The 68,208-nt window shown below is 59.6% G+C and overlaps 1 protein-coding gene, 1 long non-coding RNA gene and 1 other non-coding gene across 6 annotated transcripts; 2 read left to right on the forward strand and 1 right to left on the reverse strand.

Moving 5' to 3' along the window:
* Positions 1 to 6,189: 6,189 nt before the first annotated feature.
* WDR5 (WD repeat domain 5) lies at positions 6,190 to 20,939 on the forward strand. 4 transcript variants are annotated; one of them, XM_061434147.1, is made up of 15 exons: positions 6,190 to 6,325; positions 6,996 to 7,071; positions 9,440 to 9,599; positions 10,258 to 10,366; positions 10,529 to 10,602; positions 10,946 to 11,035; positions 11,173 to 11,262; positions 11,391 to 11,474; positions 14,979 to 15,034; positions 16,546 to 16,592; positions 18,347 to 18,422; positions 18,885 to 18,918; positions 19,108 to 19,182; positions 19,578 to 19,665; positions 20,533 to 20,939. In XM_061434147.1, exons 3-15 carry the CDS (start codon positions 9,519 to 9,521, stop codon positions 20,631 to 20,633), a joined length of 1,005 nt encoding a protein of 334 aa, XP_061290131.1. In that variant the 5' UTR covers positions 6,190 to 6,325; positions 6,996 to 7,071; positions 9,440 to 9,518; the 3' UTR covers positions 20,634 to 20,939. The 4 variants fall into 4 exon arrangements, with proteins under 4 accessions (XP_061290131.1, XP_061290134.1, XP_061290132.1 ...); XM_061434150.1 differs by lacking the exons at positions 6,190 to 6,325; positions 6,996 to 7,071 and adding an exon at positions 7,125 to 7,413; XM_061434148.1 differs by lacking the exons at positions 6,190 to 6,325; positions 6,996 to 7,071 and adding an exon at positions 9,110 to 9,257.
* A 3,280-nt stretch (positions 20,940 to 24,219) lies between these two features.
* Positions 24,220 to 24,345, reverse strand: LOC133257896 (U6atac minor spliceosomal RNA). Its single transcript, XR_009739754.1, has one exon. It is a non-coding gene; the product is annotated as a U6atac minor spliceosomal RNA (small nuclear RNA).
* Positions 24,346 to 55,081: 30,736 nt separating this feature from the next.
* LOC133257764 (uncharacterized) lies at positions 55,082 to 59,390 on the forward strand. The gene is made up of 2 exons (XR_009739692.1): positions 55,082 to 58,317; positions 58,490 to 59,390. It is a non-coding gene; the product is annotated as an uncharacterized LOC133257764 (long non-coding RNA).
* Positions 59,391 to 68,208: the final 8,818 nt, after the last annotated feature.

Genomic DNA, 68,208 nt, shown 5'->3' on the forward strand with positions numbered 1-68,208 from the left:
GAGAATCTCAGGGGCATAAAAGGGAAACCGAAGGATGCTTCGTCATCCCCTTGCCCCAGGCGCCTGTCGCAGGCGAGAGTCCGTAGAGCCGGCACCCGCCCGTCCCCAGTTTTTCCTCACACGGCTGTGTGCTGTCTGCTGTGCGCTCTCTTTCTGCGCGTGTGTGGCTGTCCCCCAGGCACGACGCCCTGGCTACCTCAGTCCTTTGCAGTCTACAGAATATTCCAGGAAGCAGTGTACTCTGGAGAAGACTCTTGAGAGTCCCTTGGACTGCAAGGAGATCAAATCAGTCCATCCTAAAGGAAATCAACCCTGAATATTCATCGGAAGGACTGATGCTGAAGCTGAAGCTCCAATACTTTGGCCACCTGATGTGAAGAGCCTGCTTATTGGAAAAGACCCTGATGCTGGGAAAGATTGAGGCAGAGTAGGGGACGACAGAGGATGAGATGGTTGGATGGCATCACTGACTCGATGGACATGAGTTTGAGCAAGCTCCAGGGGATGGGGAAGGACAGGGAGGCCCGGAGTGCTGCAGTCCACGGGGTCGCAAAGAGTCAGACACAGTTTAGCAAGTGAACCACGAGGTGCCTGATCAGCCTCTTCCCTCAGAGCTGAGTGTTTGTGTCGTCTCCAGGTATTTCATCTTTGTAAATAACGTTGCTGTGGGACGTCCTTGGCAGTCCAGTGGAAGGACTCTGCACTTCTACTGCAGGGGGCTCAGGTTGGATCCCTGGTCAGAGAACTAAGATCTCGAAAGCCATACAGCCAAAATAGAAAAAAAAAAAACGTCGTGAACATCCTCTGGCAGCCTGAGACTCCTGCAGCTGTTTCAGAGAGCATGATTCCCGGAAGGGGCCTGTGCACTCACGTGGCACCGAGGTCCATTCTTCGCTGGAGCTTTAGGCGTCACTGCTTCTCTTATTTAAACCGCACCCCGACCCTTGCAGTCCCACCTCCCTGGTCCCCAGACAGCTTCTACGTAAGTTACAGTCTGGGATTAGAACTAGCCAGAGCATCCACACCCCGCTTCCTCTGCCCCAGACAGAACCAGACGGCCCCAGTTTCCAGCCCGCTCCAACTTCCCAGAGCAAGCCCACAGCTGGGGAACGCCTGTCCCGTCCGCTGGGGGCTGGAAGCTCTTGCAAAGGGTCTGGGCGTGGCCAGGCGGCCCTCCCTGCCTCCGGTTTCATCCCTGAGGCCAGACGCACAGAAGAAGACAGGCGTGAGGAAATGCAAAGGCTGGCCAGTCTTGTCCACGTCCCTGATCCCTGCAAATGCCAGGCCCTTAGCTGTTTGTGGGGGGATTTAAAGACCCTGAGGATGGAGGCAAGCGGACAGGCTCCCTGGGAGAGTGGCTGCAGCAAGACCGCCTGGGCACAGACTTTGGCCCCTGGCGTTTCCCCTGTGTCAGCTTTTCTATTTTAGGCCGGCTGCTCCTCGTCAGGGAATTCTCAGCGAGCCGTGGGAACCCCAGCAAGGCGGGTGCTGGGTCTGCCTGGCTTCTGCGCGCCCTGCTGCAGCCCTGGGTCCCCTCCAGCCCCCGGGCGAGACCCCGGGCGAGACACCTCGGGTTGGCAGTCTCGCTCATCCACACGAAGGGCACCCTTCTCCTGGGTTATGTGTCCCACCGAGAATGTTCCCATCTTGCGACCCAACTGGGCTCCTGGATCTTAGCCCACGGAAACAATCTGCAGACATGAAACCTTGGCAACGACCCAAGCTCGCAGCCGAGGGCTCACGGCGGCTGTGGGAACTGGATCGCGGGTGCCTTGTGGGGTGACGTGGGAGAAGCCCGAGACAGGCGCCTCGCAGGGGGGCTGACTACAAGCTGACTGTGGGTCCACCCACGGGGAAATCGAATCTGTGGGGAAGAGAGACATGCCGTAGACTCCAGGCTGAGGGCGGGTCAAGCCCCAGCTCTGCCGTCCACTTTGGCCTTGGGACTCTCTGAACCTCCGTCTTCCTCATCTGTGAAAATCAGAACAGTTTACCACCACATTCGGGGTTTAAGGAGACTGTGCTTATGAGCCTCAGATCAGGAGGACTCAGACAGGCATACAGTAGGCGCTCAGGAAGGGCAGCTGCAGTAGGTTTTATAACACAGACAAATGGAAATAGTTTGACGTGACAGGGAAACAGGTGGGAAACCAGCAGCCAGGCTTCTAGTCCTTACAAATGGCCCCGTATGCCGCTGTTGCACAATGCACACCCGCTCCCCGCCACCCCCAACCCCCACCCCCCCGCCAACCCGGAAAAATACTCTAAAGCCTTTGAAAAAAATCCCCCGGCTCTTTGGGTCTCTGATTTCCATCTCTTCTGTCACAGGAGCCGCTTCTTTCTCACTGGCTGGGAACCTCTCTCTGCAGGGGGAGCTCCTCGGGCCAAGAGGTGGGGGGGGCGGGTGTGCAGACCATTTGTGGACTGGAACAGGTGGGGCCTGGTTGTGGAACCAGGCGCTGCGTTCCTGGGATTCCTGTGGGCAACCCGCCCAGCCAGCTCCAGGCCAGACAGATGCCAGCAGCGCCCCGCTCCACCTGCAGAGGGCCCCGCCCAGAGACACCCAGGCCTGGAGCCAGGTGGAGGCTCAGGGCCGAGGGCTTTGTACTGGAGACTGTCCGACTCTTTGGGACCCCTTGGACTGTAGCCTACCAGGCTTCTCAGTCCATAGGATTTTCCAGGCAAGAGTACTGGAGTGGGTTGCCATTGCCTTCTCCAGGGGATCTTCCTGACCCAGGGATCGAACTCAGGTCTCCCTCATTGTAGGCAGACGCTTTACCCTCTGAGCCACCAGGGAAGCCTGAACTAGGGTGGGTTTAAATCCGACAGGAAGTGAAAGCAAAAGCATTCGTTGGAGGGGCTAGCACATAGTATACCCCCTCCCAGTAGGTGTCTCAGCCCAGCTGGGCTTCCCTGCTCCTATGAGCCCATAGGAGTGGCAGAGGTGGGGTTCAGGTGACGGTCCCAGCTCCCCTGGGAGGGACGGGGTGCTGGTGATGAGGGCTCTCGGTTCTAACACAGGCGGTGCCAGGCAAACTGGACAGTCAGTCTCCTCAGAGCGGACAAGGTACAAGGCTGACCTTTGGGAGGATGGCACCTGGAGGGCAGGTGATGAAGGGATGCTTCCTAGCTGGGGTCAGGGGTCGGGGGAAGGAGCCAAGGGACGGGATGTGGAGTTGGGGTCCAAGCTGGGCAAAGGCCTTTGGAAGGAGGGAACTTGACATTAGACATCAGGAGAAACCCCACAGTCCAGGTCCAGAGCCGGCAGCTTCCTGTCTTACCTGCCCTTTCTGCACCTGGGAACTGAGGAAGAAGAACTTCCAGCGAGGAAGCAGAGGGTGGCACATTTAGGACTAGGAATGGCTTTTGGAGACCAGGGTTGAGAGCTGCAGGCCCACCAGGCACCACCCATGTCCATCCAGCCACCCACATCCATCCAGCCACCCACCATCCATCCAGCCACCCACGGCCATCCAACCGCCCACATCCATCCAGCCACCCACCATCCATCCAGCCACCCACGTCCATCCAACCGCCCACATCCATCCAGCCACCCGCCATCCATCCAGCCACCCACTATCCATCCAGCCACCCACATCCAGCCAGCCACCCACCATCCATCCAGCCACCCACGTCCATCCAACCGCCCACATCCATCCAACCACCCACATCCATCCAACCAGCCATATCCACCCAACCGTCCACCATCCGCCCATCCTTCCATCCGTCCACCCAACCGTCCACCATCCGCCCATCCTTCCGTCCGTCTGATAAGCCCCGCTAAGTGTGCACTCTGGTCTGGTGGGTGGGAGTGCAGCCTCTGCCTTCCCAGTCCTGACTTCTGTGGTTGTGCCGATTGTCTACGTCCTTGGGCAGTTTCTCAGCCTGTCTTATTCTCAACCTCAGTTTCTGCTGTGAAAAGCCAGAAAGCAACTTGCTTGTGGCTTGCTTTTAACGTGTGGAGAGGCAACATATGTAACAAACTTACTAAAGACTTAAGTGCTCAAGTGCATCCCCTCCTCTTATCTGGGCTATTTCCCCAGAGTGCTGTGATAGGGAACCCGACTCAGCTCAGCCAGGAGACACCAAACTAGGCATTAGAAGGAAAGATGAGTGTTTCCACTGGGAAGGAGCTGGGAGCGTTGAAAACACAGCTAGGAAGACTCACTAGGTTTGAGGGTCAGGGGAGGAAGCCCCGGTGGACTGGCTTTGGCTGTGGGGGGAGGTAAGGGCGCCCTGGGGAGCAGGAGAGCCTGGTGGAGGGGCCCTAGGTGAGTGGAGACGGCGCCTGGTCATGCTCGCGTTTTCAGGCTGAGGGGACAGCCCGGAGATATGCTGTATTTATAAAAAATGTTTATGGAAACAAGTTCATTGGCCAGTTAGTTCCTGCTGGCCAAAGCACAGTTACTGTTCTAAAAAAGAAACAAAGCTCCAAAATGTTTTCTCCTTCTCTTTTATCCCTCTCTTCCATTTCCACTTGTGGTTTTCCTGAGTGTGACCATATTTGGGGAGGGGTAGAAAAGGATTTTGGAGAAGGAAATGGCAACCCACTCCAGTATTGTTGCCTGGAGAATCCCAGGGACAGAGGAGCCTGGTGGCTGCTGTCCATGGGGTCGCACAGAGTCGGACACGATTGAAGTGACTTAGCAGCAGCAGCAAAGGATTTAAAAGTTGAGACAATAAACAGATCACCTGCTTTGTTTAAATTGCTTTGCTGCTGCTGCTGCATTGCTTCAGTCGTGTCCGACTCTGTGCGACCCCATAGACAGCAGCCCACCAGGCTCTGCTGTCCCTGGGATTCTCCAGGCAAGAACACTGGAGTGGATTGCCACTGCCTTCTCCATTGTGTGAAAATGAAAAGTGAAAGTGAAGTCGCTCAGTCGCGTGGGACTTGTAGCGACCCCATGGACTGCAGCCTACCAGGCTCCCCCATCTATGGGATTTTCTAGGCAAGAGTACTGGAGTGGCTTGCCATTGCCTTCTCCAATGACAACCACACAACTCATATTCCCTGGGCATTTCCACTTCAAATGCTCTGTCCTTTTGTTTGCACGGGTTCCTGTGTCATATTCGGAGTTCCCATTTTTAGTTGGGAAATAAGAGACTGCACGAAATTCTATCCGAGGGCCCAGGGAGGGGCCATAGGGCTCCGAGGACCATCCGCGATTCTAAGACCCAGGGGTAGCAGAAGCAGGGCAGTGGGGGTGAGAATGCACAGGATTTGGGGCCAGAACACCGGCTCCGGGTTCTCCTTGGGCCGCTGGTCCCTCCGCTCCAGGCCTCCCCTTCCCCATCTGTAACCAGAGGAGATAATAATACCTGTCTGGGCCATCACCCCGCAGACCCCAGAGTAGCCCGCACGCAGCGACAGTTCGCATCTCCGCGCTGGGGGCTCAGGAGACAACTCTCTTGACCCAGGGGCGGGAAGGCCCCGCCGACTCCGCCGCAGGTCCTGCGGGGTAGCCGGTGGGCGCAGCTCCCAGAGTCCAGGTTCTGAACCTTTCGGAGCTCAAGGTTCCTCTCTCTTACAAGTTGGAAGGCCAGGGCCCCTCACAGGGGTGTCCCGAAATTAATGGGGATGCCACGCGGAGAACCGCCTAGGCCGGCCGGGGGCTGTGGACGCGGCCGCCGCCGCCGATCCCCGGCTTGCGCGGCTGTGGAGAGACGCGACCCCTCCAGCGCCCCGCTAATCCCGTGGACGGGGAGCTCGGCTCCTCCCTGGGGCGCCGCTGCAGTGCGCGCTCAAGATGTGAACACTCAAGGGGCGCGCAAGTACTTTCTGTAGGCATCACCATACTTAAGTATTTAGAAGGTGCAGAAGGACCTGAACTCGCCAATACCAGTTCAGTTCAGTCGCTCAGTCTTGTCCGATTCTTTGCGACCCCATGGACTGCAGCACGCCAGGCCTCCCTGTCCTTCACCATCTCCCAGAGCTTGCTCATGTCCATTGAGTCGGTGACGCCATCCCACCATCTCATCCTGTGTCGTGCCCTTCTCCTCCCGCCGTCAATCTCTCCCAGCATCACGGTCTTTGCCAACCAGCCACTGCTAGGGTTAACGCCTTAAAGCAGGGGGCGCGCGCGGCACACTGTCCCTTTAAGGCGGTGAGCCAGGCCGAGGCGGTCTGTCCCTCGTCGCCTCCCGTAGCTCGCCTCCGAGAGGCCGGCTTTGTGCGTTTGCCCCGCCCCGTCCGCCTCCGCCCCCCGCGCACGCGCACGCGCACTGCCGCCCAGCCGCCTAGTCAAGCTCGGCCCGGCTCCCGCCCAGGCGGCGGCCGACGCGACGCCCGGAGCGCCCACCTCAGTCCCCTCACCGCCCCGGGCAGGTAAGCGGGGGCCGCCGGGCCGGCGGGCACGTCCCGGGGGGCGCGGGGCCGGCCGGACGCCGGCGCCCCCCGCGCCCCCGGCCGCCGCACGTGTTCCGGCGGCCCGGGCCCGGCCCGGGTCCAGCCCCGCCGGGCCTCGCAGCGCGGACGCCCCGCGCCGGCCGCCTCGTCTCTGGGCGCCCGCGCCGCGCGCCTTCTGCCTGCCGGACGCCGGGCCCCCGGCGGCCCTCTGCCCTGACGCGAGCCCGCCGCGAACGGGCCCGCCCGGACCGCCGGACCCTGGGGGCCTCCCCGCCCTCAGCGGTCAGGTGACGATCCCCCGGCCCCGGGACTACGGCCCCCAGCGCAGCCGAGCGCGGCGCCCCCTTTGCTTCCAGAGAGAGAGAGAGACCCCCGACCCACTGGGCCAGCCCGCGCCTGGGTGCCCTCAGCCGCAGAGACGCCCCCACCTCAGCCTGCCGCCCTCCCGGCCCCTGCCCAAGGCAGCCGGGCTCCCTGCTCCCCGGAGGGCCCGGGGCTCCGGGGATCGCGGGGCTGCCCGCGGCCACGGGCAGCGCACCGCGCTCCCGCAGTGGAGCCTCAGACCCCTTGCAGCCTGGCCTGCGAGAGCTGTTCTGGGGGTGTGGAAGATGCTGCCCGGAGCCCGCTCACCCAGTTTCTTCCCGCCCAGGTTCCCTGTCGACGCTGGCGGGTCTTGAGCGAGACACTGCCTCCGAGCTTGGCGAGGCTCCATAGGAGGCAGAGAGGTAAGCTGGCGCGTCTGAGAACCCGGGTGGAGTGCCGGGAGCGGGGGGTCCCAGACTCTTCGGCGGCTCGTGGCCCCTCTCTCTTCCCACGGGCGGGGGCCCAGTCTCTGGGGCGGAGCCCCGAGCGTTTTGCGTTTTACCGGTTGACCAAGAGCACTCCCCACCCCCCAAGTCGGTTGGCTCAGCCTTGGGTGGCAGGCTCACCTGGGTGCCAAGAGGGGTCTGTCGTTATTGCTCTGGAGGCTGGCCCCACATGTGGAGAGTCAGGCGATCGTATTTGCAAGAGCTGGGCTGGATTTCCGCGCTGATGTTTTGTGCAGTTAATGATTTGCTGGCGGAAAGGTAGGGCAAGGGTTGATCTGGGAGGAGTCGGGCACCTTCTCTGTGAGACCCCCTGTGTATCCCTGCTCCTCACCTGAGGGCAGCAGGTTTGCAGGAGTCGAGCCTCACCTCACCTGGTGCTCTTGGCTTTTATGCTAACAGGAGCTGCTCAGGCCTCAGAGCTGCCGTCCCATCCCGAACGGAGCCTCTTCTGTTCCCACTTGCGTTGGGCGTGGACACGCCTCGGGCTTCCCCTCTGTCAGCCCTAGCTGTGGTCTGGCTCCCTGAGGGGCCGGCTTCTGTGAAACAGACCCTCCAGCTCTGGGCCTTGGCTCCTCTGCCCACCCAGTGTGCCGCCCACCCAGGGGAAGGCAGCGCGTGGGTCCATTGGCGGGGCCTGGTTGCACCAAAGGTATTCACTGAGTAGCCAGCGCTTCCTGAGCCGCAGCTTTGTGCCTGCACCTTGCCCCCGGGCAGGTTTGCCAACCAGCCCCTGGCCTCCCCCGCTCCATTCTGGGTGCCCCCTCTCCGTCCCTAGGCCACGACCCTCACAGCAGGTGGCCGGCCGGGTGCTCTGCACTGCCGTGTTGCGAGATGTTCCTCTCCCCTCCTCCTGGAGGAGACCGGGGATGTGCTCTTTTGGATGGCTTCCATCCATTCCGCCTCGGTGTGACTGCAGTTTTCAGTGCCGAGCTAGAACTTAGAGTGTGTAAACTCCTTGGCTCACGGTGGTGCCAGCTTCTGGACTTGGATGGCCCGCGATGCTTGTGGGATGTCTCGGTGGCTCTGCTCTGGAATAATGCCTTCCCTTGTTTTCAGAGTCACCTGGCTTCTGTGCTATGTATCCCAGTGACGGCATGTCCTCCTGTGATAGGGGAAGCCAGGCTCTTGCCACGCGGTGTTCCCCAGGTTCCCGTTTGCATGCTGCAGTCTCTCCATCCTCTGCAGCGAGCTGGCTTTCAAGGTGTCCGGGCGTGCTTCAGGCGAAGGCTTCTAGGAAGGCCGGGTGGTGGGGACTCCACGGCAGGGCCAGCTCCGGGCTGTGCTTTCCGGCTGCCTGGTCGATGCCTCACTGGGGACAGAGAGCCTCTCGCTGTTAGCATTCTTCAAGGGGCCATGTGTCTGCAGCCTGCACTCGGCAGCCCTGGAGCCGGGACGAGGGCCACGGGGGTGCGCTCCTGCTGTCGGCCCTGTTGCGTCGCTGGGGTGCTGTTGGGGGCTTGCATGCATTCCTGCAGCTCAGCTCCTGTCACTTGGCATGTTTGTTTCCTGATCAAGAGATCCTTGGTTACTTTTATTATCATTAATACACTTGTTTATTTTTAGTACTGCCGAGTCTTGCTGCATGAGCTTTCTTTTGTGGCAGAGCACAGCCCTAGGGTGCTTCAGGGGTTGGCCTCAGTAGCTGCCGCACGTGCTCTCAGTCGTTGCGGTTCCCGGGCTCTAGAGCAGGCCCAGCAGTTGTGGTGCTCGGGCTTTGTCGTTCCACGGCACGTGGGATCTTCCCAGACCAGGGATCGAACCCGTGACTCCTGCATTGGCAGACGGATTCTTTACCACTGAGCTACTAGGCAAGCCCTGATTTGTTTTAAGTGTATCAGGGGATCTTTGAAGAGAATTGCCTTTTGTCTGCCTGGACTTTGCTGTGTTTCTGCAGACGTGTGGGTAACAAAGCAGGAAACGCCGCTGAAGGTGGGTCCTGGGCTCTGATCCACAGGTGGGGCGAGAGCAGCGGTGTCTGAAAAGGACTAGCGAGGCGCGGGTGGAGCAGACCCCTGCCTGGACCAGCGCTCGCTGCAGGCTCAGGAAGGCCATCGCTGTGTGTTCTCTTTCCTGGACACTAACTGTTTTAATATATTTTATTTGTAAGTTTATTTATTTTTGGCTGGACCATGCGGCATATGGGGTCTTTGTTCCCCTATCAGGGATTAAACCCGTGGCCCCAGCCGTGGAAAAGCAGACTCTTAACTACGGCACTCTGGGTGGGTCCCTGGAGGGCAGCCATCTTTGCAGCATGGTTTGTGTGTTGGCCCGTCCCCTGCTGCAGGCTTGGACCAGCAGACGCCCTCCCACGGCGCGTCCTCCACTTGGGGCTGTGACCTCTCTGCCCGGGGTGCTGCAGAGCCATGGCGACCGAGGAGAAGAAGCCGGAGACGGAGGCCGCCCGAGCACAGCCCACCCCGTCATCCTCGGCCACACAGAGCAAGGTGCGTCCCCGGGGGCCCCAGGGAACGGCCAGGGCACGGAGGACGCGAGACGCTCGGAAATGGTATTTCAAGTGCGTAAGCCTGTTCTCCCTCCCCACTGAAACAGTGCCGGCTTTCACTCCAAACCACATCCCCAGCCAGTGCTTTTATGGGCCGTGTTGGGGATGCCCCCCTGTCACCTGGGGAGGGGGCTTTGTCAACCCTTGGTCTTGATCGTAAGAGTCTCTGTGGGACTCAGACAACGTCTCTTGTTAAGCTCCCCAACTCTGGTCCCACCCTTCCCTGTGGAGGTAGCCTGCAGGCAACAGGCAGGTCTGCCCAGGGGCGCAGGATTCAGGGGAGCTTGCGGGGGGCGGACCTTGGCACGGGTTGGGGGCTGCTGAAGCAGGGCTGGCGCTGCTGGGGCTCCCAGCTGCACGGTGGGGGGCAGGTGCTTCCGGGAGGGGTCCCGGTGTTTCTAGTCTGGATGGTAGAGTACGGGAGAAGCAGGGCTGGTGTGCAAAGTCCGGGCTCAGGGTTAGGTACGTGTGCTTAGCCGGATGAGGGCTCTCGGAGGTGCTGTCCAGAGCTTGACCTTACACCTTGGGCATCACGTCCAGACTGGCCATCAGTGGGCAGTGGGACAACTGTTTGCTGACCAGTACTCTCTCTTTAACAGCCCACACCGGTGAAACCAAACTACGCTCTCAAATTCACCCTGGCCGGCCACACGAAAGCTGTGTCCTCTGTGAAGTTCAGCCCCAACGGGGAGTGGCTGGCGAGTTCGTGTAGGTGCCCCCGCCCTGTGACTGCTGGTTGAGACTCTGCAGAGACGGGCCGGGGCGGGGGAGCCTGGTGACAGGTGCTGAGGACGCGGCTCCTTGGGTGCGGCTGTGGGCAGCCCAGATGTTGACTGGAGGCCTTGACTGCCTTTCCTCCCTTTCTTTCAGCTGCAGATAAACTCATTAAGATTTGGGGAGCATATGATGGGAAATTTGAGAAAACCATCTCTGGTCACAAGCTGGTAGGTGTCCGCCCTGCCCCGACTGAAGCTCTGCTGGGCGTGGGGGGCCCAACTCCCAGGCCTGTCAGGTTAGGGTCGGAGCCCCCCGCTCGGGCCTTCTCCCCAGTTTCTTAGGTGGTGATTTGCCTCCCAGCTTTGACGTCCTCAGGTGCGTCTGTGCCAGGCTGTAGGCCTGGCAGAGCCCCAGGGAACAGGCTTCTGGGCCTGGCCTGTGTGTCCATCTGTGCGGTCCTCCCAAGCTGAGGGCATGACGTCCGGTTACCTTCAGTTGGACGTTGGGGGTCTGACTCTGGCTGGCTGGTCCCGTTTAGTCAAAGCAATGACTGTGTGTCTCCTCCCGCAGGGCATATCCGACGTGGCCTGGTCGTCAGATTCTAACCTCCTTGTTTCTGCCTCAGATGACAAAACCCTGAAGATCTGGGACGTGAGCTCGGTAAGCTCCAGGAGCGGTGCGGCTGCTGAGCGGCTGTGTGTCGTCAGGCGCTTTACCGCTGTTGCGAGTTGGGTGAGGCGGGGTCACCCTGACACCGATATTTGGGGAAATAATCCCCAGCAACGATGTTATTTCAGGGAAAGTGTCTGAAAACCCTGAAGGGACACAGCAATTACGTCTTTTGCTGTAACTTCAACCCCCAGTCCAACCTCATTGTCTCGGGCTCCGTAAGTGTGTGGCTCCCCTGGGCGGGGGTGGTGCAGCTCCCAGGCTGCTCGCTGAGGGGCTCGGGGCTGGGGGGCTGTCCCCTGTGTTCCCCCCGCAGAACCACCGTCACCTGTCCCTTTGCCTTCAGTTTGACGAGAGCGTGCGCATATGGGATGTGAAGACAGGGAAGTGCCTCAAGACCTTGCCGGCCCACTCAGATCCCGTCTCGGCCGTGAGTCCCGCCGCCGCCCCAGCGGCAGAGGCCGTGCTCGGGGACCTGTGCCCGGGGGGTGGGGGGGTCTCACGGGGCAAGCAGGGAGCCGGGTCTGCAGGGGCTGAGCTGCGCAGGTGTGACCACTGGTGCGGGGAGTGTGGCACGGAGGTGACTGTAGTGGGTAGAGCATCCCGGGGTCGTGGTGGCCAGTTGTGGGGAGGCGGGGGGAAGGTATCCTCCCTGCGTGGTCCACAGTGACTGTTCTGGGCACCCACGTGTGCGGGGTGAGTGTGCAAGTGTTAAACTACCCACGTGTCATAAACTGCCCAATGTACGAATTAGGCAAAGTGTCTCTTTGTCAATGAAGAGCCAGAAATGGTTTTTTAGCCAAGTTTACCTTTTGAAAAGTAGAAGGAGTCATGTATAAACAGGTTGTCTGTTGTTACCGAATGGTTGGTCCTTTTCAGGTTCTGAAGTCCTGTAGGTGAGCGATTTTAAGTGTTCTAAGCCATGGACGGCCTTTGTCCTGCTGATGCCGTGCTCAGGCATCTTGACCTTTTGGGGACACGTAATGAGCTAGTTATCGTCACTGTGCTTATTTAACTTAACGTGCAGTGTGCATCATGAGAAACTCGGGGCTGGATGAAGCACAAGCTGGAATCAAGATTGCCGGGAGAAATATCAGTAACCTCAGATATGCAGATGACACCAAACCTTATGGCAAAAAATGAAGAAGAACTAAAGAGCCTCTTGATGAAAGTGAAAGAGGAGAGTGAAAAAGTTGGCTTAAAACTCGGCATTCAGAAAACTAAGATCATGGCATCCAGTCCCATCACTTCCTGGCAAACAGATGGGGAAACAGTGGAAACAGTGACAGACTTTATTTTTGGAGGGCTCCCCAGCCATGAAATTAAAAGACGCTTGGTCCTTGGAAGAAAAACTGTGACCAACTTAGACAGCATATTAAAGAGCAGAGACATGACTTTTCCAACAAAGGTCCGTCTAGTCAAGGCTATAGTTTTTCCAGTAGTCATGTATGGATGTGAGAGTTGGACTATAAAAGAAAGCTGAGTGCCAAAGAATTGATGCTTTTGAACTGTGGTGTTGGAGAAGACTCTTGAGAGTCCCTTGGACTGCAAGGAGATCCAACCAGTCCATCCTAAAGGAAATCAGTCCTGAATATTCATTGGAAGGACTGATGCTGAGGCTGAAACTCCAATACTTTGGCCACCTGATGCAAAGAGCTGACTCATTGGAAAAGACCCTGATGCTGGAAAAGATTGAAGGCGGGAGGAGAAGGGCATGACAGAGGATGAGATGGTTGGATGGCCTCACCGACTCAATGGACATGAGTTCGAGCAAGGTCCAGGAGTTGGTGATGGATAGAGAGGCCTGGCGTGCTGTGGTCCATGGGGTCACAGAGTCGGACACAACTGAGCAACTGAACTGGATGAGCTGTTTGAAGCTGCCTGGCATGGTGCTGGCCCTCGGGCTTGGCCCTGCTGGCCCCGTGTCGTGACCCGTGCCTGGGGCTAAGGAGGTGCCCGCTGCAGTTTTAACTACGTGTTCTCCAGTGCACCCCTGCTCTGCTCCAGCTCTGCCCGCTGGGGTGAGGGTCTGGGGCTCCTTCCATCTCTGTGCCTGCTGGTGGCCAACACTTGGTGCTGGTCCTCCCGACGGGCGCTGACTGGCGGCTCTCACTCCATGGAGAGGGGTGCGGCCCAGGTCGGCACGCTCGTGCCGCGGTGCCCGTGGGTGGGTGTTGGCAGAGCCCGGGCCTGCATGCCGCTTGGTGTGTGGCCCGCACTGTGGCTGTCGTGCCCTCACCCAGCACTGGTGCAGAGGGGCACCTCGCTGCGTTTGCTGGCTGTGCCCTCTGAACGTGGGCAGGAGCAGGGCGCAGCGCTGTGCGGGCTTTGGGCCCACTCAGCATCACCTGCAAGGGGTTTCCATCAGATCACAGTTGACAGGTTCAAAGTGTGGAGTGTGATGAGCTCAGGTGCTGCGAGTTTGAAGGTCGGTTTGGGAGGCTGAGGAGCTCGTGGGGGGAGCCGGGCAGGGCCAGCGACCAGGGCTCCTCAGGGGCCACGTCGTCCACACGGAGGCCCCCAGCCACCCGGGGCAGCGTCCCGACTGAGGTGTGAGGGAGTGTGAGACAGCGAGCCTCTCAGGTTTCCAGGACTCCGTGCACCGAAAGGGAGAGTCAGGTGCCGCTGGTGGTTTCTAACCCTGGTGTGTGCCGAAGTGTGTCAGATGCAGGCGTGTGTGTGCTCAGCCGCTTCAGTCATGTCTGACTCTGCACCCCCACGGACTGTAGCCCCCAGGCTCCTCTGTCTTTGGGATTCTCCAGGCGAGAACGCTGGCGTGGGCTGCCATGTCCTCCTCCAGGGGACACTGGGTGAAATGAAATACCTTGGGCTCGTTTCACCTGTTACTGCCCTGCGCAGCGGCTGAGAGGCGGAAGGGGCGCACGTGGCCCCGTCACGGGCCCTGGGCCGTGTGGATGGCGGTTCTCCCAGCTGTGGTCCCAGACCGGCCTCCGCCGGGAGCGTGGGAGAGACGCAGGCTCTCGGGGCCCTCGCACAGGGCAGGCACCACGTGCGGCAGCAAGCATGGTGTTTCCCCTGGGGTCACGTGTTATGAAAGGGCTTGTCCTGCCCAGGACTCGAACTTCTGACGTGGATTGCTCTTGCCGCTCAAGCAAAGAGTCAGTCAGAAAAAAGAAAGAGGACAAACCAAAGACCCACCAGTCGGGAGTCGGGGCTGGTCCGGTGGCTCTTGCTTATCAGCTGTGTCTCACCTGTCCCCGTTGTGGGCAGGGTCAGGCATTCAGGTGGAGTCTCTGTGTGGAGACAGCACAGCCCGCCTCCCACCTGGGGCTCCACCTCTCCTCAGACGCGCGGTTTGGAGTAGCCTGGGTCGTGCTCCCGCCTAGTCTGGAAAGCTCACGCTGGCTCGCGCATCCCAGGGGTCGGTGTCTGGGCACTCGGAGCAGCGATCTGGGTGTCTTGTGGTTCTGGGGGGTGCTCGGCGGGCAGGGGTGCGCCCATGAGTGACACTTGCGAGTGTCTGAATAGGTAGGCGTCTCTCCTGACTTTTCCCTCTGGATGGAGGCCGTGGTCAGTCACGTCTGTGTCCACAGACAGGCTCCAGCCAGCTGGGCTCTCCCCGCGGAGCAGGGCGTCTGGGTTGGCCGTTTGTCGTTTTCCCGGGGCGTTTTTTTTTTTTTTTTTCACGGGGCGTTTTGTAGTCCATGATTGAAAGACCCCAGACGCTTCGGGGTTGGTTTTCCTTGTGTGGTTCAGTGTCCGTCGTGAAACAGACTTGCTTGAGACGCCAGGTGAGAGCGATCACTTCATCCCTGTTGCTTGTGCGTCTCCGTTAGAGGCTCAGGAAGCCGGGGAGTTCAGAGCTGCTCCGTGTGTGTGTCTGTTGTGGGGTTGGAGTGCGGGAGCCGGTGTTGATGATCATGTCTGTGTTGACCTCAGAGCGAGTCTCCCCCTCCCTCTCCTTCATCCTCAGGTTCACTTTAACCGAGACGGATCCCTGATAGTTTCCAGTAGTTACGATGGTCTCTGGTAAGTAACAGCCTTACTTGGCTGAACCAGCGAGCATTTAAAGGCCTTTCCTCGCACCGTTTGTGCCTCTCGGCATCCGGCAGGGTCTGTGAGGCAGGTGGGGTCGGGGAGGCGCAGCTGTCCCAGACGTGGCTCCTTGTGGGCCCTGGAGGGTGGGCGTCCTAAGCTTGTGGCCCTGGTAAGGGGCGTGGTGGAGGAAAGGTGTGCCAACATGCGCATCCTCGAGTGCCCTGTTGGGGACGTCAGGGTCCTGAGCAGGTGCTGAGAGCCCAGGTCCGTCCCAGGGGGTGTGTCGGGGAGGGGAGGTGGGGCGCTGTCTCGAGAGCATGCTGTCTGAGGTCAGGCCTGTGGCCTTGACACTTGGAGTGGAAGTGTTGTCTGGACGCTGTGAGACGTGTGGGGAGCTGTAGGGAGAATGTTTTAAGCTGACCTCAGCACGTAGAGTGCGGAGCGTCAGGAGGTGTCTGGGAGTGCAGAGTGGTGTCACAGCAGTCACTGGCCAGACCCAGGGCCCACAGGGGACCTCCAGCTACGAGGGAGAAAGCAGCCTTAGAAATTTGTCCACGTTTAGTGCCAATAACAGAGAAGCTAGAGTAACGAAAGTGATGTGCGCAAGACACCGCGGCAGCACCGGAGCGCGCGGCGAGCGCTGCCGTGCCGTTCGGCCTGGCTGCGCCCCGCAGGAGAAGCTGTCACGTGTGGGTCAAAGCCCTCTGCCCTCTGACCGCTTGTTTTCAAGAAACACACCTGAAACAGGGTGTGTCGGTCCAGGCTTGGGAGAGAAGGGTGGGTAGGTGGGCCGGGCAGAGATGGGGCCTCGGCCAGGGGCTGAGCCGGGGTGAGCAGGTGGAGCTGCAGGAGACCAAGGGGGTCAGGACCGGCTGGGGCTGCGCCAGGCCTGGCCACGCGGGCCCCGGTGTGTGTGAGCACGCTCAGCCGGCGGCGGCTCTGCAGTAGGGCTCCCGGGGCGCGGCGGGGCTGACCGTGCTGCAGGCCACGTGTCTGCTGCGTGTGAGGAGTCGCGTGTGCCTGTGGACAGTCCGCGTGTCCCCGTTTCCTTCATCACTCAGTGCAACTTGGGATTTCCAGCTAACGTGATGAGAAGGTCATTGCGTGAGAAGTGGATCGAGGCTGATCTCTAGGTCATGGGGTGTCGTGCTGGCAGAAACCGCACACGCACCGAGGCTGGACTGGCGTGATGCCTGCATGTCCAGCCGGGGAGTGTCGGCTCTTAGAACAGGCTCTCTTGTCTCTGAACCAGAGGCCATCCAGACAAGTGCCATGATAACGCTGTTTGTGTGAGAAGCGCTGCCCCCGGGGCTGCGTGCTTGGCGTGCCGGTGCCTGGAGAGCCTGTGGGGTGGCAGGTCGGGCCGGTGGCCATGGGTGCGGAGCGGGCCGGCCATGCCCTCCTCCGCTGTCTCCCGTGGTGCTGAGAGAGTGTGCGAGTGAGCGAGGCGTCAGATGGGAAGCGGCCGGGCCCGTGCTCACCGCTCTGCTGTTGCTTTGCAGCCGCATCTGGGACACCGCCTCGGGCCAGTGCCTGAAGACGCTCATCGGTGAGTGGGGCGGCCTGTGGCCGCGCCCTGTGCAGACACCCTGTCTCCCACAGGGGCTCCTCCTCTGCTGCCGTCCCTCCTCCCCCTCTCCTTCCTGCTCAGCTCTGCCGTCCAGCCTGGCTGGGGCCCTCAGTGAGCCCTGTCTGCTGGGGCTGGGGGCTCCGGGGTCTCCGCAGACAGTGTGGGGCTCTGCCGGAGTGGGCTGGCACCGTGGAAAGGCAGCGTGCTCTGTGTGGCCAGAGGCGCCGCCGGGCAGGGTGTGTGTCTGGCCAGACGGTGGCTGAGGGGCCCCCAGGGCCTCGGGCCTAGGAGGCTGATGGGGGCGGGGAGGGTTTACTGTCAGGGAGGCCGATCTCTGAGTCCCGATGGAAGGCCTCTGCTGTGTCGGGTGAGTTGGCAGGCTCCGTGGGCCAGGCTTGCCTCCTGCCCTGGGCTGTCATGGGAGCAGGCGTGGCTCTGAGGGTCTGCTCCAGCCACCATCACAGGAGTCTGCAGGCCAGGTGGGTGGCTTCAACAGCAGAAACCTGTGCCCATGTCTGGAGGCTGGAATCCACGGTCAGGGCATGGGCAGGGCCTGCTCCGCCTGGGCCCTCTCTTTGGCCTTCCCCGCGAGCCCTCTGTGGGTGTCCTCACCTCCTCCTGCAGGTCACAGGACACTGGTCAGATCGGCTTGGCCCCCGCGGCCTGCCCAGCTGCCTCATCTGACGTAACCTGCCTCTGAGGCGCGGTCTGCGCGGCCAGGTTTAGGCCAGGAGGGCGGGGCGGGTCCCCGGTGGCCTTTGAGGCTTTCTCACTCTGCACGCTGTGACTGAGACGTTGCCCCGTGTGTCCTGTGGCACCGTCCCCCGGGTCTGGGCGCCCCCACTGGTGCTGTGTCCTCGTGCCCGTGGCTGAGTGAGGGCTCCTAGCTGAGTTCGTGGCTGCCCCATGGCTGGGCAGGAGCCGAGGCCCGAGATTACAAGCAGCTGCAGCTGCATCCCGCCCCGTCTGACTTCGGCTCTGGGGCGTCATGCCCTTAGGCCGTCCTCGGAGGAGCCTGTCCCAGCTGCGGGGCGGCTCTCACACGCCCCCCACGTGCCTTTCCAGCGTCCGCCCAGCAGAGGGAGCAGCAGCCCCCCGCGTGCGGGGTGCAGGCCTGGGGCCCCTGAGGTGGTAATGGGCGGGCTGCCCCGGTGCTCGGGACCCAGGGCCGCGCGGCCCCTCACCAGGGTGCACTCGGGCTCCTCCCCAGGCGGGGGCGGCACGGTCACCAGGCCACATGCCTCCCAGGCCGGCCCTGCTCAGCCAGCAGCTCCGCCCCGCCTCCCCAGGGCCCCCGGGCGCGCTGCACCCCGAGTGTCAGGAGCGGGGGTGTGGGCATGGCATTGCTAGGTGGTTTCCAGAGAGAACCTGCGCTGACGCAGTGAAACCTTCAGGAGAACAGCCGCCACGATTCAGCAGGCCGGCTGTGTCCTCAGGGCAGCTGGGTTGGGCAAGGCCCGTGCGAGATGGCTACCCCGAGGCTTTCTCTGTGCCTTGACTGGAAGCGGCCCGGGGGCGGCTGAAGACCCGGCCTCCTGAGGCCGAGTGGCCACAGGGCCTTTGTTCTTGAAGCTCTCCTGCCCGGGGGTCACGGGGTGGAGCGGCTCTCACGCTGGCATGAGTGGTGGGTGGTGGCAGCGTGGGCACGTGTGGCGGTGACCTCACTGGGCAGTGGTGGGGGAGCGCCCCTGGCAGTCAGGGCCCCCCGGCAGCCATGTCTGTGCTCCACACAGATGACGACAACCCCCCCGTGTCCTTCGTGAAGTTCTCTCCGAACGGCAAGTACATCCTGGCCGCCACCTTGGACAAGTAAGCGCTGCTGTGCCCACCCGGGGTGGTTGTGTGGCCAGGCCCCAGCCCGAGACCGGCCCTCCCTGCCGGGGCCATGGCGGAGGCCCATCTGTGCAGCCAGGGCTCAGATCCTCGGCTCTGTGGTCACTGGGGACCCTCCTGTCCGAGGGGTGGTGGGCACTGCTCCCGCTCCCACTGGGCACTCTGCTTCTCCCTGGCAAGCTGCGGGCAGGTGGCACCGGCCGTCAGCTGCCCTCCTGGGGGTTTTTGGGGCTCGGCCTCCTGTTCACGGAGGGCTGCCCGCAGGTGGGCTCTCAGGGTCCACCCCGGGAGGGAGAAGGACCGTAGCTGACACCCGTGCTGGACGGGCTCCCCCGCCCTTACTGGTGTGCCTGGGCTCCACGGCCCGCTTGGCTGTCCTCAGCCCCGGCGCCCCACGGGCCCTGCCCGCCATGGTGACGCGGCCCCTCTGCCTTGCAGCACGCTGAAGCTCTGGGACTACAGCAAAGGCAAGGTGGGTGACGGGGCACAGAGTGCGCCTTGTGGAGTGGGCGTGGTGCAAATGTCCCCACCATGCGGGTTAAACTCGGCCTGGGTGGGCTGTGGGTGGGGCTCACGGTGCTCACAGAGCCGTCCAGTCGTGGCTGGGGGCCGCCGGCGGTGCAGGGCGGCCCTGACTGAGCGGCGGCCATGGCGGTTTCAGTGCCTGAAGACGTACACGGGCCACAAAAACGAGAAGTACTGCATATTCGCCAACTTCTCCGTCACCGGTGGGAAGGTGAGTCGTCTGCCCCCGCGGCTCCCCGGCCCCTCCTGCAGGCGGGCCCGGTCCTCGCCCACACAACAGGCGGGAGCTTTCTGAATGTTACTGGTATGAAGACCGCCTCTGCAGACTGCTGGTTTGGGGACATCCTGCTCCCTCTGCCTGGGCCCCCTGGCACCCTCCCGACCCTCAGGCTTAGGCAGGAGCCTTGTGATGAGCAGCTGGGCCGTGACTGATGGCCAGCGTCCCAGAAGCCGCCCCGAGGCGAGCGGCAGGCGGTGGGACGGCATCTGGACGGGGTAGTTTGGGGGCTGCATGCCCTGCCGGGGCCGTGGGCGCAGACCGTGGTCCGGCCGCACGGGCGCCTGACCGGGCTCTGTCCCCGCGCCCCTGCCCCGTGCTGTACCCAGTGGATCGTGTCGGGCTCGGAGGACAACCTGGTCTACATCTGGAACCTGCAGACCAAGGAGATCGTGCAGAAGCTTCAGGGCCACACAGGTGAGCGAGCCGTCTGCTGCCACCGTCACTTCCCAGCTGCTCTGGGAGCCCCTCCTCGTCTGCAGGTGCCAGGGTGGTGCCTCCCGATTCAGGGCTGTCGGGGGATGGTCTGACGCCTCCCCTTGCAGGGCTGCGGGGGGACGGTCTGGCCCCAGCTTTAACCGCTCATTCCCAGCAGCTGGCTGCCCAGCTCTGAAGTCCCTGTGGCCCGTGGCCTCCTGGGAGTGGCTGGGGCCCATGTGGAGGTGGTGCCGTCGACGCGGGCTCCTCCCGGGCCCCTGCTCCATGCTCCTCTCCCCAGCGCTCAGGGGCCAGCAGTGTAGAGCCCTTAGCTGCCCAGGGCAACACCCTCTCCCTAAGAACTCAAGTTCCCCGGGAGCAAGGCCTGCCTCTACCCTCCACCTTTGGCCTCCACTGTCAGCTTGCGGCTTCTGCTGCGTGGCCGGGACGCTCAGAGGCTCACTTGAAGTCGCCCCAGCCAGAGGGAAAATGCTGGGGCTCCGTTTCCTGAAAATCTATAAACGCACTGAGTTGCCTGATGCCGGGGCCAGCTCACAACGGGATCTGCTGTGTCCGCCCTGGATGAACTTGCAGAGCCAGCCCCACAGGGCATCAGGGCCCACGCTGGGGTGGGGGGCAGTGCAGCTCTGGTCCAGGTCGGGGGTGTGACCTCCGCACTGTGAGCTTGACGGCAGCCCTGGCACACCCCTGGCCCGTGGGGCACCCCTTGCCTCTCCAGGGTCTGGGCGGGGCCCCCTGCTGTCCTCCCACCCTGAACCCCGGCTCCGTGTGCTGAGCGCGGGGTGGGCAGCCCCGTGCAGAGGGCCAGGCCCAAGGGGGGAACCAACGTCGACCATCTGTTTGCAGACGTCGTCATCTCGACGGCGTGCCACCCGACGGAGAACATCATCGCCTCGGCCGCCCTGGAGAACGACAAGACCATCAAGCTCTGGAAGAGCGACTGCTAGGCCCGAGGTGCCGGGCGCTGCCGGGAAGTCCACCCGGACTCGTGGGAGCGCAGCTCTTGGAGGGGCTCCCGGTCCAAGCCCGGGGACCTGTGGGGCTTGGCCCTGAGCTGCCTCTGAAGAAACTTGGCTGGGGCGTGTCTCCCACTTGAGGGTCTGGAGGTTGCTGGTGACGTTTCTGCCAATCCCTTTCTCACCGTCCGGGGGAGAGTTCCTAGTCTGTGTTGTGTTCAGAGTCCACAGAAATATTGTGTTCAGAGTCCACAGAGATTTTTAATTTTTTATTACAAAAAGGTGAAGTTCAATTTATCACGAGTTGTGTTTTTTTCCGGTAACTATTCTGTACCATTTTTGCGATTTTATCACCCAGCGCCAGCGCTGTGCCATTGCCACCATGGGTTCTGGCTGCCAGCCTTGGAGGCTGTCCCTTGCGTGTGTTCAGTGACGCTCTGGCGACAGCGTCCTGCCTGTGACCACGTGTCCTGAGTCTTTCTGGGGAGCACAGAGCGCTCACTGTGTGATGGCCATGGAAAAGCCTGTGCTTTGGGGTCATTGCCCCCCTGAGGCTGGCATGGGGACCACCCTCAGTGCTTCCTTTGGTGCCACGGCTGGTCACATGACAAGCAGCACCCTGAGCCGTGCTGAAGGCAGCCGAGCACGCGTGTGCACGCGTGGCAGCCGAGTTCTCACCCGGCGCTCTTCTCTGTGTGGCTCTTTTACGAGAAGTCTCACAGTTGGCAGGAGGTTGAAAGGATTTTTGACAGATCCCCCTAATGACATGTCCACTCCATCCCGCAGAGCCCAGGACCGCAGAGGACTAGCCAATGCCCTGCCGGCTCGCGGCGCGTAGGTGTGGGGCTGCAGGCAGGCAGTAGGGTTCCTCGTTGCAGAGACGCCCAGGCCTCTGCGATGTCTCGTGGTCTATGGCAGACGCTGGCGAGGGCAGGGGCGGGGAGCCCTGGTCTGGTCCCCCCACCACCAGCCTCAGGACGGGTGGGCTCAGGAGCCAGCTCCTCACAGGGAGATGGTGTCATCCACCCGCCTTGCCCACCTAGGCTCTGATCAGGGGCCTCTTCCTGCCAGCGGGACCGTGGGAGTTGGGGGCGCCGACTGCAGGGCAGCGCGGTCAGGGAGCTGCTGCCGTCCACGGGGGCCCCTCTCTGCAGTGGGTCCACCTGGTGTCCTGAGGCCTCTGCGGTGGAGGTGTGTCCCCTGCCTGGGTCCAGGTGGCGAGGCCAGTCCTTGGCCTCCAGGGAGCCCTGCAGGTGGGGAAGCAGGAGGCACCATGGACAGTCACAGGTGTCTGGGGACAACCTGGCCGCTGCTCCCCCAGCCTCCCCTTCAGAAGCAGAAACGCCGATGGCTTGGCTGTCATAGGAATGAACCGCTCCAGCGCAGGGAGCCCCGAGCCTGCAGCGCCTGAGTGTCTGGGCGGGAGATGCTGAGGCCCCATGGCAGGGGCGGCCTTGGTTTTCCCTGGACCAAGGTTGAGGTTCTTTGGGTTTTGTTGGTTCTGGTGTCAGACTTGCCCCAGGGCAGGGGCATGTGTGCAGAGTGCCGTGTCCTTCAATATAGTTTATTTTTTCTACATTTGAATTCTCTGTTGTAGATTTATGTAAAAATGCATTCTCTTTTTGAAAATAAAGAATTTCCTGTCTTGTAATTTTGTTCCCAAAGAAGCACTTAACCTTCCTTAACATGCAGCTGTTACTGGGGTGGGAGGGGGCAGGGGTGGCACGAAGGCAAACGACCACTCAACCAGCGCACACTTGGTGGGGGTTTCCTCAAGTCAGGGAGGAAACTGTAAGAGGCAACGACGGGTTCAGAGGAGATTTCTACACAGGCAACAGGAAGTGGGTTTGCAGAGGGATTCAAAACTGGTAAAAATCCATAGGACGCTAATGATGGACATCCCACGGGGCACAGTTTGACGTTTCTGAGGATGAGGGTCTGTGGACAGCCTGCGATGATGGTTGTGAAACGGCCCTAAGACCACAGTGGGGACCTCTGCACGGCACTCTGGACTGGACACCTGGCCATCTTACTTTGGCCTATTTCAAGGTCACATGTGTTTTCCTGACATTATACCTGTTCATCAAAAGATTGGGGTGCAGGGGAGCGGGGAGGGTGGAGATGAGGCCTTCGGGAGATGGTGGGAGGGCCAGAGAGCCGGGCTGGTCGGGGGGAGCAGACTGACCCCCCGAGACTGCGGGGATGGCCCCGCCAGGCCTCAGGCCTCACTCACCTCTGTCCACGCTCTCCTTCTAAGTGGCCTTACCAGCCTCGTGGCTTTAAACATGGCCTGTGTGCTGACGAGTTACAGCGTTAGATCCACAGGCCAGACCCTCTTCCTGGAGTCCAGGCTGAGTTGCAGCCCCCCAGCTCCCCAAACCTGCTCCTCCTGCGCCCGACCGTCACTGTTAGCAAGTCCCACAGACCTCATATGTGTCCCAAGTGACCACTTCTTGTCACCTGGACCAGCCCCCGGCCTTCTCCCACCCTGCCCTCCGAGCTGCCAGGCCCTGTCCCTCAGCTGTGGGAAACCCTCTGCTGCTCCCTGGTATCCTGGCCAATAGCCCTTGCCCTCTGACCCCACTCTGCAGCCACACTGGCTGGGCAGGCCAAAGCCTCTGCACTTGGCTCTCCTGGTCTGGACCATCCTCCCAGAAGTCCCCGTGGCTCCTCACTGCCTCCCTTAAGTCCTGATCCCGGGTGTCTTGGGCCCCACCTTCCCAATCACTGCCGCCTGCTCTGCTTGCCCCACTTAAGTGTCCACTAAGACTCTGGAATGGTCTAGGATGTGAGCTCCTGGGGCTGGGGTCCTCTCCTGCCTGGACCGTTCCCCAAAGAGTGGGGCTGCTCAGTTACTATTTGTTCCTTGAATGTCTGTGATGCTGAAGTGAAAGTGGTGTCCGGCTCTTTGCGACCGCGGACTATACAGTCCAAGGAATTCTCCAGGCCAGAATACTGGACTGGGTAGCCGTTCCCTTCTCCGGGGGATCTTCCAATCCAGGAATCGAACCTAGGTCTCCCGCATTGCGGGCGGATTCTTTACCAGTGGAGCCACAGAGAGAGAAGCCACCAGAGTCGCCGACTACAGCCACCTGCAGGACCCGCTCTGACCACCCGGACCTCCTGCCTAGCCTCCCCGCCCCTGCGCCTGCGCCCATGCTCAGACATACTGACGGGAAATAGAAGCCACCTGGCTGTCCTGATGCCCGGTGTCCGTCCCTGGCCGTGCCCCTGACTCTGTGGCTGGGTGGGGATGAGGAGGTGAGACACACCTGCTCCAGGTACACGAGAGCCGTGGGCCGCTTTGTATTATGAAAAAAAGCCAAGCAGCTCCAAGAGCGGAGGGAGTGCAGTCGCATAGGTGCCTGTCCCCGCGGCACACACGTGTACCACAGCCTCGTGTCACACGCCCTGCCTGCGCTGTCGCTGTGCAGTCGCGTGCCGCATACGCCGTGTATCCATGTGCCGCACACGCCGCGTACCAACGTACACCACAGCCGTGTGCCCACATGCCGCACACGCCGTGTACCCACGCGCATCACAGGCCCTTTGCACAGCCACGAGCCGTGCAAACTGAAAAAAACAGTGGTTAGATGCCACGAAGTAGGTGACAATGCCTTAACCGTATGCGTGTTGTCAGGCCCGAGAGCCTCTTCCATCCTTGTCAAGGGGAGTGCTAACCTTCTCTCCTTTCATACAACACAACTTAATTTCTGCGCGCTCCATATTTAAAGTCCTGTAGCACAGACACCTTTTGCTTATGGTGACTGACTTCGCGCCGCTGGAGGCGGCTGCATCCAACATGGAGGCACAATGAAGCCCATCCTAAACTTCTACTTATTGTAGCGTGAAGAAAAAAGACTGCTTCCGTAAAAGGGAGGAAAATTAAAAAAGCCTTCGTGCTCTAATATATTCATAAAAGCAGCCAATCAGAGGCTGAGAGGAATACCCGGAAGCCCAGCGTCCCGCAAAGACAAGAGATTCCCCCGGAAACAAAACAGGGCGGGCGCGCACTTCCTACCGCGACACGCCTCGCGGCCCGTCAGGAGACGGCGCGAAACCGTCTGCGGAAACGGAAGTGGTTTGTAGCGAATCAGAGGGCGAGGAAGGAAGGGCCGCCGCACGAACTTCCGGACGTGGCCCCGCGCTTGGAACTGTGGGTGTGGGCGTGTCGGGGCGCGCTGTGCGCATGCTCCCGGGGTACGGCCGTCGGCTTCCGCGCATGCTCGGGGTCGAAAGGCGGACGGTCTGTTGCCGGCTGCTCGCTGTGGTCTACACGGTGCCGGCTTCTGCGATTCCTGTACCCCCCCCGCCGCCCTTAGCCTGTAGCTTTAAGATACAGTTCTGCAGCTTCGGGGGCTGGCCGTCCCCGGAGTGCAGACGGCGAGCTATGCGGCTCCCGGCCCGAGGCTGCAGGCGCGGGGCCGCGTGTGCGCGGGAAGCGAGCCTCCGGTAAATCACGTGTTTGTGCGTGTGCACGTGTGTGCAGACACGCCCGCGTGTCCACAGTTTCCGCGCGCGCCTCGGCGCCCACACGCGCCCAGTGTCACGTCGTATGTGTGCGCGGAGACAGCACCCGAGGTGTGGCCGGTGGGTCCAGCCTGGGGACGCCGAGCGGTCTGGGGTGGAATCGGCCTGCAGGACGCCAGCCGCGTCCCGCCAGCCAGCCGCCCCTTGAGAAGTTTCAGGTTGGCCGGTTTCCTTAGACCTCCTCCGTCCCTGGAATTCTCCAGGCAAGAATACTGAAATGGATTGCCATGCCCTCCTCCAGGGGATCCTCCGACCCAAGGATTCACCCCCGTCTCTTAAATCTTTGGCAGGCAGGTTCTTTACCATTAGCGCCACCCGGGAAGATCCCGGTTAGTTCCAGGTGGAAAGCTCACCGGGTCCTCAGGGGTCAGCTGTACCCAGTTTGCAAATTATCCTGGGAGGAAATAGCCTAGACCGTGACCGGGAGACAGGCGGGCAGCCACTGGGGACTGGGTCAGCTGGGAGCGGGTGTGCTGCCCCGTGTCTGCACTCCCCAGGTGTAGCTTGAGGCCTGGCTGTCACCCTGGAGCCGGTCAGGACCGTGGGCAGCTGCAAGAGGCATCAGCCCTGTCTGGGTCACTGCTTTGTCCACCTGCCCGCGCAGTCCCAGCGGCCGGGCCCCCTTAGTTCCAGACCTCGGGGGCTGTGACTCGTACCCACCGTCAGACCACTGCCAGCCATGCTCAGCAGTGTTCCGCGGCTCTTATGGGCAGCCTGCCGCGCCTTAGCATTTTGCTTCCAGACCCAGCACGTTGCTGTCACTTACTACCTGAAGGGCCCTGGGCCACTTCTCCAAACCTTGGCTGTGTTAGAACGCCTTCTATTCCTCTGTATTCCGGGCTTGTCTGGGTCCCGCCCCTGCCCAACCTGGATGCCCCCTGCCTGGGGGGGCATTTCAGGGCAGGGCGAGTGCCCGCTGGAGAGGAGCCGCTGTCTTCACTGAGCACCCGCTGTGTGTTGAGGCCCTGGTGGCCCCACACCACTGACCTCCTGCGAGGATGGTGCCATCAGCACCCGCACGTCTAGCTGACAACATGGGCCGAGGTGTGTAATGTGGACATCAGCCCTCCAGTGGGCAGCAGAGGGCTTCGAGCCAGGCTGCAGGGTGAGAGGTTGGGGGAGTCTACGGTCTTGCTGCACAGCCAGGGCTTCTGCACACGACCCCCCAGCCTTGGGCCTCCCGGGACCCTCGGGTCTGGGCACATGGGAGGCTCCATTCAAAGTGGTCCAGAGCCCTGGTGACGTCACCTCCCCATTGCCAGGTTCCCGGTCCCCATGGGCAGCTGACTGCATGCAGATTCCTGGGCAGAGTCTGACTCTGGGGGTCCAGGGTCAGGCCTAGGAATCTGCATTCACAAAGCCTTTCGGGCACCCACTCACCCCCGTCTTGACAGCCTACGTTTGCCCTGGGTGGAGAGTGGATCACTCCACCTCATGCAAAGGACTTGGAGGTGATGACACTGACCAGGGAAAACTTCAGAATAAGGTGGAGGCTGCCTGTGAGGGAAGGCAGCCAGAGGGTCTTCACAGGGTCTAGAGGACCAACCGGGGAGGACCCTGGAGGCAGCAGCTTCCTCCTGGGACTGGTGCAGACCGGGGTTCCCGGATTGCATTTACCGAGGCTGTTTCTCCTGGGGCCTGCTGGTGCCTCCAGGACACCCATCCCTCACCGGACCTGAGTTCTCTGGGAGTGAACTCACTAGACCATCCCCAGCAGTCATCCCTAAAGGCCCCCGCATGGAATCAGGGGCTAAGCCCAGAAAAGTCCCAGAAGTAAGAGAGGGTGAGATCACCCAGTCCTGCCTGTTTCTCAGAAGCTGCGGGAGAGGCGTGGCTTGCGGAGTGAGCTCCACCCCCTCCACCTGTAGTTGCCTGGGTTGTTGGGAGGAGGGTACCCAGACCCGGAGGGTGAGAAGTGTGGGGTCCCCTCCAGCCCTGGTGAAGCCTGGGGCCCCTATGAGTCTTTTCTCTGCAAATGTCCTGGTGGAATTGCTAGATTAAATACCGGACTCCGGTTGGATTGGAATGTCAGATAAAAGGTGAGGGCTTAAAAGTGTAAGGATGCCTCAAACATTTTTTAGGACATGGCGTATTCATTTTCTGTGATACTGCCCTGGGTTTTACTTGCTACATTTGGCAACTGCAGGAACAGGGGAGGGGGGCTCTTGTCATCTGCCCAGGAATGAAGCACCTTCCAACGTGTTTTAGTGACTCTAGTTCTTGGGATGCCCTGTGGGAACAAGGAAGGAGCTTGTTTGGGCACTTCTGTGTTGAACAAGGGCTTCCCAGGAGGCGCTAGAGGTAAAGAACGTGCCTACCAGTGTGGAAGACACAAGAGATGGAGGTTTGATCCCTGAGTCAGGAAAATCCCCTGGAGAAGGGAATGGCAACCTACTCCAGTACTTTTACCTGGAGAATCCCATGGACAGAGGAGCCCGGCAGGCTACAGACTATAGCGTTGCAGAGTCAGACATGACTGAAGCAACTTGGCACGCACACACAGCACATGTGTGTTGAACAAAGTTGTAGAACGCTTCCCCACCCTCTTGAAAGGAAAGCCTGAGGGGGGGCCATGGAGTTTGTGAACACGAGGGCTTGTCGGGGGCAGGGGTGGGCATTGAGTCATCTACGGCGGTTCTGCAGGTCTGCACAGGACGCAGAAGAGAAGGTCCAGGGGAGGGGAGAAAGTGGGGGAGAAGGGCCAAGGACAGAGGAGAGGAGGCCGGGGCCTCAGCAGCCCTTGGTCCCACCCGGACCAGCTGGCGTCCACGCTGGGCACGCCCCGGTCCCCGAGTCCACTTACAGTCCCCGGAAGCACTCCACCGCAGGGACTGAGGACCGCCTCGGGCTGGGTGGGAGCCTCAGCCCTGCTGCTGCCCTGACTGCAGTGCCTTCCCTGCGGGCCAGGCGGCTCTGGACAGCCTCAGTTTTCCCGCTCTCTGGTGAGGCCTGCACTTGGGCTGGGGAACGTCAGAGTCAGGAGCCAGGTGGCTGGAAGAAGCCTGAGGCCAGCTTGGGCCCCCGAAGCAGCTGTCTCCCTTTCCCGGGAAGCCCTTGGTGTGGCGGCTCCGCCTGTCTCACAGCTCGGGGTTCTAGGCCCCTGCAGGTGGGGCAGGGCCATAGGTGGGGGCATTCTTCCCTCCCCTAGCCCCATCCCGCAGAGGCCGGGCCTTGGTGGGACGAGAACTCGGGCTGGACTCAGGACTGGTCTTGGAGACATCAGCGGGCTGCCTGGGGCTGGGCCGACGGCCGTGGGCTGGCCTAGCCTCTGACCCCGTTCCCTCCAGCTCCCAGATCTCCATCTGTCTGCTGACCAGCTGGCCCCCGCGGCCCTTCCAGTTTCCTGGGAGGTCCTCGGTTGGGCAGTGGAGAGCGGTGACATTCTCAGCAACAGCGACAGGTGCCAAGGACCCATTGCTTTTTTGGGACAGAAGGCCTTGGTGACCCGGGAACCTCCTGGGGCCATCACGAGTGTTTCAGAGGCAGTGCTGGGGTTCTGAGGGTCGGCTTCAAGGCCTTTGCTCACGGCCACCCCTCAGAGCAGGGGCCTTCGGGACCCAGCAGGCCCCAGCTGGTGGAGGGCCCTGTTGGCTGGCTCCCATCCTGCTGGCCTTGGAGTGGCCGGCGGGTTGTCCCTGGGTGGGGGCTCCGGCCCCTTGCCTGCGCTTTGCTGTCTGCAGGGAGCGCCCGGAGGAGGGGGCACGGGCTGTCTCCTCCTCTCTGCCGCGGAGGGCCTGCGTCCCACCTCCTGTAAACCTGAGAAGCGGAGCCTTCTTGCTTGTCCAGTCTGGGTCTCTGGGGCCCTGTACGTAGGTCACCTAACGGCCAAGCCTCAGTTTCCTCCCCGACGGGACTGGAGTTCAGAGTTTGGCTCCCAGGGAGGGCTCAGTAGTGGGTGACTGTTACTGTCCCCTTTGCTAGATAGACAAACGGAGGTTCAGGGCGTTTCGAGAGTGCCTGCAGGAGGCACCCTGGGTGCTCCGGGCAGCAGGGTCTGGAGCCCAGGCTCCTGGGCCCCAGAGATGCCAGGAGGTACCAGAGGATGCTGGGGGCTGGTGGCCGTGCCGGTGGGGGAGGCATCAGATTTGTGGGGTTCCTGACACACAAAACCTCTACCCAGGTGTAGCCTGGACGCTTTTCCTGGAGTTAATTCTTTCAAAAAGTCCGCTTTTTTTTCATAATACATGGAAAACCTCCTCATTGCCTGTGCATTTAAACCACACGGGAGCAAAGTAACCCTACTCTTGCCAACCACCCACTCTGATCAGCACACTCTCTTGCATTTTTGCTGATTTCATATTTCCTATTAATTGCTGCATGTGAAATGGCCTCTCAGTGACTTGGGGGTTGCCCGGGGCAGAACCAGCAGTAATTATTTATTTTTTGTGTGTGAGTTTCAGTTTCTCATGACTTTTCCTGGCAGTAGAGGACTCATCTAGAGGTTTGCTGTGCAGGGGAGGAGGAAGGTCCAGGTGAGTGGCTGACTTTCCAGGGTCTTCTCTGAGTGTTAATGGCCCAGATGCTTTCAGACAGGATGTCCTGTGTGGTTCTGAGACCCTGTCGCTCAGCATCGTGTTTCTGAGGATGGGGCGTGTCGCTCAGCCACAGTACAGAGTTAGTGCAGTTTCTTTCTGCCCCACCAAGAGCTGTTACGAAATTGCGGCCGTCATGCAGTTGATGGTGGGAAGGAGGAGCCTGCTTTTCCCTCTGCTGGGTCCAGAGCCCCGGGCAGGCAGGGTGGCCGTGTCCCCTGGCCGTCCCTCCCGGGGATGCCCCCAGGTCGCTCGGCCGAGCCCGCAGGAAGGGTGATGCCGGTCCAGGGGGCGGGTGACCTCTTCTTGGGGGCTGCTATTAATAAAGTGACCGCTGACCCCGGACGTGCGGAGAGTGGAGGGGACCGTGCGTTCCCAGGGCTGGCGCTTGGCCCGAGGCCGTTCGTGCGTGACTGGCTGGCCTCTCGGGCGCTCTGGTCCTGCCCTGGCCCCCATGGCCCCGATGGACAGGAAGCTCCTTGTGGACCAAGCATGGGGCTGCCCTTCCTCCCAGATATAAATATCCCAGGACCAGCTCCCTGCGAGCGTCCTGAGGCCCCGAGGGGGGGAGCCAGGCGGGACCCGGACACAGGTCATCTGCTCTCCACGGGCCGGCTCACGGCCACTCCAGAACTTTCCCAGGCTGCCGCCAGCTCTGCTTTAGGCTGCAGAAGCAGCCGGGCAGAGGGCTCTGCTTTGTTTCTCCTCAGTCATCTGTGGGACAGAAGGGGGGACGGTGCCCACCTCCAGGAGTCCTGCCCTTGGCTGGGGGGACAGGGAGGATGTGATGGGGGTGTCTGTGTCTCATGTCCTCTGCATCCGGGCCCGAGCCCTCGGGCTCCAGAAGGGGGAGACAAACGTTCAGACAAGTCACTGCCAGGCCGGCCTGTCCAACGAGCGGCCGTGTGGGCACCGTTGTCCGGTTCCCGCTGCACTGGGTGCTGCGCCTCGTCTTCTCATGGGTCCACGCACCGACCTACTGCCTCCGTCCACCCTGAGCCCCGTGGCCGCCCCCTGTGGCCCTGGCTGGGCACCCGGCTCCTCCCCAGAGGCTGCAGGGGTGTGGCCCTGGAGCCTGGGAGGGAACACAGCCCTCCTCGTTCTTGGCCCTGGTGGGTCCAGTTTGGCAGGGATTCTGGGGGACTCAAAATGATGAAACATCTACGCACCCATTGCGTGGGGGCACCAAAACTCACCCTGTAAGTGAGACTGGAAAGAATTTAGTTTTTAAAAAAAGGCTGCTAGACAGAGCAAGGCTGAGCCAGGCGTAGGGGAGGGCACCTGCTCCCTGCTGCTCTCCTTCTCAGGCCCATCAAAACCACCCTCACCTCTGCGTGCAGCTGTGACCAGGGGGTACATGGAGGATTGCTGCCCTGGGACCTGGGCTTTGCTCTCTCCAGGTGACAGAGGAGAAAGCTGACATTCAGGGATTTGAAGGCAACTTTCGGCTTCCCTGGTGGCTCAGATGGTAGAGAATCCGCTGGCAATGCAGGGGACCTGGGTTCAGTCACTGAGTCGGGAAGATCCCCTGGAAAAGGGAGTGGCTACTCACTGCAGTATTCTTGCCTGGAGAATCCCATGGGCAGAGGAGCCTGGTGGGCTGCATACAGGCCACGGGCTCGCAGAGCCGGACACGACTGAGCGACTAACACGCTTGGGTAACCACAGTCCAGGTCAGCCCCTGCCGCCTGCCAGGGAACTGAGGCGGCCCTCCGTGGGGATGCAGAAACACCCCCGTGCGAAGTTCTGCTTACGGTTCCCCCCCCGGGCCGGTGAGCAGAGGGCCTAAAGGCTCTAAGTCCTGTGGGAAAGAATTCCGCTCCCCCTTCACCCACCCAGTAGACACTCTGCCTGCAACAGACCCAGGTTCAATCCCTGGGTCAGGAAGGTTCCCTGGAGAAGGGCATGGCAACCCACTCCAGTATTCTTGCCTGGAGACCTCCATGGACAGCAGAGTCCGGTGGGCTACAGTTCGTGGGGTTGCAAAGAGTTGACACGACTGAGCAACTAACGCTTTCACCCATCCGGCACTTCCCAAACCCCCATCCCCTGGAGTGGCGCCCGCAGCCCCCGTGGGTCTACAGCTGCACAGACACGCACTTTGAGAAGTGCTGCCCTGTGGAGGAGAAAGGTCGAGTGCACCGGTCTCCTGCCTGCAGGTCCGTCCCCCGGCAGGCCAGTGAGGACGGGTGTCGCGCTGGGACCACCAGGGGAGTTGCCCCGGAAGGTCCAGCCCTGTCCTGTAGGTGTCAGGGCGAGACCGTCCCCTCTCTAACCTCTCTTCTCAGCTGTGGGTGGAAACACAGGGGAAGCCCTCACCCTTCATTCAGGGGGTCAGTGCTTGCTGAAGATCCGCTGTGTGTCTTCCCCGACCCAGCCCCACAAGAAGACATTCCTCAAAGACATGTGGCCCCACACTCTGGAGCTCCAGGCCTGGGTGGGGGCCAGGGAGCCGGCAGTGAACAAATGATTCCTGGGTTAGGTTCAGAAGAGCCTCAGGGGCTGAGGGAGCTTGTCTAGGGAGTGGGCAGGGAAGGACAAGACCTGGAGTTGGAGTCACAGTTTGCCCAGGAAAGAAGGAGAGCGCTCTAGGAAAAAGACACAGCCTGTGCAAAGGCCCTGGGCAGGAAGGAGCAGGGCCCGGCAGGACCGGGAGGGAGGAGACACGCTCAGGAAGACCCAGAGATGGAGTCCGGGCGGCTGCAGAGGCATCGGGGAGGGGCCGGGGGCTGGGTTGGATTCTCAGGGCATAAGTGGGCAGCGTGGAGGACGTGGCCCCCAGGGTCGCCGCAGTCATCAGGTGGGATGCGGGGCTGGCCTGACTGGGAAGAGCAGCCTCTCCACCTCAGTGCTCCTCCCGGGTCTCACAGCCCCTGCCCTGTCCCTCCGTCCTCCGTCCGTCCTTGTCCAGGGCTCCAGGTGCTGCGCTTACGGAGGCTGGCGGGGCTCTGCCTGTGCGTCTCCGGGGGAAGGGCCAGCCCAGAGCCTGCTCCTCCCAGTGGACTCCACTGGCCCAGACGTGGGAGATGCTGCGCTGGAGAGAAGCGTACGTCAGAAATTTGAACTCGCAGCTCTGGGTACGCACGCTGGATGGCGGGGACCAGGCTTGGGCCAGCACTGTGCCTGGCTTGGAGGGGGCTGGGGGGTCCCCTGGGGGTGATGAGCACGAGGCGTCTCCCTGGGGCTGCCCCGGGTGACGCAGGTGGGGAGGTCACCGCTGTCGCCTCGCCCCACTTCCGGCATCTCCCTCCGCCCAGCCTGGGGTGGAAACAGCAGTGTCCACGCACGGGGTCGGCTCTGCACCATCTCAGGCCTCCCCAGAACCCCGAGGTTGGGGTGTCCTCCCCTTTGAGGATGAGGAAGCAAGCACCAGAGAGGGGAGTCACGGTAGAGCAGGGGTGGGTGTCATCCTTGGGGTCACGTGCCCCGGCCTGGACTTCGCGTGCACAGTGAGGGCTCAGCCCCAGAGGCAGGCGTGACTGAGGAGGTCCCACGGGGGCTGGGGTGGGGGGCGGTGGTGGGGGGCTCCTGGATGCTGCTGGCCCCAGCCTGTCTCCTTGAAGCCTCCTGCCCTGACCCAACGACCCCGCCCTTGCCCCAGCGGCCTCTGCTATTTCCGGCCTCTCTGAGCCTCGGCCGGTCACGTCCCTGGTTCCCTGCAGGCTCCAGACTCAGCCTGCTGCCCACAGAGGCGACGAGAGCCACACTGGGCCCCTGGGCTTGCTGCAAAGACAGGGAGGTGGTCCCTGGGTACCTCCCACTTAGCTGGGCCGGACGCTGGAGGGTATTCGGAGCCTAAGTAAAGGCAGGCGGGTGTGGTCCTTCTCTCTGGGGCTATCTGTCCAGGGTGGCGCACGGCTGCCTTCAGCTCAGACTCTGGGGTCCCACCCACCGTCCTGAATCTCCGTTTTGTCCTCGGGGGCAAGCGAAGCTGTATGCCTGGGCTCTGGCAACTGCTGTAACAAGACCCCACAGACCAGGGGCCTGAACACCACCGAGGCATACCTTCTCCGAGTCCTGGAGGCCTGAGGTCTGAGATCCCGTGTCATAGGGCATCGCTCCTCCAGGGGCTCCCAGGCAGGGTCCTTCCCACTTCTTCCAGCTGCTGGTGGCTGCAGATGCCCTTGGCTTGTGGCCGCATCTCCTCCTCCGTCTCCACGTGGCCCCTTCTCTTGTCTCTCATAAGGACTTCGGTCACTGGTTGTAGCTCCCCTCCCTCCCCCCATCCCCCCGGAAATCCAGGATGATTCATTTTGAGATCCTTAACGTAATTACATCTGCCAAGACCCTTCCCCCAATAAGATCGCGTATGTCTCCAGGATTCCAGGGACACATCTCTGGGGCCGTCAGGAAGCCCACTGCCCTCTCCAGCCTCGGTTTCTGCGTCTGTGAATGGGCCCCTCCTGAAGGCCGGGTGGGGCTGAGCAGAGCCCAGACCCTCCGGGGCAGCAGCTCCTCCGCGGGGGTCTGGACCTGGGCTTTGGCCCTGCTCTGTCCCCTCTGGACCTTGGGGGAGCTGTTCCTGCATCTTCGACACCGCAGGGCTCCTGCTGGGCGTTGGTGTCATAGGTCTTTCAGACTCTGAGACAAGCCTGTGTCCCAGAAGAATGGAGCTATGTTTCCGGTTCCGGGGGCGCAAAGTTCCGCAGAATCTGGGTTCATTTTGTGCTTTCCGTCGGACCCAGAAGGACACGTGGAGGCTGGAGAGGCTGTGAGGGCAGCTGGCCCCCCAGCCCCACCTGCCCCAGGCCAGCTGCAGCCCCGCAGCCCCTCCGAAAGACCGCGCCTGGAGAAGAGGGCAGACGCCGCCCGAGGGTCCGTCTTCTGGTCTGAGGGCAGGACGGGAGGGGCTGGGGCCAGGCAGGCCTCCCCCAGGGCCCCTTGGCCCCGAGGGGCTTACCGTGGGCCTTGTTCTTGCCGGCGGGCAGCTCCCCCAGCCCGCAGCCCCTTGGCCAGAGCGAACCCCACGGTTCTGCCCACGTCCCTGCAGGCCTGGCTGCTGCACCCGCTGGTCGGCTGGCTGACGTGCTGTGTCCACGCGTCCCTTCTGCCCCGTCCTCTTGTTTATTTAGCCTGGAGTAACCCCGGTGTTGCCTTTGCTCGACTGGGGAGCAGCATCCTCCGCACTTGGCCCATGACCTTGGAATGCTGGGCCCAGTTCTCTCCTTCCATTCTGGGCTGGTGGCCAGAGTGGGCCCGGGGGACCCGAACACGCGGCCCTGGGCTGACCACGGCCGCCAGCAGAGCATGGACTGAGCGTGGCTGGGCACTCCTCTGTAAGAGGGGGTGACCCCACCGGATGTGTGCACAGGAGGCGTGATCCTGAGTGTGCAGGCGCTTCTGTGGGAGTGAGGGCGCATCTCGGGATCTGGGGCACGGGTGGGCCCTCAGCTGGGAGCTCCTGGGGTGAGTGGACATGTGGTGTGGGTGGGTGCGCCAGCTTCTAGAAGGAGGAGGCCAGTCATAACACGGGGACAGAGGAGGCAGGGACACGGGACAGGTGGTGTCGGGGGCTGACTTCAGCCGGGAGGTCAGGGACGGCATCTCGGGGTTCAGGTTCCATCTGGAGGTGAGGACAGAGCCAGACATCAGGGCCCTGGAGAAAGCGAATCCAGGCCCCGGCCGGCACGTGCCAAGGCCCTGCGGGGGGTGAGCTTGCCGGACGGACAGAGGCCGAGGCTGGAGCGGGGAGTCGGGAGCTGCTGTCCCCGGTTGGGCCTCCCCAGCCCTGACACCCAGCCTGGGCGCCTGACGTCTGCCGTGTGGCCCTGAGTCCGTCCATCTCACTGGCCCTCATGCGCCCCGCTCAGCGTCTCAGTCCAGGGAGAAGGTTGGATGGACCCGTGTGCCTGCTTCCCTCTTGCCACCCGGTGGCCCTACCCCGCGCCCTGCCCGGGTCACTCCTGCGGGGTCTGCTGGCTGACGGCCGCCCCGTCAGGCCACCTCCCCCCGCAGCGTCCCCGCCTTCACGGCTCGGTCGCACCCAGAATGCTGTCCTCCTGCCGCTCTGCCTGTCGCCCTGCCCCTCTGTTCCACATATCCAGGGTCCTCTCGCCGCCCTCAGCCCTGGACCCACGTGCCCAGGAAGCCCTCCCCCGCTGCCCGTGTGGCGGGGTGACACGTGCGGTCCAGCCCCAGGCCCTCCCTGGCGGCCCGTTCTGGCGCTGAGAAGCCGCTCGGTCACCTGGAGGTTTCAGAGTCCACCGCCTGTAACTGAGCCAGTGACATGGCCTCTGCTCCGGGAGACCAAGTCATAGCCACGCTCCAGTTTCACCCTCAGAGACCCCAAGCAGGGGGGTCAGGTGTCACCCCCTTCCCAGGTGCTGTCCGAGGCCAGTGACCTATGAAGTTCAAGCGGTCAGCTGCAGGCCAGGGGACCTTCTGCAGCTCCTTCCTGGGTTCCATGGAGAGCTTTGGAAACAGGCAAGTTTTGGAGTTTGGTTGTGGGAAAAAACTCAGGTTCAGTGTGCAAGAGATAGAACCGAAAGAAGAGAAAAGTGAGGAAAAAATCGATTTTGCCACCCAGAGAGCACGGCCTGTGGCACAGGTGTTTAAGCCTTTCCCGTGTGTGTGTGTGTGTATCACGTATCCGCACTGAAGTGCCGTTAGGATCGTGCCTCTCTACGATGTCCGTCTTGTGTTCCTTGTATCCATGATGAGCTCTACCACAGGCCTTTAAATAACCATGAGGTGTCACATTATACAGGCTTCCCTAGCGGCTTTGCAGTAAAGAATCCTGCCGCTGCAGGAGATGTGGGTTTGATCCCTGGGTTGGGAAGATCCCTGCAGGGCACGGCAACCCACTCCAGTATTCTAGCCTGGAGAATCCCATGGACAGAGGAGGCTGGCAGGCTACAGTCCACGGGGTCGCAGAGACGGACACGACTGAGCAACTAAACCATCATCGCTGTCACATTACATAAAAACACCATAATTTATTTACCCCGCCCCAGCCCTCGATTTGACTGTTTTTGCCATAACAAAAGCCAGAATTCATTCAAATAGCCTAAGGACCCACTCCAGTGGAGCAAGCCAGAAGTGAGGTGCCCAAGTCAGCAGGTGCCCACACATGACCGTGTGCGTGTGTGTGGGTGTATATGTGTGTGAGTGAGATGGTGTGTGTGTGTGTGAAAATTGCCCTGTTTCCTTCCAGGACAATAAATAGGAAAACAGAGTGCCTTTTCCCTCCATCTTATTAGTTTTAGATGTTAACAGTCATGCTGATTTGGGAGGGGTAAGTTCAGTTCAGTCGCTCAGTCGTGTCCGACTCTTTGTGACCTCATGAATCGCAGCACGCCAGGCCTCCCTGTCCATCACCAACTCCCGGAGTTCACTCAGACTCACATCCATCGAGTCAGTGATGCCATCCAGCCATCTCATCCTCTGTCGTCCCCTTCTCCTCCTGCCCCCAATCCCTCCCAGCATCAGAGTCTTTTCCAATGAGTCAACTCTTCGCATGAGGTGGCCAAAGTACTGGAGTTTCAGCTTTAGCATCATTCCTTCCAAAGAAATCCCAGGGCTGATCTCCTTCAGAATGGACTGGTTGGATCTCCTTGCAGACCAAGGGACCCTCAAGAGTCTTCAACATCACAGTTCAAAAGCATCAATTCTTCGGCGCTCAGCCTTCTTCACAGTCCAACTCTCACATCCATACATGACCACAGGAAAAACCATAGCCTTGACTAGACGAACCTTTGTTGGCAAAGTAATGTCCTTGCTTTTGAATATGCTGCCTAGGTTGGTCATAACTTTCCTTCCAAGGAGTAAGCGTCTTTTAATGTCATGGCTGCAATCACCATCTGCAGTGATCTTGGAGCCCCCAGAAATAAAGTCTGACACTGTTTCCACTGTTTCTCCATCTATTTCCCATGAAGTGATGGGACCGGATGCCATGATCTTCGTTTTCTGAATGTTGAGCTTTAAGCCAACGTTTTCACTCTCCACTTTCACTTTCATCAAGAGTAAGAGATGTCTTTTTAACATTTGCATCTTGTGAACTTAAACAGTTTGAAATGCTTGTTGACTGTAAGTAGATGGGTATTCAGGCGCTTTGCCCACTTTTCGCTGATGGGATAACCGTCCTCATTATGTGCTTGTAGGACCCTTTTTTTCTTTCAAATTTTTTTTAATGAACCGGAGAGTGCATTTTGTTTTTGTATTTATTTATTTTTCGGCCGTGCCAGGAGGCCTGTGGGATCTTAGTTCCCTGACCAGGGATTGAACCTGTGCCCTCTACATTGGAAGCGCAGAGTCTTAACCACTGGGCCACCAGGGAAGTCCCTAGGACCTCTTCTGTTCTAATAATGGAGAATGCTTTCCGGCTGTACACGCAGCAAATATTTCTCCAAGTTTGTTTTTCTTTTGTCCTTTGGGTTTGTCTATAACTTGTCTGTGTTTGAACGTTAATGTTTCTGGACCCACTCAAGTGGCTCTCTCCTCAATAGTGGGGGCTTTCAGCGAGTGGGAGGATGCCCCCGTGTCATCAAGCTCTTCCTGGAAGTGCATTTCGTGGTGGGACAGTCTGGGGTCATCCCTCTTGGCTCACGTCAACCTAAACAGGACATTCTGTGCAGTAACAGAGATCACATTTTGTTTGTGGGAAAATCAGAGATATGTGAATGGGTGTGTGCGTGCGAGCCTGTGTAGGGAAATGAGGCAAGACTTACCCAATTAGCAAGTTTTAAAAAACGCCCTTTGCCCAGTCTTAAAACTCCACTTCCTTTTCAGCATAGAGCATGGCCTGGCCCTTCCCAGAGCCCTGAGCCCTCCCGAGTCATGGGGGAGCCCCTGGACGGGGAGGCAGCCAGCCAGGGGAGGGTTGACTGAGGGCAGCACATGGCCGTCTAAGGCATCCAGGCTTCCCCCAGCACCCGGGGGCTCCCCAAAGGCAGGCGAGGACAGGAGTCCTTGCGCCCTTTCCAGCACATTGCATCAAGTGGGGTAGAGGTCGCATTTGCTCCAGACAAAGCCTATGCTGGCCAGCAGGCTTCCCAGCACAGTGTCCTGGGTGGTGGCCACTGCCTGGGTTTCTCTCACACCCACTTCACAGATGGGGAAGCTGAGGCCTGGGGATGACTGTTCAGGAGGCAGACACCCTCTTGCTGCTCAGCTGTGGTTTTGCCTCCGGGAGACACGGGGCAGATGCCTCCAGGATAGGGCCTTGTTCGCAAAGGTCCCATCAGAACTGAGAATAGAGCAGCTGGCATATGGCAGGTGCTGTGATGACAGAGGAGGAAGGAGTCGAACGCGCTTTCCACTGTGGCTGTTTTCATGTGAGTGATGCCCCTGAGGCCCCGGCCTGGGCAGGAAGGGATGAAGTCATGGTCTCGTGATGGGCCTGCTGGGACACATACTCTGCCTCCCGAACAAACCTTCAGCCACCTGGGAAGGTCAGATGGCCAACCTCCCAGGAGGCCTGGGAGTGGGCCTACCTGATGTGTCCCCACGGTTCCCCTGGGTGATGAGGAGGAGGACATCATGGCCCTGGACTCCTGGGGACCAGCGGCCTCAGGACAGAGCCCTGGCCCTGGGGTCCTGAGACCGCTTTCTGGTCCTGGCATGCCTTCTCCAGCCTCAGTCTTCTCTTCTGTAAGATGGGTCTGCAGCTCTCCCCATCAGTGAGAGGCAGGCAGACTCGGTGTCTGCATCAGCCCTACAGACGCAGAGCGTCCGGTCACTTCCCTGCACATCCCACCTGCCGCTTCCTGGTTCTCCCGGGCCCCAGAGGCCAACTGATGCTCCTGGAACATCAGAGAGCCTGGTGCTTGGACCGCTGGACCCAGAAGGTGCGCCCTTAGGATTTACGGCCGGCCATCTCGAATGGGCACAGACTGGCTCTGAGACCCGAGTGCCTGCCTCATTCCTAACAGCCCAGACAGCAGACGGGCAGCTCCAGGCCAGCCCAGAGGCTTTCTGGTGAGGGGTGCTGGGTGGAGGCCCTGTCAGCACCGGCCATGGGACCACGTGCTGACCCCTTGGCGTGGTGGCCTGGACCTCCAGCGGGGTCAGACCCAGCCAGGTGGGCAGTGGAGAGGGCAGTGTGCGGCAGAGGTGTGCCCTGGTCCAGCCTTCTCAGACAGGAAGGGGGTCACCCCAAAGTCCTCCAGGGAGTCAGGAGTCCTGGCCCCCAGCTGGTGCTGGAGGCAGTGAGAGGGGCCCCGAGCCCAGGCCCCCCAGATGCTCCTCGGGCTGGCAGGGATGGGGGCGGGCCAGACCCCGCCCGTCTGCAAAGCTCTCAGGCGCTTGGAGTGCTTGATTCCCCCGCTCCCCTCCCCTCCCTGCTCGGAGTCCAATTAATCAATAGAAGAATTCTCTGCTGTCGCACCTCTCTGAGCCCCGCAGGCTCCTACAAGATTGATTAACACAAACATCAATTTCTCGGGCTGCACGCCTCCGAAAACACGGCACTTTTTCAGATTGAATTGCTACTGTGTGCCCGGTGTAAATAGAGGAGAGGGTGTAGAGTGGAGGATTTGTGGCTGCCCCTGCGGCTGTGCCCTCGCAGGCGGCTGTTACTGCAGGTTGGAGGGGGTGCAGGGTGGCGGGGAGAGGAGTGGGGAGGGAGGGGAGGGGAGGGGTGCTCAGGAGCTGGCAAAACCCAGGAGGTGTGACAGGGTCATGCGTCGGGGTCGTGAGTCGGGGTCGTACACTGGGGTCGTGGGTTGGGCGGGAAGTGCTGTTTGTTGGCTTCTGGCAGTCTGCCCTGTGGGGGGTGGCAGCCCCAAGGGGCGCTCTGGCCTTGCAGTCGCTGGTGGGGTGGCCAGGACAATGGCACCGGGCTCCCGCGCCCTCCCTGCTTCCTGCACCCCCCGCAAAGCAGGCCTTCTGAACGGAGGGCTGGGCCCCAGGAGCACAGGGCCCTAAGGCCTGGCCAGGCTTAGCCTGAGCCTCAGGAGCCAGGAGGCCTCAGTTGCAGCAGGGAGCCTGGGAGCGGGAGCCCGAGCCCAGGCACGGGCCCTGCCCCTCGGGCAGTGGAGTTGAAGACCCAGAGCCTGGGAAGCTGCTTCCCGCTGTTTAGTGCCCCCGCCCCCAGGCGTGCCCTCTCGCTCCAGCCTGGTCCCCAGTTTGCTCCGAGCTTCTGGGCTCCTTGTCCCTGCGGTGGAGACACTACGGGACCCAGCATGGGAGTTGCAAATGTGATTTTAGATTTCCAGCAGCTGCATGAAAAACAAAAAAAAAGCTGGTGACATTAGCTTCAATAACATGTTTTATGTAACCTGAGTTACCTCATCTTCCCAAGTGGCACAGTGGTAAAGAATTTGCCTTCCAATGCAGGAGACGCAGGAGACTCGGGTTCGATCCCTGGGTTGGCGAGACCTCCCTGGAGGAGGAAGTGGCAACCCTCTCCAGCACTCTCGCCTGGAGAATCCCATGGACGGAGGAGCCTGGCGGGCTGCAGTCCAGGGGGCCGCACGGAGTCGGACGCGACTGAGCCACACACGTCGCCTGTGGACGGCATCTCAGCGCGCTTTCAGCCTGTGATGACTCGGAAACGGCGACTGGGGCGCCGGTTGTTCGGACTTGGTCTTTGGGCAGGTCGGGCTTTGCCTCCCGCCTGGCGTCCTCCTCCTGGCCAGCCCATGACGGGCGCTCAGTGGCCAGCATGGCGAGGGCCGTGGTGGACGCTGCGGCTCTGGCCCTGGCCCTGGCCTCCCAAGAGAGCGCGCCCCGCTTGGTCCTGGCGATGGCAGGTCAGGGAGCTTCGCAGGCGAGGGGCGGGCCCAATCCCAGCTTGGTGAGGGTGGGGGCAAGTCTGTTGTTGAGGGAAGGTAGGAGGCTTGTGCGGGGAGAACCCAAGTTCAAGGTTGGAATCCCGTCTCTGGTCAGCTCCAGGCTGGCCCCAGCCTTGGGGGCCCTGGGTCCTCGGAGGGACGGGGAGCAGGGCTGGCGGCCGGGTGTCGGGGGTGGGGGTTATGTTTATTTTGTCGTGGTTATTTTGTTGCTGCTGTTGGATTCCACCTGGAATCCCTGAGGTGGGCCCCAGCCCCCTCAAGTGGAGCTCGAGGCCCTCCCCTCACCGCCTAGATCCTGAGGGGTGGCTTGGCCTCCGTCTCACCTGTAGGCTGTCCCTCCCGCTCCAAAGGCCAGCTCCTTGCTGTCCCCTCAGGACCTGGCTTCCTAACAGTCTGGTGACATTTGCTGAGGGCGTGCTGGGTGCTGGGTGTGCCCTGGGAGCTTGAGATCTGGGGGTCCTGCCTTCCTCCCAGAGGCCCTTTTCTGTTGACAGGTGGGGCCCCCTGGGTTCCCCTAGGACCTGCCTGCTTGGCCCCTGCATGTCAGGAACTACAGGATTACATGCCCATCAGGAATCCAAGGAGCTGGGAATCTCGACTCGAGTTAGGAAGTGTGGGAAGGGATGCGGGCGGGCAGGGGAGCTTACTACTGGAAGTTCATGCCCTCCCCAGCTCGCCCTCCCACTCCCCAGATGCGTCCTAACGACTGACCTGCGTCGAGGGGACGTGTATGTTGGCTGTGCCCAAGGTAGCTGTCAGGACAGGACTGAGTGAGGGCTGAGCTCGTGTAAGGGCTGGGTCTGTGGAACATCCTGGCAGGCTTCCCGGAGGAGGTGACTCCTGGGGGTTGAGTGTGCGTTACCTGGGGGAAGGAACCAGGCCCAGGAACTCACAGGTGAGAAGCGAGGGGACTGGGGCTGCAGGCCAGTGGATGGGGGACCGGAGGTCACAGGGGTGGACGCCCAAGAGGGCATGGCCTGGACCACGGGAGGAGGAGGCAGGAAGAGGGCAAGCTGGAGGAATGCTCGGAGGCAGGGGGCTGGCCCGCGAGGGGAACGGCGGGAAGGGGGCCAGTGCTTCCTCTGCCCCTTGCGGAGCCCCTCATTGTGTGCCCTGCGGGCTGAACCTTCGGAGGGAAAACCTTCCAGCCGTCTCCCTGTCTCCCTTTTCCCTTGTTCCGAGGCACCTTGAAGCCTACCCCCCAGCCCCACTCTGCTCTTAGCTGAAGAGAAGGCCAGGGATCAAGAGGACTTGAGTCCTTGGTGACCGCCCCCCGGGGGCCCAGGGCAGTTTCTGCTGCTGGGTTTCCCGTTATAATCGAGGTCAGTGGGCTCTTGAGAGTCCCCAGCGGGTGGCGAGCCCAGAACCTCGGATGACGCGCCTTCGCTCTTCAGGGGCTTCTGGGGGCTTCCTGGAATCAGGGAGCCTGTGGCCCAAGAACCTGAGGGTCCCTGTTACGTCCCCTTGGCCCCGAGGGGCTGCCTGAGCCGAGAATGCTCTCCGGTTTTTTCTGAAGCTTTGGTTGTGCTGGGTCTTTGTTGCGATGCGTGGGCTTCCCTCTCGTTGCGGTGTGCGGGCTTCTCCTTGTGGTGCTTCTCTTGGAACCTTCCTGGACCGGGGATCAAACCTGTGTCCCCTGCATTGGCGGGAGGATTCTAATCCAGGGAAGTCCTCTCTTGGCATAATAAATAAAGGACATGCTCACAACGGTGAAGAGCTGCCCGCGAGGGGAGGGAGGCTCCCAGGGCTGCTATCTGGCTCCTTCCTGAGCTGGCGCCCCCCGCACCCCGCCCCCTGGCCCTGCCTGCCTGCACCTGTCCCGGGGCTTTCTGGGTCCTGGAAGCGCTGAGTTTCCTGCCAGAGCAGCACCTCTAAGTCCCTGACATCCCACAGTGGGAACAACCCAAGGTGACCCAGGATGTACCTGTTCCCAGCCCCCTGTGAGCCACCTGTTCTAAACCTGCCTCCCTGAGGCCCTCGGACACTAGTGCCTGCCCTGGGAACGGAAATCAAATGAAGAAAAATGTTTATTTGTTCCTGTAGGGATGGATTTTTGTCCAGTGGGCACAAATGCTAAGCTCTGTGAGACTTTACACGTTTTCTAGTATGATTTTTCAAACAGATTTTAGAAGAGCCTGAGTCATCTCCGCTCTGCCAGGTAGGAAGGCAGGGACACTCCGGACTAGCCCCCCTTGGCTGAGAACTTGGCCCCCGTCCCCGCCCGGCTGTCCTTACCAGCACTGAGAATCGGGGTGAACCGGTGAGGAGCAGACTCAGAGAAGCAGGAGTCACGGGTGGGAGGAGACCAGACTTGGGCTCTGGACTCGCAGTCCAGTGCTCTCTGAGCCAGTGTGCTGGGTCTCGGGTCCCTTCCCCGGGAGGCGCCCTGGTGACCGGGGCCGACAGTGCCGGTGCCCGGGGCACGCAGAGCCCTGTCAGCCTGCCCACGTCCGTTCCTTCATTCAGTCATTCAACAAACACCCGGAGCCCGTGGTGGTGCCAGGCACTGGGCCGCCTCCGTTAGAGGCAGCAACTCTTTAATACCCGGCGGTGTGGGGACTGCTGTGCCCCTGTGGCAGAAGAGGAAACTGAAGCTCAGCGAGGGCAAGGGACTTGCTCCCGGACAAACAGCCGGCGGGATGGGGCGGGGAACTGAGCCTGGGCAGGTCTTCTCCCCAAACCCCCGAACCTGTTGCCTTAAACATCCACCCTCTCTCTGTGGCTTGGCCCCAAGCAGCGAGACTCCTGCCACTAGCTCAGTGCCATCGGGGTGAGGACAGCCGCTCTGCAGAAGGGGGAGCTGCTGGCCAGGCGGGCAGGGGTCTCGCTGCGAGGGGGCTGGGGAGATGACAGGCAGGGGGGCTCCGGGCTGCTGTGTCACGTCTGTGCTCAAGAGGTCTGGTTTGCCCCAAACCCCGGCTTCACGGAGCAGGAGCAGGCCCAGGAGGGGTGCACACTGCCCCTGAGTCACACAGCAGCTAGCTGGGCCGGGCATGGTTGTCTCGAGTGCGGGTGGGGGCAGGGCCACCGCTGCTTGTGAACTTGCAGGGGCGCAGGTGAATGAGTCAGGCCTGCTGCGGGCGCGGCGTGAGGGTGGGCAGGCAGGCGGGCGGGCGGGCAGCAGGCACTTGAGTTAAGTGTGGCTAATTTGGTTCAAGAACACGGACGCTGCTTGCGATTCCTGCATCTTGGAGAAGCCAGGAACATTGCGAGGGGTGCTCAGGCACAGCAAGCGGGGGGCGCGGGGGGGCGGCACAGAGGGGCTGCTGTGCACCGGGTCTGCTCTGTGTGCGGGTGGACGGAGGGCCTGGGCCTCCGCAGCCACGTCCCCCCCGGGCGCTGGGCTGGGCTGCCTGCAGCCAGCGCTAGAGGCAGTGTCTGCCCGTGGCCTCGTGCCCGGGGCGGTCCCGCGTGCTCACGCTCCCTGTTTCTCTCTCCCACTCTTCCCTCTGAGGGTCCTTGGGACCCTTTGCTGCAGTGCTTGCACCCGGAAAAACATCTCCTCTAGCAACTAATACAAAGAAACTATAAGGAACTAAAAATAACCACAAGCAGGCACAGTTGGAGCAAATTGTGGACAAGATACAAGAGACCCAAAGCCCAGTGTCCACTTCTGAACAACTGAGAGCCAGAGCAGGAGCGGTGCCTGCCCCCTGCACATGACATCCCAGAGCCGGGTACCTCCCGCCGACCGCTGGACCCACCCTCAGCCTCAGCCTGTACCAGGAGCTCCCTCCTCCTCCTCCTACTGTTTGTCCTCACCCCCCACCCCCCACCCCCGGTTGCAGCAGGGGCCCCAATAAAGCCTCGCCTGGATTTCTTGTCTGACCTCTAGTCACCTTCTGTAGGTTAGGGGAGGTCAAGAGCCCTGTTTGCTAACACCTGCCTTGCACGAGGAGCAACCTTGGGGCCGTGGAGCTGAGCCTGGTGTGTGACCCCCCCACCCCCGGAGGGGCCGGCCCCCCAGGTGGGCATCTGCGCCTGTGCTCAGGCCCCAGCTGGCTGCAGGGTGAAGCTGCCCATTCAGGACTTGGCCTTTCTGCTGCAAAACGTCCATGCCCTTGAGTCCAGCTTCAATACCCACCCAGGTTCTAGACTGGAAGGAAAGAAATTGGGCGTCGGTGGGCAGGGTGCTTCTGAGCTGTGCCGGGGAACGAACTGGACGGTTTCGGGAGATCTCCATGAGCCGCACAGGCGCACCTGTGGCTTCTGCTCTAGCCCAGGGCCCTGCTGGCCTGGGGACCACAAGGAGTGTGGGGTAGAAGGAGCCACACTCACTCTACCTTGGAAGGAACACCGCAGACTCGGGCTTGGCCAGCCTGCCGTCCTGGGGTAAAGGCAGGGCTTCTTGGCTGCTGGCACTGTGTTTGCCAGAGCTGGTGGATAAGGAGCCACAGAGGTGAGGAGTCCCCCTGGAGCACGGGTCGAGTGGCCCTTGGGTGCCACATGCTGCAAGCACATTGGGAAGGCTGCGGCTGTAATGCACACAGATGGGGGTGCCTGAGAAGGGAAGCGCAGAAGCCAGGTGTCCGAGACGGCCCGAGGAATCCAGCCCATTTTCTCCCCAGTGAACAGCACTTTGGGGATTGGCCTGGGGCAGCGTAGAGTCTTAGCCTGGATACTGGACGTGGGATCCCAGAGTCCCAGATGGTGCTATTGTGCTTAAGTGTCCCCCGACACACACCCCAAACTCCTGGTCATCCCATTGGCCCAGGGCCACACAGCCAGCCTAGAGGGCTGGGTAAAGGGCCAGGGAAGGACCAATCATTTTGGATCAAATGCAAATGAAAACCCAACATAGCAGCTTTGTGTGATGCGGGTAAAACAATATCTAAGGGAAAAGTTGACAGGTTGAATTTGCTTAAGGAAAATTTAGATAGAACAAACTTTCTTAAAGGAAATTTTAGACCTAAATGCTTACATTGGAAAAAAAAAAACAAACCAGTGATCTAAGCTTTCACCCTAAGAAACTAGAAGAAGAGGCAAAGTCAAAGCAAACAGAAGGAAGGAAACAATGAGCAGAAATCAGGAAGAAGAAATCAACAGGACAGAAGACAGGAAATGGGAGAAATAATTCATGAAACCAAAATTGCCTCTACAAAAAGGATTATGCATAAGTAACAAATCTCTAGTCAGATAGACTGACCAAGAGAAAAAGAAGGCACAAATGATCAGGCACAAACCTCAGAAATGGAAAAGGGGGCATCGCTACAGGCCCTATAGACATTAAAGGCACAGTGAAGAACACTGCAAGCAGCTTTATGCCCTACATTCTGCAGCTTAGACAGAGCAGGCAAATTCCTTGAAAGCCATAAGCGATCAGGGGTCACACAAGAAAAAGTCTCATACATGTGAGTACACGCTAAAGCGCTTCAGTTATGTCTGACTCTTTGCAACCCTATGGACTGTAGCCCACTAGGCTCCTCTGTCCCAGGGATTCTTCCGTCAAGAACACTGGAGTGGGTTGTCATTTCCTCCCCCAGGGGCTCTTCCCAACCCAAGGATTGAACCAGCATCTCTACATCTCCTGCATTGACAGGCAGGTTCTTTACCAGTAAAGCCACCTGGGAAGCATATATATGTGTATATAAAGTCCCGTATATACTAAACAGCTAGATGTTAAAAACCTCCAACAACAACAACCACCTCTAGAGTTAGAGGACTTTTCTGGCAAATCCTAACAAACACTTAAGACAAATAAGACCAATAATAGTTTCTCTTTCAGAAAATAGAAAAGGAGGGAACAGTTATCAACTCTTTCTATGAGGTCAGCATTACCCTGATACCAAAACTTGACAAAAACATTACAATAAAACTATAAAACAAGCCCATATCCCTCATGAACTTCGACATAAAAATTCTAGTGAAATATTAGCAAATTAAATCCAGCAGTATCCCAAAGGGAAAATCCATCCTGACCAATGAGATGTGTCCTGGGAAGGTAAGTCTGTTTCAATATTCAAAACATTAATCAATATAATTCATCATATCAACAGATTAAAGAAGAAAAACCACATCACTTACATAGATACAAAAAAACACATTTGCTAAATTTGACATCTATTCATGAAAAAAATTTTAGCAAATCAGAAAGAGAAGGGAATTTTCTCAATCTTATAAAAGGTGTCTACAAAAAACCTATGGTTAATTTCATAATTAGTATAAAATACTGAATAGTTAATGAAGAAATGGTCATGAAGAAAGTTAATGAAGTTGATGGTCCCCTAAGATCAGGACTGGGCTTTCCAGGTGGTTCAGCGGTAAAGAATTTGCCTGCAACAGAGGAGCCGCAGGAGACGTGGGTTTGATCTCTGGGTTGGGAAGATCCCCTGGAAGAGGGCATGGTGATCCACTCCAGTATTTTTGGCTGGAGAATCCCATGGACAGAGGAGCCTGGTGGGCTCCAGTCCATAGGGTCACAAAGAGTCAGACATGCATGAAGTGACTTGGCATGCGTCACACAAGATCAGGACCAAAGTCAGGACACGCAGTGACAGTATTCCTGTCAGTACTGTCCTAGGGTAAGTACTGCCAGTAGACTGAGGCAAGTGAAGAAAAAAGATATGGGCAAGGAAGACATAAGACTGCTTCTTTTTACATTCGACGTGACCTGAGTTTCTCTATTTAGGAAGCTGGTTTTTTGTTTTGTTTTTACTGATTAAATCCATGTAATTGTTATAGGTGCAGGAGTGGCCAAGAGGAGATGCCCCGCGTCCAAGGTAAGAGAAACCCAAGTAAGACAGTAGGCACTAAGAGAGGGCATCAGAGGGCAGACAGACTGGAACCACAATCATAGACAACAGGCCGATCTGCTCACACGGACCACAGCCTGGTCTAACTTGAAACTAAGCCATGCCTTGTGGGGCCACCCAAGATGGACAGGTCATGGTGGAGAGGTCTGACAGAATGTGATCCACTGGAGAAGGGAGTGGCAAACCACTTCAGAATTCTTGCCTTGAGAACCCCATGAACAGTAGGAAAAGGCAAAACAATAGGACACTGAAAGATGAACTCCCCAGGTCTGTAGGTGCCCAATATGCTCCTGGAGATCAGTGGAGAAATAACTCCAGAAAGAATGAAGGGATGGAGCCAAAGCAAAAACAACACCCAGTTGTAGATGGGACTGGTAATAGAAGCAAGGTCCGATGCTGTAAAGAACAATATTGCATAGGAACCTGAAATGTTAGGTCCATGAATCAAGGCAAATTGGAAGTGGTCAAACAGGAGATGGCAAGAGTGAACGTCGACATTCTAGGAATCAGTGAACTAAAATGGAATGGAATGGGTGAATTTAACTCAGATGACCATTATATCTACTACTGTGGGCAGGAATCCCTTAGAAGAAATGGAGTAGCCATCATGGTCAACAAGAGAGTCCAAAATACAGTACTTGGATGCAAACTCAAAAATGACAGAATGATCTCTATTCGTTTCCAAGGCAAACCATTCAATATCACAGTAATCCAACCAGTAATGCTGAAGAAGCTGAAGTGGAACAGTTCTATGAAGACTAACAAGACCTTCTACAACTAACACCCTTAAAGATGTCCTTTTCATTATAGGGGACTGGAATGCAAAAGTAGGAAGTCAAGAAACACCTGGAGTAACAGGCAAATTTGGCCTTGGAATACGGAATGAAGCAGGGCAAAGACTAATAGAGTTTTGCCAAGAAAATGCACTGGTCATAGCAAACACCCTCTTCCAACAACACAAGAGAAGACTCTACACATGGACATCACCAGATGGCCAACACCAAAATCAGACGGAAAATATTATTTGCAGCCAAAGATGGAGAAGATCTGTACAGTCAGCAAAAACAAGACCAGGAGCTGACTGTGGCTCAGATCATGAACTCCTTATTGCCAAATTCAGACTTAAATTGAAGGAAGTGGGGAAAACCACTAGACCATTCAGGTATGACCTAAATCAAATCCCTTATGATTATACAGTGGAAGTGAGAAATAGATTTAAGGGACTAGATCTGATAGATAGAGTGCCTGATGAACTATGGACGGAGGTTCATGACATTGTACAGGAGACAGGGAGCAAGACCATCCCCATGGAAAAGAAATGCAAAAAGGCAAAATGGCTGTCTGGGGAGGCCTTACAAATAGCTGTGAAAAGAAGAGAAGTGAAAAGCAAAGGAGAAAAGGAAAGATATACCCATTTGAATGCAGAGTCCCACAGAATAGCAAAGAGAGATAAGAAAGCCTTCCTCAGCGATCAATGCAAAGAAATAGAGGAAAACAATAGAATGGGAAAGACAAGAGATCTCTTCAAGAAAATTAGAGATACCAAGGGGACATTTCATGCGAAGATGGGCACAATAAAGGACAGAAATGGTATGGACCTAACAGAAGCAGAAGATATTAAGAAAAGGTGGCAAGAATACACAGAAGAACTGTACAAAAAAGATCTTCACGACCCAGATAATCACAATGGTGTGATCACTGACCTAGAGCCAGACATCCTGGAATGTGAAGTCAAGTGGGCCTTAGGAAGCATCACTACGAACAAAGCTAGTGGAGGTGATGGAATTCCAATTGAGCTATTCCAAATCCTGAAAGATGATGCTGTGAAAGTGCTGCACTCAATATGCCCACTAATTTGGAAAATTCAGCAGTGGCCACAGGACTAGAAAATGTCAGTTTTCATTCCAATCTCAAAGAAAGGCAATGCCAAAGAATGCTCAAACTACCACACAATTGCACTCATCTCCCATACTAGCAAAGTAACACTCAAAAGTCTCCAAGCCAGGCTTCAACAATACATGAACGGTGAACTTCCAGATGTTCAAGCTGGTTTTAGAAAAGGCAGAGGAAGCAGAGATCAAATTGCCAACATCCGCTGGATCATGAAAAAAGCAAGAGAGTTCCAGAAAAACATCTATTTCTGCTTTATTGACTATGCCAAAGCCTTTGACTGTGTGGATCACCATAAACTGTGGAAAATTCTGAAAGAGATGGGAATACCCGACCATCTGACCTGCCTCTTGAGAAATCTGTATGCAGGTCAGGAAGCAACAGTTAGAACTGGACATAGAACAATAGACTGGTTCCAAATAGGAAAAGGAGTACGTCAAGGCTGTATATTGTCACCCTGCTTATTTAACTTGTATGAAAAGTACATCATGAGAAACGCTGGGCTGGATGAAGCACAGGCTGGAATCAAGATTGCTGGGAGAAATATCAATAACCTCAGATATGCAGATGACACTATCCTATGGCAGAAAGTGAAGAAAAACTAAAGAGCCTCTTGATGAAAGTGAAAGAGGAGAGTGAAAAAGTTGGCTTAAAGCTCAACATTCAGAAAACTAAGATCATGGCATCTGGTCCCATCACTTCATGGCAAATAGATGGGGAAACAGTGGAAACAGTGGCTGACTTTATTTTTCTGGGCTCCAAAATCACTGCAGATGGTGATTGCAGCCATGACATTAAAAGATGCTTACTCCTTGGAAGGAAAGTTATGACCAACCTAGATAGCATATGAAAAGCAGAGACATTAGTGTGTGAACAAAGGTCTGTCTAGTCAACGGTATGGTTTTTCCAGTGGTCATGTATGGATGTGAGAGTTGGACTGTGAAGAAGGCTGAGTGCTGAAGAATTGATGGTTTTGAACTGTGGTGTTGGAGAAGACTCTTGAGAGTCCCTTGGACTGCAAGGAGATCCAACCAGTCCATTCTGAAGGAGATCAGTCCTGGGTGTTCATTGGAAGGACTGATGTTGAAGCTGAAACTCCAGTAATTTGGCTACCTGATGTGAGGAGCTGATTCATTGGAAAAGACCCTGATGCTGGGAAAGATGGAAGGCAGGAGGAGAAGGGGATGACAGAGGATGAGATGGTTGGATGGCATCACCGACTCAATGGACATGAGTTTGAGTAAAGTCCGGGAGTTGGTGACGGACCGGGAGGCCTGGCGTGCTGCAGTCCATGGGGTCGCAGAGTCGGACACGACTGAGCGGCTGAACTGAACTGCCAGCCCCATGCCCCTAGTCCAGAGCCAGGTCCTGAGGTTGTGTCCATGGATGCTGGGGATCAAGCAGACCCAGTCCTGGACGCAGCAGGCAGCGTGGCTCCTCGCTTCGCTGCCTGGCGTCAGCCTGTCTGTCCCCACCTCCGTGGGGTGCCGCCCCTCTGAAGGACCCTTGGTGTGGGGGCTGCGGTGCTCTGTTCCTGTCTCCTTTTATGGGCCTGTGCCCCACCTGGACTCAGGCACCTGTTCCCCACAGCAAGCGCCAGGAGTCCAGGCTCCCAGCACCCGCAGCCTTCTGTTCCTCGTCTCTGGAGGTTCCTGCGTTTTCAGTCCCACCATGCCTGTTGGGTTCATCAAGTGGCTTTTATCACTGGAGCGGCGGACGGGAGAAGGGTCCTCCTGAGAGCTCGGTGCGCCCTTGTTCTGGGATGCAGCCGGCTCCGTGTCTGTCTTGGTTTCTGCAAGTTGGAGTAGAGGAGGTGGTCTTGCCCCGTGGGGTGATTGGCCCCGCCACCCCAGGATGCAGACGCAACCGTGGGCTCCGAGCTCATGTTTTCCTTCCCTCTTCGTGTATGTCCTCTGATGCGGTTCTGCACGGGTGGCATGTGGAGGCGGTGATAAGATCGGGGCCTCTTTCAGCTTCGCTCAGACTCAGGGCCTCCTGGCCCCTCTCTGACCGCAGCCTTCCTCTCCCTGTCCGCCACCCCCATGAAGCCCCTTGCCCTCCCAGTTTCAGCTCAGACATCGCTCCTGAGAGAAGCCCTCCCCCCCGCCAGATTGGCCCTTCATACTCCTGCCCTTCACGCTCCCCCTTGGCCCCCGCTTGGCCTTGTGGCACCTGGGGGCCTTGCGGGCTCTGGGTCAACATGCAGGCAGGCGGCGCTTGTCTGGAAGGCTGGCCCCTGCCCGTCCTGCTGCAGGACCACAGCGCATCTCTCTGGCGGGAGTCTGGACGGTCCAGGCCCGGGCTCCCCCGCCTCCTCGCCGTCCTCGGGCGCTACCTCTGTGGGCGAGAACTGGCTGGGACCGCTGATTTGGGTCCTTGTAGCCTCGACCGGGTCTCTGGCTGCGCGGTCTCCTTCTCCAGGGACCGCTCGCAGGCCTGCCCTCCCTGCCCCTCGGAGGGGAGGCCGAGGCAGCTCCACTCTGGCGCACGCCCCGAAGGGCTCTTTCAGGGGTCCAGGGTGACTTCCTGTTTGAAGATCTGCAAAGTTTATGGAATTTGAGAAACGCTCTGTTAATAAAGACAGAAGCAACCTTTGACCCCCTCCCCCCCTCACATCCTGTGACAGGAAGCAGTGATTCTGCCCCACCCACCAGAGGGCAAGAGCACATCCCTGGGAGGAAGGCCGTTGCCTTTTCACCCCATCCTCTATCTGGAAAGTTCTGTGCTCTCTTCCCTGGGTGGCGGGGGCGGCGGGGTGAGAAACACAGCTGCGAGAAGCCTTAGGACTTTTAAAATAAGGGCCAGAGCCCTGCAGAGCCAGGGGCTGGGGGTCCCCCTCTCTGGGCGGGGGGTGCCCTTTAGGAGGCGGGGAACTGGTGGGTCGGCAGGGGGCCCCCAGGAATACCTATCTGGAAGGGAGCTCAGGTCTCCACCCGGGGTGGGGGGCGGGGAGAGGCCATCAATCTGAGAGTTTTATTTACCTTGAACTACTCAGGCAAGCAGACACATTATTTAGGGACTAGAATAAAAAGCCATTCACTTTACTTCAATTGACCATTTAGTTCAATTTGTGTGTTACTGCAGGTAATTACTCCAGTAATAACGTGCGGTAATCCCCACTGATTGGGAGCTGGCCCCTGCTCCGTGTTAACACCGCGTGCAGTATACACTAATTACCCATGTGTTGCCATGGTTATTTGCGTGGACGCCGTGTTAATGACACCCTGGAAACAGAAAGCAATAGAGAGTTTTGAATTAAATCTTTGTGTTCTCTTAGAGCTAAAAGTGCATTTCGCATCAAATAATCATGAATAAAATGAGATCACCTCGGCGGAGTTGCCAGGAAGCTGATTAACTGAATGCAGAAATGTGACTTTACTCTGCTCGAGAATTAGCGCCTCCCAAACGTTGTCGGTTGCTAGGCAACCCCCACGATGACATCACTCACGCAGCCACGCTGCCCGAGATGTCATCTCTGCATATTTATAGCGTCTCCGTGGAGAGGCTGTGCATTATAGAAACGACATTATTTTTCTCCCGGATGATGGGTATGAATGGGGGGCGGGCTTCAGAGGGCCGCGCAGAAAGGGAATTTGGGAACACCTGTGAGCCTCTTTCTCTGGGCAGTGGACGCTTTATTTCCAGCGGTTTACAGTAAGGGGTCCACGTGAAGAGGCGTGTGTCACTGCACGTGTCTGAGAGCTCGAGCAACGGTGGGTCCACCTCCTGCCCCTGAGCAGGCAGCTAGACGTGCGCCCAGCCTGGGGGGCGGGGAGGGGTGGAGTCCCCCAGCGGGGGCGTGCGCCCCACCCCTGGCCCTGCTGGCCCTGGTTCCCTGCTCTAGCTTAGAGCCAACACCAGGAGGGAATAACCAGAGCAGGGACACGGTGCCATGTGTGGTGCTGAGCACCCCGTCATGGGGGGCATCCAAGGGGAAGCTGGACAGTGAGAGCAGAGAGGCGGAGGGGTTAGGGGCCCACGGTCAGCCCGGCTGACCCCAGCAGTCTCTCCTGGCTGTGCTGTGCTCTGGTCCTGTGGCGGCGTCTCCGCGCTCACTTCCAGCCAGGCTGGCCACGTGGTCGAGGCCTCTGGGAGCTTGAGGTCTGGCAGGGGGCAGAGGTGAGTGGACCCCAGTGAGGCGTGAGCCTGACCTACCTCCTCCCAGTGGGAGGGGGCGAGCTTCCTGGAGGAGCTTTAGGAGGTCACGGCCAGAGTGTGGGTCTCCCAGGGCAGGCGGGCAGGCTCTGGACTTCATCTAAGGGCACTGGGGAGCCACGGCGGCTTTAGCAGGGGAGGGCCACGTCTCCATCCAACCTGAAAATCGGCTTGCTCCAGGGGCGGCGGTGTGAAACTCGCTGTGGGTAGCTCCAGGCACTGAAGTGCACCTGGTCTCAAGATCTGGGCCCTGGACAGGGCTTCCCTGGTAGCTCAGTTGGTAAAGAATCCGCCTGCAATGCAGGAGACCCCGGTTTAATTCCTGGGTCAGAAAGATCTGCTGGAGAAGGGATAGGGTACCCACTCCATTATTTTTGGGCTTCCCTGGCAGCTCAGCTGGTAAAGAATCTGCCTGCAATGAGGGAGACCTGGGTTCAATCCCTGGGTTGGGAAGATCCCCTGGAGAAGGGGAAGGCTACCCATTCCAGTTCGTTGGAAGGACTGATGTTGAAGCTGAAACTCCAATACTTTGGCCACCTGATGTGAAGAGCTGACTCATTGGAAAAGACTGGGAAAGATTTTTCCAGATGCTGGGAAAGATTGACAGAGAAGGTAATGGCACCCCACTCCAGTACTCTTGCCTGGAAAATCCCATGCACTGAGGAGCCTGGTGGGCTGCAGTCCATGGGGTCACGAAGAGTTGGACACAACTGAGCGACTTCACTTTCATTTTTCACTTTCATGCACTGGAGAAGGAAATGGCAACCCACTCCAGTGTTCTTGCCTGGAGAATCCCAGGGACGGGGGAGCCTGGTGGGCTGCCGTCTCTGGGGTTGCAGAGTCAGACATGACTGAAGTGACTTAGCAGCAGCAGCAGCTGGGAGATTGACGGTGGGAGGAGAAGGGGACGACAGAGGATGAGATGGTTGGATGGTATCACCAACTCCATGGACACGAGTTAGAGTAAACTCCGGAAGTTGGTGATGGACAGGGAGGCCTGGCGGGCTGCAGTCCATGGGTTCTCAAAGAGTCGGACATGACTGAGTGACTCCCTTTCACAGCTCCAAAGCCACCTTGTTCTTGCCTGGCCGTCAGCTGCCCTCCCTGTGGGCTCAGACTGAACAACCTACACCCCTGCCCCCTTCCCCCCACGTCTTCAAACTCCCCCTGCTCACTTCCGTCAACCAGCCCCTCGTCAGGGAGGCTCTGGGTCCTCGCCCTTGCTCCACTGTCCTCCTCCCTCTGGGCAGGGCCTTTCCTGTGTGGTCCTTCTGTCTCTTTCCCGCTGGGAGCACCGGGCTCAGCCCCATCACGCCGCTCCCCCAGCCCTTTAAACGCCATCCGCGTGGAGAAGGCTCCTGGGCTCCAGTCCACCCTAAGATCTAACCACCCACTCCGCTCCCCGATAGCGTCAGCCTCTCACAACCTTGACTGTGAGATTACCTAGCAGCCTGTCCAAACCGAAGCCTGCTGTCTTCCCCTTGTCCATCTGTTCCTTTAACACCGCTGTTCTCCTCCGTCCGGCCCGGCTGATGCTGCTGCCCTGGTGGACACCCTCAGACACTGTTCTCCATGCACCCTCTGCCTCTCTTCGCTCTCCATCCCACCCCAGGGCCTTTGCACCTGCCATGCCCCTTGGGAGCCCTGTGCGGGTGTTCTCACGGCTCCTTCCCTACCTCCCTGGCTCGTCTGCTATGAAACGCCCACCGCACTTGTGAGAAACAATATTCTTTATTCACAGAGAAGCCACCTGTCTCCCTCCTGAGGGTGGCAACTCTGCTCTGCTCACGTCACAATAGGAGCTGGTGTGTCGGTGGTGGCAAGTGAGACACCAGGATCCCAGAGCCGGGATCCCCGGGCTCCCAGAACAAAGCGTGGACGGCCACCTGGGGTCCTACAGCAGCTCGCTTCTCCCGTCACGGAGTGAAGACCCTCAGACAAGCAGAGCAAACACCCAGCTTCCGGCTGCCGCCACCACGAGTCCATGACACAGAGGCCACCTCTCCCCACACGGAGGGACAGTGGCGTGAGGTCAGAGCAGAGGACGGCCCGCCACGCGTCCTGCCCTCGCTTGTCGCTGACGGCAGAAGAGGCTGGTGCCACTGGAGCCCGGTCTGGGGACCGGGGCTGGCGAGGCCCTGGATCTAACGCGGCCTCGCAGAGGTCCTGGGCGTCGGGGTGATACCCGGGGTCCCGGGACGGCTGCCGCGGTGGTCCTGTCGCGGACGCGGATGGAGCCCACGGTCCCGGAGATGCCGCAGAGCTGTGCACTCGGTCCCAAGGCCTTCGGCAGTGAGGTGGCTGTTCCCGGTGGATTTGGAGCCTGAGCCCGGACACCATCCCCTGTTTCATCAGCACGTCGCCCATGAGCAAGTCCAAGCTGACGTTCAGGCCCCTGAAACGCTCTCCAGGGTGCGAACAAGCCTGTATTGCTGACTGCCCACTGTCTTTGTCTTTAGAGGCAGCTCCAATACTCTCGACCAACTCTCTCCTAAAACCCTCTGTGGCTATTCATCTAGCGAGGAAAAACTTGGCGTTGCCTTACAATCAGGGCAGAGACCCCTGCAGCCCCTGCCGTGAGGTCTGCAGTTCCTGGGGCCTGGCCTTGGGTACACTCCGTGGGGGGCCTCTCCCTCCGGGACCTCTCGAGTCTCCCCTCACCGCGTCTGAGCCAAGTTGTCCTGCTCACGGGATATGTCCATCCGTCCCCGGCCCCTTGTCCCTGCTGCTGCAAGCCGCCCCAGCCACGTGGGCAAGCCGAGGCCACCCTCGCTGGACGCTGCTGGGGCTGAACCAGGCGTGGTCCAAGGGTCCGTGCTACCACAGCGGCCTGGCGGCGGGGAGGAGTCAAGACCAGCTTGGTGGATGGAGGCCTTAGAGGGTTTGCAGCAGAAGCTGGGCTTCGGGGTCTAACTCAGGAGCTGGGCCAGAGAGTGGTCCCTCAGAGAGGGCGCCAGAGGTGACCATGGAGGCACGTGGAGAGGACGGGGGTCCTCAGAGGGGTGCACGTGACCCAGGGTGGGGATGTGGGCTGCCGCTCATGGGGCTCTGGATTGGGGAGAGGGCTCTGAGACCAGGAGGGGCGGAGACAGCCTCGTGCCCATTGCTTCCGCCCAGCTCGGGGGGCACACTCCTTGCTCTCCTCCGAGAGGCTTGGCCCAGGGGCTCCGCACCCCAGTCTGCTTGGCCAGGAGGTGCCGGAGGGTCAGTGCCACCCCCATGCTTGCTGCGGTGGCGTCCCCCAGCTCTGGTCCAGAGATGGCCCTGCCTGGCCGGGCAAGGGTGTGCCCCGTGGCAAAGTGGTGACTCCACTCTGTTGGCTGCTGTGGGCATCTGGCAGGAAGCGTCAAGGGCAAGTCCTTCTGGACCAATCATGCAGCGTGATGTGTGTGCGCTCACTCAGTCGTGTCTGACTGTGCGACCCCATGGACTGTAGCCCGCCAGGCTCCTCTGTCCATGGGGATTTTCCAGGCGGGAATACTGGGGTGGGTTGCTGTGCCCTCCTCCAGGGGATCTTCCCGACCCAGGGATCGAACCCGAGTCTCCTATGGCTCCAGCATTGCAGCGGATTCTTTACCACGGAGCCGCTGGGGAAGCCCTAAAGCCTGGCAGAGGTGCCAAGACCTTGCATTCAACCAAACGGAGGCGAGGGTGTCCAAGACCCACTTCATAAATCACATGTGCCCTCTGTGCGGGGGACAATTAACAGCCCCCAGGACTCCGGACCTGGCTGAATGGGGCTGGGGGGGCCGGGGAGGCTGGGAACCTTGCCACCTGGCCTTGGACTTGCCCTCTGGGGCAGGCGCTGGCCGTGTTTGAGATGGGGCTCTGCCCTCTGATGCTTGTTGACAACCTGCCACCTGTCAGGTATCCTGGGGCCGGGGCAGCGTGGTGTAGAGAGCCAAGTAAGAATTTGCCTCTTGCAGGCTGCAGACTCTGCTCAAGCAGTCTCACCTAGCAGAGCCTCGTTTTCCTGGTCTCTAACTGGGGAGGCCCTCTGCCTCCGAGCTGCCACGGGGCTCCTGAAGGCTGTGAGGGGATGGAGAGCGAGCAGTGGGCTCGGCCAGGCCGTGGGGACCCCCCGGTGAGTGATGGCTCCCTCCCCTCCCCCAGCCCTACTTGCCCCTTCTCCTGGGGCCCCCGGGAACATGTGGGTGACTGGTCTCCGGCTCCCCTGTGGGGGCAGTCTCTCTGTGACTCCAGAAGTTATCCAGTAGGTCAGCATTTTTGAGTACCTACTGCAGGCTGTTTTCCAGGAGAAAGAAGGAGACCACAGAGATGCCGGTTCCAGGGATGTATCACCTTGGGGGAGGAGGTCGGACCGTCCGAGCCTTCTTACGGGAGTGAGCACATGGGCTATGTGGGTGAGGGGTCCCCAGGGATATTCGGGGTGTGGAGTCTGAGTGGCATAGATCCAGAAGGCTCCCTCCAGGTGGCAGGGCACCAAGGGAGCCCTTCATGCCTCAGTGTTCCCATCAGCAGAATGGCCCGAGAGGTGCGTGCCTTGTTCTCAAGGACTGGGGAAACACAGGAAAAAGGAAGGTGGAAGGGGTCTACCCTCGTGGCCTGTGTGACGATGGTCAAGGGTGTGGATTCTGGAAGTGGCCCCACTCCCCAGGAGATGTGTGACCTCGAGCTAAGGAGCTTTATCTCTTTGTGCCTCTGTGTTCTGGTTTGAAAAACAGGGCTGATGATAAGCCCTGCATCCTGGGGTTGCTGTGTGGGTCAGGGTGTTCACAGACCTCTGACCTTTAGGGAGTCCAGGCCCCCAGGGAGGACCCGGACCTGTCGGCCGTCATCACTGGGTGTTTTGTGTCAGCTACAAGTTGGCACTTACCAAGAGCATTGCCAGTGACTGAACGACAAAGGCCTTTGCCATCTGCCTCTGCAGAGATGAGACTCCGGGCTGCTATAGCTGTTGACCTTCAGCGACCCCGAGGGCGTTCGGGGTGGAGGGAGGTGCTCTGTGCTCCAGGGAATCTGGTGGGACAGGTCTTTAGATAGTTGGATGTCTTTAGGAACAGATTTTGTGATCTCAATCCTTGCACCTCCTCATATCAGAGAAGCACTAACTCCCTTCATGGTGACATCAGATCCTCATGACTAACCTTCTGTGAAATGAGTGTTTCGTGGCATTAAACTCCCCCTTGACCAAAACCTTGCATACTGGCCTTCCCCCACCGCCGCTTTGGAGCAGACTCTCGGAGCCCTGCCTCCCGGGCTGCGGCCCTCGTTTTGCCCCAAATAAAACTCGGCTCGCGACTCTCGAGTTGAGCATCGTTTTTAGTCGACATTTGTTTCCTCTCTGCTCTCAGAGTGGGACCAACTGGAAGCCGCTCAGGTGCATGCACGCTCAGGGGGTGGGGGTCACTTGGAGTGACAGGGAGGCAGCAAGCCGTCAGGACAGTGGCCCTTCTGGGTTGCACTTGGAGCCGGTGAATCTGAGTGCTCCCGCTTCCCTGAATCCCAGGAGAGGCCAAGGAAGGGGGAGTACAGAACAAAGACGCGGCAGGAGGGGCCGAGCCAAGGTTTCCGGCAAGGTGGCTGGCCTGGTCCGTCGGCCCAGGAGGGTGGGAGGGGGCGTGCTGGCTGAGAGGGTTCGGCCCAGAGAAGCCACCGTCCTGGGTCTGGTGGGGAGGTGGGGTCTGAAAGCCCTCCCCCGTCTCTCCCCCCTCCCCCGACGTGACTGCAGGGTCTCATTTCCCAGGCGCGCTGGGGACACTGTCTGCCTTCGGGGATGCTCTGGGAAGGGGCATAGAGGGGAGGAAGGTCCCCCAGCCCAGCCCAGCCAGGAGAGTGGGCGCAGGCCCACCTGCTGGGGACCTTCTCCTGCCCTAGGTCTGTGCCAGCTCCCAGCCGGCCAGTGGCTGTGGCTGGAGGCCCCGCCCTGCCTGAGGTTGGACTGGGCGCCCCTCTGGGCCATACCAGAGTCAGCCCAGATGTCTGTGCTTGTAGGGGTATGGCTGCCCGGGGCGGGGAGAGGGGCTGCCGTGAGGGGAAGGGGGGCCCCAGGGAAGATGATGGGCTCTGCCCTTGGCCTGGACTCTCTGTGGGCCCAGAGATGGGTGCAGACAGAGCAGGGCTGGGCAGAGCCCCCTCCTGCCCGGGGCAGCTGCCGGCCTTGAGGGCCCTGCTCGGGTTCAGAGATGGCGGTGAGGGGGCGGGGCCTGGCGCTGAGCCTGAGCTCCTAGAGGAGAGCTTGGGGCATGAGCGGGTCCTCCCGCCCCGGCCCAGGCAGAGGGTCTGTACCCCGGTTCTATGCTCACCTTTGTCGTATGATCTGGTGATTGAGGGGGGCGGTCACTCCAGTTTCCTCATCTGAAAATGGGTTGTCGACAGCCCGGGGTCATGGGCTGCTGGGGGGACAGTGGGCACACCAGTGGGTCTTCACGGAAGCTGATGGTTCTTCCTGGAGGAGCCAGAGAGGCCGAGCTATTCAAGATGGGGAAACCAAGGCTGGGAATGGGTGGCCAGTGGGCACTTTGGCCCAGGCTGGATGGAGTGTCCTGGCCCGCTGAGGACAACCCCGTGGGGCTCCCTGACCCCCCGACGTAACAGCTATTCTCAATCTCCCTCCCTACCACCGCTCCACCGAGGTCCCCAAACATGCCCCCAGCTCTCATCACAGCTTGGACCCAAGGTCCCTGGCCATGGGGATCTCTGTCCCTTCAGGGGTCCCCGGCCCCCATCACAAGGGGGCCAGCGTGGCTGGTTGGCCCGCGGTGGGGGCAGGGCGGCCTGCAGCCGGCGGGGACAGATGGACGGAGGGCCACCGCACAGGGCCCTCCCCTCTCCCCTGCTGCAAGCCACAGCCATTCCCCAACTCCTTGATTTTTCATTAAAACAGCCACCGGCTCCGAGCTGCCAAGGTCACGGGGCTGCCAAGGGAGCTGAATGCGGGCCATTACGCTGGCCGCTAATGTCCTTGAGGCAGCGGCTGCTGGCGCGATCAGGCACCCGGGACACTCCAATCTCCGCCTGTCCAGCAGCGATGGTATCGGGGGCTGAGTGATCTCCCCGCGGGCAGCCCTCCCTGGGGAGCAAAGGGATGCTGGTGGGCTGCTGGTCGGCCCGAGGGGCTAAGAAAGGGGCCTCTCCCCACTATCCTCCCCCCCTCCCCCAGCCGAGTTCGTGCTCAGTTCATTGGCTGCTGGGAAACATCATTCATTCCATCCTCTTCTGGCTGGAAGGCCTGGGCCAGGGCGGGCACAACCCCTGCGTGCTGCCCACCCGAGGTGGTGGGGGTGGGTGGGGGACGCTGAGGGGGCAGCGGCCTGCCCTTAGGCCTCCTCAGGACCTGGGGTCCCATCACCTCCTTTACAAAAGGGCTGGGATTCTAGGTGGTCCTGTCGCCACCGCAACCTGCCAAGTAAAGGAGCGTGCAGGGGGGGGGGTCCCACAGCCCCCCCAGCAGGAGGCTCGGGGTCCCCGAGCCTCGCTGACCACCCCAGGGATTCTCATGGTGGCCCACATGTCAGCGCACAGCGGCCCATGTGCAAGGGGCTGGAGCCGGGGGCCATGAAGCCTATTCTGGGCTGAGAAACCATCGATCTTGGCTAAGCAAAAGCTAGCAACAGCCAGAATGTCCGTGTCTGGGGAACGGATCGCCGGAGGCCAGGCCAGTGGGGAGCGCCTCTGAGCAGCGAAGAGGCTGCAGGGCCGGGCCCAGACTCTGGTGCCCGCTGGGCCCCGAGGACCAGGCGCTGTCCGGTTCCACTCAGTGGGCTGCCTGCCAGACACAGAGGGCGGTGACCCGCCGCCAGCAGCTGGGGTGGGGCGGGCTGACCGTAAAGGGCACAGTGGGGGTGCGTGGGTGCTGGTTGTGGCTAGATCTGGACGCTTAGACGGCTGCACAGACGCGTCCCGGCTCTCAGAAGGGTGCACAGGAAAGGGCGCGTTTCTCTGCCTGTAAATTATACCCGAACCGAATGACGAGAAAGCTCCCTTCCCCTGTACCAGACACAGTCGGCACCCGGGGTGAGTCCAGGCGGGACACCCTGCTTGGAAACCAGCCACACTGGAGCAGGGCCTGTGCTGTTCGCCCCTGGGTCCCCACTCTGGGCCCGGAGCCACTGCTCCTTGTGAGGGTGGGAGGGCTCCTGGGGCGAAGGTGGCCTGGCTGCCAGGGCGGCGGGAATGGGCCTCGGTGGCCCGCCTCCCAGTGTCTGGTTCCACCACGGTCTGGGAGAGAGGGGTCTCCAGGAGGCAGAAGGCGGGGCTCTTCTGGGGACGTGCTTTCCTCCTGCAAAAGCAGCACCCTCGAGTTTCACCAAACGGGCAGACCATGCCGGAGGAGTCCAGGTGTGGGAAGGGGTAGGCAGAGCTGGCATGGGGTCTGAAAGCCACTCAGCTCCTGGGTTTTCTTTCTGATCAGATGGTGGGGAAGGTAACAGAGTAATGAAGCCTCAGGAGCTCTCTTGGGGAGGGGCCTCCCCTTTGCTCCTGTTTAATTGACCCTTCTCAGCTTTTTGGCTAAGATCAAATGTTGTATGGGGGCTTCCCAGGTGGCTCAGCTGGTAAGGAGGAGCCATCTGCCAGTGCAGGAGATGCCAGAGATGCAGGCTCGATCCCTGGGTCAGGACAATTCCCTGGAGAAGGAAGTGGCAACCCACTCCAGTCTTCTTGCCTGGAGAATCCCATGGACAGAGGAGCCTGGCGGGCTACAGCCCAGGGGGTCACACAGAATCGGACACGTCTGAGCACAACGGGGAGGGGTTTGTCCCTCTCCCTGTCTCGTCTCGGGCAACGCCACGACCTCTCAATCTCTCCCCTCCCCTGACAGCCCCCCACGGGGCATTCTGTGCTGCAGAACATAGCCCCCCCTGGGACATGAGGAGGGAAGGGACCGCCATGTTCCCGAGTCCTGGTGCTCGGCTCTGTGTCTGGGACGTTCTCATCTCAGATGAGAAGGCTGAGTCTGGAGGAGCACAGGCTGGCACTGGGCCCTTCTTAGGCGCTCCCCTGCCCCCCGCTTCCCAGACCAGCTGCGCCAGTTTCCCCCCCGGGGCCTGGGCACCAGCATGCTATCAACGCCCTGGCGGTTTGCTGGGCAGCCGGGACTCTGCGTTGACCTGCTGTCCCTCATCAGACCCGTCCCTGTAGTGTTTGATATGAAAATCATAGGAGATACAACTCAGCTCATACATAAGTTTGAAAATGAAAGCAGTATAATGTCCCGACTATGATATAAAGGAGGGACTGAAGGGAAGTCATTGATAATAACATTAAAAGTGAAAGTCGACCCGTGGTGTCCGACTCTTTGCGACCCTGTGGACCATCCAGTCCGTGAAATTCTCCAGGCCAGAATCCTGGAGTGGGTGGCCTTTCCCTTTGCTCTCCCAAGTCAGCATAAAAAAGCCAAGATCATGGCATCCAGTCCCATCACTTCAAGGCGAATAGAAGGGAAAAGGTGGAAAAAGCGACAGATTTTATTCTCTTGGGCTCCAAAATCACTGTGGACAGTGACTGCAGTCATGAAAGTAGAAGTCGCTCGCTCCTGGGAAGGAAAACTGTGACAAGCCTAGACAGTGTATTAAAAAGCAGAGATGTCACTTTGCTGACAAAGGTCCATCCAGTCAAGTTGTGTGTGAATTGTGAGAGTTGGTCTGTAAAGAAGGCCGAAGATTAGGTGCTAATTGTGGTGTTGGAGAAGACTCTTGAGAGTCCCGTGGACTGCAAGGAGATCAAGCCAGTCCATCCTAAAGGAAATCCGTCCTGAATATTCACTGGAAGGACTGACACTGAAGCTGAAGCCCCAATACTTTGGCCACCTGATGTGAAGAGCTGACTCATCGGAAAAACCCTGATGCTGGGAAAGATTGAGGGCAGGAGGAGAAGGGGACGACAGAGGATGAGATGGTTGGATGGCATCACCCACCCAATGGACATGAATCTGAGCAAACTCCGGGAGACGGTGAAGGACAGGGAAGCCTGGCGTACTGCAGTCCATGGGGTCGCGAAGACTCAGACAGGACAGCAACTGAACAATAGCAGCAACAACGGAAAGGAATCTGAGAAAGAATGTGTGTGTGTGTGTGTGTGTGTGTGTGTGGGCGAACCGCTCTGCTGTGTGCCTGAAATGAACACAACATTGTCAAACACCTGTGCTTCAGTTTAAAGAAGAGTTAGAATCTCCAGCCCCCAAATGCCTCGGCCACCTGTGCGGTCGGCTGTTGGAAATCCGTCATTCAAGCTGAGCAGAATTATGCCCGGTTGCCACACCGGCAGCGCTAACGTCTTGGCGTCCTCACCTGGGCTGGAGCTCTGCAGGTGTGGGTGTTCTTGGAGCCCAGACTGGCAGAAAGGGGCGGAGGAGCACAGCCTCGCTCCAGGCCGTCCCAGCCAGAGCCCGGGTCCCCCCCTGCCCCGGCCGGGGCCCCTCTGACCCTCAGAGCGAGCCCTGTGTGTGCTCTGCTGCTGTTGCTGGGAGCCCGAGAGGGCAGCTCCCCCTGCGCCGCCCGAGTGATCTGCTGGCCGGACCCGCCGCCCTGTCCCCCCCACGGTGATTGCATTTCGCACCGACTGGCTCAGAGTCACTGGGTTATTGGCTCATTTTTCATTTTGCATCTGTGGTAACCAGACTTGGAAATAAAAAGCAGGGCGAGGCCTCGGCCTGATGGGGAAGGGCTGCGTGGATGCCTGGAAGCGGGGTGAGGGCGTTCCACGGTGGTGGTGCGGTGGGGCGGCCGGCTCCCTCCAGGCCCACCTAGGGTCCGGCCCCGGCCTCGTCTCAATGCCAGGCCTGCGTGGTCGGGGTTTTCCCGGCTGCAAAGTGGGAGAGTAAGACCCACCTTGAGAGCTTCACAGCACATAGTAGGTATTCAATAAGTGCAGTTGTTATGGTAATGGCTATAGGATGTTACGACATTATTTTAGAAGTCATGAAAGAATAGAAGTGTTTCACTGGGGGTTTTTTTAGAAAACACAGATACGAGACTGAGCCGCGGAACGGCTGACCTGAGACTAGGTTCCTCTCTGATATTCAATTATCCTCCCCTCGCCCCCTCGCTCCTCCTGTGATTTGATTACTTCGGTGCCCACGAGGCACTCCTGTCGACACATCGGGGGAATTTGTTGCAGCTCTTCTCTTCGGGGTGGGGCTGGTCTCCAGACCTCCTAAAAAAATCCTTTCGTTCTTGAGATTGGCGGCAGGCAGAGTGAGGGTCCACGCATCTCGCTGTCTCGCTGTCTGTCTTGTGGACAAGAAGGACAAAATGATCAGCTCAACCAAGGTGGCAATACAGCAGCCTGGCTGGGGTTCAAACTCAGGTATCTGCATCTCAAGTGTTTGCTGTTTTGGGATCCAGTCCCCATTCAATATTTACCTCCCTCAGGGCTCGGCACTTGGCAGACACAGCGGGGAAGGCTTCAGGCCCCACAGAGGCTGGGCCAGGGGACACAGGCGGACAGAGCACAGAACGGAGCGACCGGAGAGCTTCTGGGGGCTCTGACGGCGGGCCTCGGGGGGGACGCCCCTGTGGCCAGTGTCGGGGGGGCTTCTTTAGGTGGGACCGTCTCAAGGAGGTGACCCAGGGATGGGACGGAGCCTGCGGGCTCTGGACAGGAGGGGCGGCGAGGCCCAGAGGTACAGAGTGGCCAGCGGGCTGTTGCTGCTGCCGGAGCCGTGCTTAAGGTCACTGTGGGCCTGACTGGTGGGGTTTGTCCTGGCGCTTGAGCCGGGCACTGGGACTAGGGGCAGGGCCAGCCGGCGTGCGGTGCCCAAGCTGGGCCGTCCAGCCCCGTGCTTCAGCGGCCTGGTCTCAGGGTCTTGGGCATCCGGATTTGATGGAACCCGCTTCTTTGAGAAAATGGCAAGCCCACTCCAAGAAAAGCCAGGTGCTCAACAAATCTCTCTCCAACTCCTGTGCAGTTATTACGGGCCGGGGGGGATCATAAGTACTTTTCCGTGACGCTTGCTCGCCTTTGTGGGGTCATGGGCCCGTTAGAGCGCTTGTGAATTTGAAGATTTTGTAGGTTCCTCCGTAGGTATGTGTATTGCTGGTCAAGTGATATTGCAGATCCTGGGCGACTCCCAGCCTGGTCTGGGCAGACCTGGGCACCTGCGGCTCACAGCCTCCCTGAGCCCTGGGGTCCCACTGGGCAGTGTGGTTGGTCAGGCCGCGCCTCACCCGGCTGAGTGCCCACGTGGTCCTCGGGCACCTGAGTTCTGAGTGACAGCGTTGCACCTCCCCCCAACATGGCTGCTCCCCTGGGCCTGGAGGCACGTGGCCTCTTTTCATCCTGTATGCTGGTGGCCAGAAGCCCTGGATGCGGTCCGGGGAGTGGGCCCCTGGGGGGAAGCCCAGCACCGCCTCCGTGTCAGCCGCCGTGGCCAGTGCTCCCTCCGCGGGTGCGGGCGGGGCCGCCTTCTCCCCAGGCAGGTGGGCTCACACCGTGTCCAGGGTGCCTCCGGGCTGGGGGTGGTGGTGGTCACAGCACAGAGACGCCCAGCCCCAGCTCCACGGCCCCCCTCGGTGGGATTGGGACGGGAAATCTGGAGGGATCCAGAGGAGCCAGGATTGGGGCTTGGCTTGGGGGTGGGCAGAGACGCAGAGCGCCCCCAGGGCCTGGGGTGGGTGAGGCAGGGGGTTCCCACTGCCCGTGGCCCCCGGGCAGGGGCTCCCTGGCAGGCGCAGTGAGTGTGCCTGAAAGCGAGTGCTTCTCTCTTTCTAACGAGCCCCCATAAATCACACCTTTCATACACAGCAGCCCTCCAGCAGTCCCGGACGCAGGCCTCTCCAGCGCCCTCCCTGGGGCAGCTGACGGGCACCCTCCCCAGTGCCTGCCGAGTCCAGGCTCCGCCGGGCACTGCCGGCCGGGCTGCAGGTTCCCAGGGCCGGAGCGGGGGTGGTGGGGGAGACGCGGCAGCTCCACCTTCACAGGCTGAAGGAGCGTGTCTTCACAGGGGGCAGCGTGTCTGGGGTCCGGCCCGGCGATCTTTCCACACGCCGTGTTTGTCAACACACGTTCCTTTCTTTAAGAGCAATTTGTGTCGAGGTGGAATTCACATGCCATAAGACGAGCCGCCGCCAAGTGGACCATCCGGCAGCGCTCAGCCCATTCAGTGCTGTGCTCCCAGCCCTCTATCTGGTTCCAGAACCTTGTCATCACCCCAAAGGAAACTGCCCCCTCCCAGGCCTTGGCAACCCCCGGTCGGGCTTCTGTCTCGAGGGATGTCCTCAGGCCGGACACTTCCTGGCCACACGTGGCCGCTCGCGCCTGCTTCTCTTGCCTGGGGGCTTGTCTTTGAAGTTCATCCACGTGTTGGTGATGCGTCTGAAGCTCCAGTTCTGGCCGGCATTCCACATGCTTCACCTGATGTTACCCCGACACCGACCCTGAGAGGTAGGTGTGAACACTTGGTCCCACTTGAAAGACAAGGAAGCTGAGGCTCCCTGAGCTCGGGCGACGCTGCCCGGGGCTGCAGCTGGGGCTTCAGGCTCTCCTGTCCTTCGGACCCCGCTTCTGGCTCCTGCTCGTCCCTGGAGCCCCGGTCCCACCTCCGCCGCCTCCCGGAAGTCTCGGGCAGGGCCGCCTGGGTGCAGAGCCCGCCCATTTAGTTTAACCTGCCAAAGGGAAGCTCCTCGCAGGCAGTGAACTCCTGTCCTTGATCTTCGTGGGCCCCCCTGGACCTTTGCACGGTGGGTGCTTTATCAGTTAGCAGGTAGTGCCTCTTAATGGGCTCCCCGGGTTGGGGCTGAGCCCCAGACGCGGCCGTGGCCTGCATAGACTTCTGGTGCTCCGCAGCCGCCCAGGGGTCCCTGTGCCTGCAGGGGTGTTCCTTCTGTGAACCGCGGGTCAGCTGGTTTCTTGAACCTCTTTTTGACTGAAAGGAAAATCGTGTGTTTGGAACATAGGATGCTGCCAGGAGGGCCCGAATCTCTCACCTCCCTTCTAGAAAAATAGATCGTTATTTCCCTTCCCTTTTCTTTCCGCCCATAGCGGAGCAGATGTTAGCTTTCCAATAAACAGGGGA

This window comes from Bos javanicus, chromosome 11 (genome assembly GCF_032452875.1).
Source record: "Bos javanicus breed banteng chromosome 11, ARS-OSU_banteng_1.0, whole genome shotgun sequence".
Lineage (NCBI taxonomy): Eukaryota > Metazoa > Chordata > Mammalia > Artiodactyla > Bovidae > Bos > Bos javanicus.

What these genes read in the sequence shown, in the direction of transcription:
- WDR5 (XM_061434147.1), top strand. Translation starts at nt 9,519, where the DNA reads ATGGCGACCGAGGAGAAGAAGCCGGAGACGGAGGCCGCCCGAGCACAG. An exon ending in AGTAGTTACGATGGTCTCTG is followed by an intron (nt 15,035 to 16,545) that starts GTAAGTAACAGC and finishes GTTGCTTTGCAG; the next exon opens with CCGCATCTGGGACACCGCCT. An exon ending in CTGGCCGCCACCTTGGACAA is followed by an intron (nt 18,423 to 18,884) that starts GTAAGCGCTGCT and finishes TCTGCCTTGCAG; the next exon opens with CACGCTGAAGCTCTGGGACT.